The sequence below is a fragment of the Miscanthus floridulus genome, chromosome 5 (genome assembly GCF_019320115.1).
Source record: "Miscanthus floridulus cultivar M001 chromosome 5, ASM1932011v1, whole genome shotgun sequence".
Taxonomy (NCBI): domain Eukaryota; kingdom Viridiplantae; phylum Streptophyta; class Magnoliopsida; order Poales; family Poaceae; genus Miscanthus; species Miscanthus floridulus.
In genome coordinates, this window is record NC_089584.1 from 146,914,179 (window position 1) to 146,980,901 (window position 66,723).

Genomic DNA, 66,723 nt, shown 5'->3' on the forward strand with positions numbered 1-66,723 from the left:
CACCCTAGAAACCCATGGGACCTCAAGAATTGCCGTCAGAAGGCCAATGAAACCCTCCGCGGGTACATCCGGCGCTTCTCCCGACAGTGCAACGAGCTCCCGAACGTCGCCGACGCCGACGTGATAGGAGCCTTTCTGTCCGGAACAACCTGTGAATCCCTGGTCCACAAGCTAGGACGCAGGGGCCCGCAAACTACCAAGGAACTTCTGGACATCGCCACCAGTCACGCCTCTGGAGAGGAGGCAGTCGGAGCCATCTTTGATCGCTCCGACGGAAAGACAAGGCGGGACGAGGACGCCAGCGAAGGCGCCTCCAACCGTCTCGCCAAAGGGAAAAATAAGAAGCAACGGCGCGACAACTCGCTCGCGGCCGCTGCCGACCGCAAAGGTGGCCGGAAGCCCGCGGAGGGCACTCCGAACCACTTCGAAAAAATGCTCGAGGGGCCATGCCCAAACCACGCCTTTCCGGCCAAGCACCTATACAAGGAATGCGGCCTTATGCGCAAGTACTTGGCTGGGGGTCTAAACAAGCAGGAGCAGGGGAAGGAGCCTGTTCCCACCACTAACGACACGGAGGAGAAGGACGACACCTTCCCAACTCCGACCGGTGCCCTCATGATCTTCGGAGGATCAACGGCCTACGACTCCAGGCGCCGCCAGAAAGTCGCACGTCGAGAGGTCTATACCGCTGGACCGGCTATGCCAGCTTATCTCTGGTGGTCGGAATCCGCCATAACCTTCGACCGGACCGACCATCCGGATACCATCCCACACCCGGGAAGGTATCCACTTGTCGTCGACCCGATCGTCGGTCCAAAGCGGCTCACCAAGGTACTGATGGATGGGGGCAGCGGCCTCAACATCATGTACGCCAAGACGCTCGTCGAAATGGGCGTCGACCGAACGCGCCTCCGCCCCGTCCGAGCACCTTTCCATGGCGTCGTGCCAGGAAGGCAAGCCGTGCCGCTAGGACAGATTGACCTGCCCGTCACTTTTGGGGATCAATCCAATTACCGGACTGAGACCCTCACCTTCGATGTAGTGGGGTTCCCGGGGACCTTCCACGCCATTCTGGGGCGACCATGTTACGCGAAGTTCATGGCCGTACCCAATTACACGTACCTGAAACTGAAGATGCCGGGCCCCCGTGGGGTCATCACCATTAGCACCTCCTTCCAGCGCGCTTACGAGTGCGAGGTCGAATGCTGCGGACACGCATCCGCGGTCATCGCATCCGAAGAGCTCGTCACCCTCAGGGAGGAGGTCATTGAAGGAACACCCGACGCAAAGAAGTCGTCGGGATCGTTCGAATCAGCAGAGGGCTCCAGGGACGTCCTCTTGGATCCCAGTTGCTCCGAGGGCAAAAAAGTCCGAATCGGGACCGCGCTCTCCTCCGCATAGGAAAGCGCGCTCATCGACTTCCTCCGCGCCAACAAGGACATCTTTGCGTGGAAACTCTCGGATATGCCAGGTATCCCGAGGGAGGTCGCCGAGCATACTCTCCAGATCCTCCCGGGCTCCAAGCCGGTGAAACAACGCCTGCGCCGCTTCGACGAGGAGAAACGCAGGGCCATCGGCGAGGAGATAGCCAAACTACTGGCCGCAGGATTCATCAAGGAAGTATACCACCCAGAGTGGTTAGCAAATCCTATACTTGTTCGGAAAAAGAGCGGGAAATGGAGAATATATGTTGATTATACTAGCCTCAACAAAGCGTGTCCAAAGGATCCATTTCCTTTACCACGAATAGACCAAATAGTCGATTCCACCTCGGGGTGCGAAACCCTCTATTTCCTGGACGCATACTCAGGCTACCATCAGATCGTGATGAGAAAGTCCGACCAGCTCGCGACATCTTTTATCATGCCCTTTGGATCATTTTGCTACGTTTCAATGCCATTTGGTTTGAAGAACGCTGGGGCAACGTACCAGCGCTGTATGCTTAGTTGCTTCGGAGATCTCATCGGGCGAACCGTTGAGGCCTATGTCGACGACATCGTAGTCAAATCCAAGCAGGCTGACCACCTTGTCGCCGACCTTGAACGAACCTTTGCGAAACTCCGGGCGAACGGCATCAAGCTCAATCCCGAAAAATGTGTTTTCGGGGTCCCGAGGGGCATGCTGCTCGGTTTTATCGTCTCCGAGCGTGGCATCGAAGCCAACCCAGAGAAGATATCAGCCATCACGAGGATGGGCCCGATCCAAAACATAAAGGGGGTTCAGCGGATCACCGGGTGCCTTGCTGCTCTCAGTCGATTCATTTCATGCCTCGGCGAACGAGGACTCCCCCTTTATCGACTCCTGAAGAAAACTGACCGCTTCAAGTGGACAGCCGAGGCTCAGGAAGCACTTGACATGGTTAAACGATTCTTAACTAAGCCGCCGGTCCTAGTTCCTCCATGCGATGGAGAATCTCTCCTACTATATATCTCGGCCACCACCCAAGTGGTTAGCTCCGCCTTAATAGTAGAGCGAGAAGAGGGGCACGCCTTCAAGGTGCAGCGCCCTGTATATTTCATCAGCAAGGTGTTATCCGACTCCAAAACCCGCTACTCCCAGATCCAGAAACTCCTCTACGCCGTCCTCATCACCAAAAGGAAGCTACGTCACTACTTCGAGTCACACCCCGTGACAGTAGTGACGTCGTTCCCCCTCGGCGAGGTCGTTCGTAGCCATGACGCTACGGGAAGAACCGCAAAGTGGGCGCTCGAGCTGATGGATCAGGGCATTTCTTATGTCCCCCGAACGGCGATCAAATCTCAGGCACTGGCTGACTTCATCGCGGAATGGACCGAGGTCCAGATGCCACCAGCAGCCGTCGATCAAGAGTACTGGATAATGTACTTCGATGGATCGCTGATGAAGAGGGGCGCCGGAGCAGGACTAGTCTTTGTATCCCCCCTCGGGGTCCACATGAGGTACATGGTTCGGCTTCATTTTCCCTCATCAAACAATACTGCAGAATACGAAGCGCTCATCAACGGCCTACGAATTGCCATCGAGCTGGGCATCCGACGCCTTGACGTCAGGGGCGACTCTCAGCTGGTCATCAACCAGGTCATGAAAGAGTCGGGCTGCCACGATACCAAGATGGAGGCATACTGTCAAGAGGTCCGACGTCTGGAGGACAAGTTCGACGGCCTCGAACTCAATCATATCCCCAGGCGCCTCAACGAAGTGGCCGACACGCTCACAAAAGCGGCATCCAGCTGAGAGCCGGTTCCAACAGACGTCTTTGCCAGTGATCAACACAAACCCTCGGTACGCAACGCGGGGTCGGAACAGGCCGATGATGGCCCTTCTAGTCCGACCCCCAAGGCCGATCCGCCAACTGTTCCTCCCGACCCCGAGGTCATGGAGCTTGAAGAAGACCCAGCAATGGAGTCTGATCCTCCCAATGACTGGAGAACGCTTTACATCGACTATCTCCTCCATGACGTACTACCAACCAACAAGACGGAAGCCCGACGGCTCGCGCGACGCGCCAAATCCTTCGTTCTTGTAGAGGGCGAACTCTACAAACGAAGTCACATCGGAATTCTTCAGCTTTGCATCCCTGGCGAACAGGGAAAACTCCTACTGAGCGACATCCACGGTGGGGCATGCGAACACCATGCCGCACCAAGAACCCTGGTTGGGAAGGCATTCCGACAGGGTTTCTATTGGCCCACCGCAGTAGCCGATGCCGAGCAAATTGTACGCATCTGCGAAGGGTGCCAATACTACGCTCGGCAAACACACCTCCCGGCCCAGGCTCTCCAGACGATCCCCATCACATGGCCCTTCGCGGTCTGGGGGCTTGACCTGGTCGGGCCACTTAAAAAAGCGCCCGGAGGCTTTACCCACCTGCTTGTCACCATAGACAAGTTCACAAAATGGATCGAAGCTCGGCCAATATCCACAATCAAATCCGAGCAAGCTGTGCTGTTCTTTCTCGACATCGTCCATCGCTTTGGAGTACCGAACTCCATCATCACAGACAACGGCACGCAGTTCACCGGTAGGAAATTTGTTCGTTTCTGTGACGAACAACACATCCGAATCGATTGGGCAGCCATCGCGCACCCCCGGACGAATGGACAGGTCGAGCGCGCAAACGGCATGCTCCTTCAAGGCCTCAAACCTAGAATTTTCAACCGGTTGAACAAATTCGGCGCACGTTGGCTCGCTGAGCTCCCGGCTGTGCTCTGGAGCCTAAGGACGACTCCTAGCCGGGCCACCGGCTACACACCCTTTTTCATGATCTACGGCTCCGAGGCCGTTCTCCCGACGGACCTCGACTATGGAGCGCCAAGAATCAGAGCATATGACGAACAGGGAGCCGAGGCATCTCACCAAGACGCCATGGACCAGCTGGATGAGGCCCGTGACATCGCCCTCCTCCATTCAGCCAAGTACCAACAAGCGTTACGGCGGTACCACAGCCGACGGGTGCGGGGTCGAGCCTTCAACGTCGGAGACCTCGTCCTCCGCCTTGTGCAGAGCAACAAGGATCGCCACAAACTCTCCCCGCCCTGGGAAGGGCCCTACATCGTCGCGGAAAAACTTCGCCCAGGCGCCTACCGGTTGAAAACCATCAAAGGAGAGGTCTTCACCAACACCTGGAACATTGAGCAGCTACGTCGTTTCTATCCTTAAAATAATCTTACACTTTTCTTTATCAGTTTTTGTCTTAACAGAACCCCGATTCTTAGTGATCCCCGACCCCTACAAATCGCGAGGGGTCAGACCTCACTCGGGGGCTGGCATGTGATCGTGACATATGTTATGTGTAATAAAAGTATCACGATTACAAAAAATCCCTGTGTTATACTTACAAACATTCTATAAGTTTTCCATTCACCTCGTAAATGAGTCTCAAGGGCTAAAACCTTGGGAACCAATTTTGAATACAACTGGTAGGACTGCGAGACACCCACGCCCCAGCGGCTGCAACCTCTTTGCTCACCAGTTCAATCAGAATTAGTTTGCCCACGTTCCTAGCTTCCTATGACTTAGACCATGAGGAGAGTTGGAAAGCGCTAAAATGACTTGCCACAAGTCAAAGGATGTAATTTTGTTCATTTTTTGCACGAATTCACCACTTACAAAGCGATGTCATTACAAAAAAGTAACAATATACTCCGAAGACTGTTTACTCGGGGGCTTCCCCACAACGTTATTTCATTACAGTCTCGGCTCAGCTCTACCACAAGTGCTACTACGATCGTCGTACCACGCTCTCCATCGGCGACGTCGAGGGCATGTACACGGGCCAGTTCGTCCACTACGGCCGCCGTGCCACGCTCTCCATTGGCGACGTCGAGGGCATGTACACGGGCCAGTTCGTCCACTGCGGCCGCCGTGCCACGCTCTCCATCGGCGACGTCGAGGGCATGTACACGGGCCAGCTCGTCTACTGCGGGCGCCGTACCACGCTCTCCATCGGCGACATCTTTGCTGGACCCTCGAAGGCGCCACCATCTATGACGCCTCCACCGGAGCGTTCGGGGACTACGCCATCGTCGTCAGCCACAACCCCGGCAGCAACGCCACCGTCATGGCGTCTGGGGACTACGCCATCATCCCCAGCCATAACCCTGACAACGGCGTAGGGGCAGGAAACGCCTCTAGCCAAGGGAGGAGCGCAGCGAACGACGACGCAGTCAACGACGTACGACACCCACCGACGCCTTTTCTCCTTCAGCAGCAGCGACTCCTCACCAAGGGCCGCGCGTACCATCTCATCTACATTGGATAACCTCCGGCTCGACATCACGCACCAGATTCACGAGCAAGGTTGTAAGTTCTCTATCTCTCTCTCGGGCATTACTCTTCCTCACTCAGGAACCACCACGACGCACGGATGCGTTTGGCGGAAAGGAAGAAGAAGGAGATATAGCGGCTCGGAGGCAGAAGGGGAGGTGGGATGAGAACTCCTCTCCCCCTCCCTATTTAAAGAGGAGGCGCAGTAACTAAGGAAAGGCGAAAGGTCAGACGAAAAAACCCTCTCCCTTCCCCTTTTTAAATACGCAATCAATGCTGATTGATATCTGAAGGGATGCGCCAGAGGTGATGGGACGAACCCCGGTCTACGAAGCGTCCCTCTTTGGTCAAACTGAACACTGCCTGGGTACGACCCGCCACTGACCCGCTCCGGACGCGGCGATTAAGGCGCCCACATAGGCAGACAACTTTTTCGCCTCCCCATGCAGGACCACGGACGACTCGATGATGGGACCCTTCAGACCTCCTGGGTCGACCGTTCGGCCCAGAAGACACGACGAACGAACGACCAAAGAAAGATAAGCCTCTCAGCTTTCACATTTTGTGCGTTAAAATTTGTTCGCAAGATTCCGACCCCGTCAAAAAGCAGGGGCGCGAACATCACTCGGGTGCTGTCGAGGATGACTACCAATCCAGACATCCTCTTCACCCGACCCCTCCGTATGCTTGAAACTAAGGGCACGATATATAAGCACAGAGCTTTGAGTAAAACTAGACGAACTAGCAAACTCTACGCCCCGGGAGCTACGATGTTTCTGTTCACCAGAAAGATCACGCTCAAACGCCTCTCGCGTCTCTAGTTTCGACGTCCGCCTTTCCCAAAGAAGGGATCGGAGGGATCCGCCTATAGCTGTCAGGTTGCCCAAGTTAATCGAACAACTCGGATCGTCACCGAGACACAAAAACAAAGAATAGCAATTCTTACGCAGGTTTTTCCAACCTCGTCACAAACGTCAGGGCTCGAACCCATCTGGAAGGAGCTTTTCCACCACTCATACCACCAAGGTAACGTTACCGCTTTTATTTTCAATTAAATCTTGCATTCGAAACATTTCATATGCAAAAAATTGCATCCCAATGATTCGTGTCGCATCACGAAACGGCTGTCGCCTTATCCGATATAGGCAACCACAGGCTGAGGTTCGAAGGTCGGCCCACGAAGGGCTCGAGGCCGCCTCACGCCGAACAGGGCCAGGGAGAGATAACCAAGACGAGCCCCAGCGGCCTTGCCCGATCCCGCTCAGAAGCGAACCGGGACGTCTCGACCTTCTCTCGTTCGATTCTAACCTCGAGCCAAACCCACAGAATCTCCATCGAGGAGAGGCCATCGGGCCCCCTGAGCTAATCGAACGACTCAGGCATCTGCCGGGAGGCGGGTTAAGAAGTTGTGGAGTGCCACCAGAGGGCTCTGCCGATCCCATCAGCAAATGATGGACCCGGATTCCACACGAACGTACCCGTTAGCGAGCTCGTTGAGCACGGTACTCAAGCCATCGAGGCAAGTGTCGTTCACTCAGCCCCTCCGATTGCGAAAACCGAGGACGGGGTAACACGCAAATAACGGCTGACCCCCATCAGACCCTAACAAGGCTCGAGGGCTTGGGCCAAACAATGCAGGAGCAAAGGCCCTACCTTGCCGAGCCCATAGAGTCCCCAGTTGGGATTTCTGTTGGAAGGCAGGGTAGGGATTATTGCGAGGACATCCATTGTCACCAAAACCACGATTCCGGTCTCCAGTAACACCCGACCCCAGGCAGGTGCGGGGGTCGGACCTTACTCGGGGGCTGTTAAGGTACGGCTACCTCCTCAATCTCCTCACATTATAATCAGCGGCATAATTCAGGGGAACGTAGGGGAACATATTGGTAGGACCGTAAAAAATCAAATCGCAAAAAATCAAACAAAACGAAATTAAGACGCAAAAGCACGAAAGGCGTCCAGACTCGAAAAATACCGACACTTGTCCACATATTACATATAAGCTATTCTCAAAATTGTTCGACTAATTACTCCCGCGAAGGGAGAACCATTTCTTTCAGACTGTCTGCCAGGTTCTTCGCAAGAGGAGCGACCATCTTCTCCATTTCCTCCAACTCTTCATCCTCGTAGGTGGACGGAAAGCCTTCGCTCATCACCCTCAGGTTTATTTCCTTCTCATAATGGGCGTGGGCGACGGTGAAGGCCTGGGTAATCCCGGCGTGAAAGGCACTCTCCTCAAGTTGGCCCACCCGAGCCGTGATACCTCCGACACGAGCCGCGAGCGGGCTGGTCTCCACAGGCTCCGTCACATTCAGGGCATTAAGGACCACCCCGACCGCAGCTTGTAGAAGATCATGCTCATCGCTCTCCGCCTGAAGGGCCCTGCGCGTATAGGCAGCCTCTTTCTCCAGCTTGGCGGCGACGTTCTCGGCACTCAACTTTCCTTTCACCACGTCATCAAGCTCCGCCCGGAGAGAGCGGACCACCTCGACGTCCTCATCCACCTTCTGCTAGAGGGCTGTGGCCCTACTCTCGGCCTTCTGCCGGAGGTCCCGCTCCATCTCTAGCTCCTTCAGGATTTCGCTGGCCTTCTCATTAGCCGCGGCATTCCTCTGCAGCAGCTCGTCTCGCTCTTTTTGGAGTTTGGCAATCTCCTCTCCATCCAGCTTGGACCTCGCCGACAGGTCCTCGAACATCCCGTGCGCCTCCTCCGCATCCTGACGCGCCTGGGCCTCCTGCTCCTGGACGATGGCAAGCTGGGCGGCCATGTTTGCTCGCAGCCGGGCCTCCTCGGAGAGGCGATCCCGCTCCGCCTTCTGCTCGCGGAGGAATTGGGATTTTTTCCGGCTACGAGCAACAAGAATCTGAAGAAGAAGACTGATATCAGAAACGCGAGAACCCACAAACACACGAAGAAAGAAAAAAGAAAGTCCAGAGAATAACTGAGAGGTAGGGATAACGATCTCATGGAGGGCTCCTCTGGCCTGGTCCAGGGCGTTCAGCATGGTCGAAATCCCGATGTCAAGACCCTCTCGCTCCATACTCTCGGAATGATCATCGAGCGAGAAAAGAGCCGATGTCGGGTCCTGAGCAGCCATCCACTGGAGCGGCGGCTCCCCCCGCGCAGGGGACTGGCTTCCTCCCGACAAAGGGGCCGGTGGCGGCTCCCTCCTGACCCTGTGCGGCACCACCGCAGCACTCAAGGACCCTCCGGCTGGACCCTCCTCCGTCTGGACCGCTTCGGGCGCCACGGCGGATCCACATGGGCACCTGGCGGTGCGGGTTGCACCACGCCCTCGGGTGCCACCACGACCGCGCCTGGCTGATCTTGGCTCGGCGCAGTCACGATCACCGGCGGCACACGATCCTCGGGCGGCTCTTCCACGCCCGCCACGGAAGAAGCCGCTCGCTCAGTAGCCTCCGCGGGCGTGGGAGCCACCATGGACGCCGTCGGTTCGGCCAACGCGGCCCCAACGTCGGCACCACCCCTGCCCGAAATAGGGGTAACTCCAGGCGACGCCGTCTGTCCCGCTTGAAGGGCGAGACTCTTCTTGGGCGCCAGCCCCAGGGGGTGACCCGTCCGCAAGAACCTACACAAAGGTAATAACCGTTAAGTCAAAATAAAAATGAAAAAGAGAAGAAAACAGAGGAGTCAAGAGCTTACGTTGACGTCCTCGGCCGGCGGAAGCGTTTTGGGGACGGATCCCCAGACCCCTGCCCTGACTCGTCCGGGCGGGACCGTTTCATGCCTGCCCCCTGCTCCGGGGCAGGGGGGTTCGTCTCGTCGGGCGCGGCGCCGGAGTCACTCCCCCCCATCGTCTTATCGGGCGCAGCTCCGGAGCCGTCCCCCTCCCTCGTCTCGTGGGGCGCAGCACCGGAGCTGCTCCCCTCCATCACATCACGAGGCGTGGCACCAAAGCCGGGCGCGGCTCTAGTACCACCCCCCTCCACGATCGCCTCAGGGTCGGCGACAGCAAGCCCGGCGTCCCCCATCCACCGATCCTCGGCCGGCGCGTCGTGCGAAGCGGCGGACTCGCCGGCCTCCACTGACCTCATTGATTCACTTCCCTCTGCGTGAAAAGCGAAGGGCCCCTGCACGGGTGGGTGGCCACTTGTCAGCGTTTCCTCATCCGCCAGGACGCCCCAATCCACGTCGACGGCTACCTCGTCGTCGTCGTCGTCATCATCATCATCGTCGTCATCCTCACTGCTCACGTCCTCTCCCCGGTCCCGTGCCTCCTGCTTCAGCCGTTTCGCCTTCTTCATCTCCTCCTTTGCTTTCTTGTCCCGCTCGGCCGCGAGTCGATTCGCCGCCGCCACAGCCCTGTCCTTCGGTAGTGGAGCCGGACTATCCTTGAAGACTAGCCCCCTCGGCTAGCCCCAACATCACAAAAGCAAGTATTAAAAAAGGGAGATTCAGGAGAAAGAAAGGAGTGCAGGAGAAGAGGGCTTACGAATTCGAAGAACCCAGGCTCCGGCCGCATTGGGGGATGCCCGAGCACCGGATACACGACGTCAAGGACCATGCCGGCAGAATCCTTCGTCGGCTTCGTCGCCTCCTTGACACGCTGCGCCACTTCCGAATAAGGGAGCGCCTCGTCAACGAGCACCGTCCCCTCGAACGATATCCCTGGCATCATCCGATGCAGGGGAAGCACACGCGCCATTAGTGGCGCCACCCTCCTCACGTGGTAGGCACCGATAATCCCCGACCCCTTTACACCCCGACCCTTCAGGGCATGGAGGGCGAAGAGAATGTCGGAGATGTGCTTCTTGTCTTTAGCCTGGACGCCCCAGCCCCATGACGCCGGAGCATCCACAATAAGACGTCCGGTGTACTTCGGTAGGGGGGCACTCGCATCATCCCTAACATAAAACCACTGCGAATGCCATCCCTTGTTGGATGTGGCCAGACGCATGTACGGGTAACCCTTCGACCGGGTATGGCGCAGGTGAATGCTGGCACACCCCATCGGCGCGTCTACTTCTTTCCCCCCAATCTTCCTCTTCGACAGACTAACGCTAAAGAAATACCGCCACAGATCAAAATGGGGATCGATCCCTAGGAAACCCTCGCACAGGGCAACAAACGCTGCCATATGCTGTATCCCATTGGGAGTTAGATGCTGCAGCTCTACCTCATAGTAATCTAATAGCCCCCGTAGGAATCTATGCGCGGGTACACCGAATCCCCGCTCGTGGAAGAGGGCAAAAGAGATGACATACCCTTCAGGCGGCACCGGCTCACCCTCGTCGCCAGGAAGCAACCACTCCTGGACGACGAATTGTGGGCGGAGAAGGCCACGACGGACGAGGCCCTCCAGACGCCGGGAAGAGATGCTTGATCTGCCCCACAACTCCATTGAGGCAGTAGGGGGGAAGGGCAGGCGCGAGCTTAACGGCGGCTGGAACACGAACGCAGGCCGGTCGATGGTGGCGATGCGGGCGTGAGGGGCTGGGAAGATTGGCGGTGGATGTCTCAGAACGCAAAGGAAGGGGAGCAAAATACGGGACCCTGGGGGCGAACCCCACGGTTTTATAGGGGGCGACGGACACGAGAAGGGCAACCGCCCGCCTCGATCTCCGGGCCTGCCACGCGCGCCCCCGCGTCACATCGCGGGACACGCGTCCGCGGTCCCTATCCTCTCACCCCAAAAAATCTCGGCGGACGGTTCGCCTTCCCTAAACAAATCCGAACTCCCTACCCACCAGGGAAGCGCAAGCCACAAAGGCCTGTTCTTTTCTCTTTGGCCCACCTAGGGCCCAGAGACTCACCGGCCGGCCCAACTAAGAAGGAATCCACGAACGGTCCGCCATCAAGGGCAGAAACACCCAGTTGATGTAAAACTAAGTCCATCAGCCTTACCCGCGAAGGGGCCGATACAAACCCCCGGGCGACTCTACTTGAGTCACCCGGGGGCTCGGGGGCTACACCCATCGGGTGCGCTCGCGCGCACCCTCCGGCAAACCCTCCAGGCGGTTCTACCCGAATCACCTGGAGTCTCGGGGGCTACTGTCGGGGACCTGATACCAGGGTACCCTAGGAGGTGAAACCAATAACCACCAAATGTAAAAAACTTCTGGACGCATAAGGGCACCACGTCATCCCTTGTTCGAGTGACAGGAGTTCGGTTCCGCCTCGCCCGACACCTTCGGGACGGGGTCGGTCTCGCCCGAGGGCCGAGGGATAAACTCCGTCTCACCCGACGCCTTGAGGACGGGCTCGGTCTCGCCCGAGGGCTGAGGGATGAGTTCCGTCTCGCCCGATCCCGGAGGGGTGGGGTCAGCCTCACCCGACGCCTTTGTGGGATAACCCTGCCTCGCCCCAAAGGCTCAAGGCTAATCTCCGTCTCGCCCAACGCCTATAGGGCGGGCTCGGTCTCGCCCGAAGGCTAAGGGATAGATTCTGCCTCGCCCGACCCTGGAGGGATAGGGTTAGTCTTGCCCAAGAGATAGGGATTGGCCTCCGTCTCACCCGACGACCCAGAACGAGCCTCGCCCTGATCGATATCTATCCCTCATAATAATGGGTACAGGACGAGACAAGACGTTCGGGTCAACCATGGCTCCGACGACCATACCCTGCGCCCTGACAGGAAGAGAACTGCCAGGGAACGACAGGACTGATGCTTTAGACCCTTCCGGGCGCCGCAGAGCCCAAAAGGTATTACAGGCGCGTGCACCTCACTCTGTAGAGTTGTAGGCGCCGCCTTCAGCCCTGGGACACAGAACCCAACGAAGATATACGACAACCGCTACGCTCCAAAAACGGATTTGCTATCCCCACGAACGACGGATACTCCGTCTCCGCACTGTGGACCCGAGGGAGCGGGGGGCCCTCTTCCCGACCCCTCAGGTCCCCCCAGTCAGAGAGCCTTGGCCACGGCGCTACACCGGACCCCGACCCCGAATTCTCCCAACAAGAATCATGGGAACAAGAAGGCGTGTGGAGCAAGGCTGGGGGGAGGCTCCTAAGTCAAAACCACTGTACTACAACCCATACCCTGGGGCAGCATGCTGTGACTAATCAGACATCCTACAGAGACATCGACAGTATCGTAAGCACTTATCTTCCTTCGCACTCATTAGGATGAAGGACCTGATCGGATAGATGTAAGCCACAAGACTAAGTAGAATACGCATCCTGGAGTCCTCACCTTTGTAAAGCCAGCCCCTTCATCTATAAAAGGGGAGGCGCATCCTCCATCAAAGGGATGGGAAAAACGATAGTACGCACTCATACACACATTCAAGCAGCTACAAAGCTCTTGACCACCTTTGAATCCTTCGATCAGAGACTTGGGACCAGTCCCTCTCTCAGCAGTTTGTATCCCTTACTACAGACCGTTCACGGTGCTAATAACACAAGCAGCAACAAACTGGACGTAGGGACGTTCCGCCCGAACCAGTATAAATTCTGTGTCCTTTAGCGCACCATCCGAGCCTAACGTGCATTACTATAAATTCATTTGCCGGTGCTTGTACGAAACACCGACAGGAAGCAAATATGGTTTCTATCGCTACTTATGTCCTATGCCATAGAAAGTCTTGCACTAGAAAGGATGCTATAAAAACCGTTAATAGTTTATTACATTGTGAGTGCCCTTATTCGCCCCTAATACATATTTCCCTCCTCACCGGTCACCGGTCACCACTCACATATAGGTTGATTCTATCCATCGCACCGGTCAGCCAAACAAGCCGAAACGAACAGGACGATTTTCTACCACCTCTCCATTTGCATATGGTTCAAAGAATTCTATCTACACCGGTGTGTTCTACGTGACGAGATGAACAAAACTAGATCCCCATTTGCATATGGTTCAAAGAATTTTATTTTAGTAGTAATTTTATCTGTATTTTCTTATAACATATAATTTATAACATATAAGTATAACTTATAACATGTAACTTATAATATATAACTTATAACATATAACTTATGCGAAAAACTTAAAAACTCAAGAGTTATGAAACACTACTTATTTACAAATGTTATTAAACACAAAGAAACGAATTAACTTATAACTTATGCCAAAACTTGCAAACACAAAAGTTAATAACACAAAAAAGGAACGAATTAACTTATAACTTATACCAAAACTTAAAAACACAAAAGTTATGAAACACAACTTATATACAAAAGTTATCAAACACAACTTGTATACATAAGTTATTCTATGCAACTTGCGTAAATAAGTTATTCAATACAACTTCTGTGCATAAGTTGCAAGTTATAAGTTATATTGTGTAAGTTAATATATATGAATTGGTAGTAGAAAAAAATCTTCGAAATATATGCAAGTGAGATCTAATTTTGTTCGTCTCATCGTGTATAACACACCTGTGCAGATGAAATTGAAAATAGATATACCGTTCAGAAGTTATAATATTTTAAAATAAACGTTTTGGTTTTCTTATGTGACAAGATGCACAACAATCTAGGAGCGTGCTGGGGCCGTACGAGTGCACACTGTTGGATCGTTCGCCCAATACTAACAGCCTTTTCGGCTGGGATTATTCTCTCATAAATGATCATAAATTTTCAGTCAGAACAGTATTTTTTCCCATATCAAACCAACCAGCAGTACTTCTTCACAATCCAGTAACGAACAAGCCCAGCCAAACGAACATTAAATGGGTGAACGTTCGTGAGAATAGAATTAGGATCAACCCCCTCCCCCTCTCTTAGAGCAACTCCAACCAATTCCTCAAATTTTGCCCCTCTATTTCTGCAAATGAGAGTCTCTCATCTATATTTCATCCCTTACTCCTCAAGGTACTCCAACCGATCTCCTAAATTTTCCCTACTTTTACACTGTATTGTCATGGACCCTGTTTATTGGTCCCACTTGTCAGCTTTATGAAAGAGAGAAAGTAGGATGGGGGAGAGGATGAGGGACTCCTACATCTGGGGGTTTAGAAGAGAGAAATGAGAGTCCCTCATCCGTCGGGGCTTGAATAGAGGTTCGGTTGGAGAGGTTTTTGATGTGTTTGAACTCTCAAAATAAGATGAGGGCTCAAGTAAGAGTTCGGTTGGAGTTGCTCTTAGGCCGTCCCCAATGGTCTTGACAACGTAATTAATGAAGAAAGAAAGTAAAAATCATAGAAATGGTTTCTTCATGAAGAAATCAGGTCTACTCTTGACCTAATGCACCAAGAAACCATGAAATCGTCATTGGGGAGAAACCACCAGTTTCTAGGGAGCTCGTGTCGCACTCCCATTAGAGGAAGAAGATAGAGTTGGGAGAGAGAAAGAGAAAATAATTATTACTCATAGAAACCATGGGTTGAAAAATAGTACTTTTTTGTGTGGTATCCTATGTTATAGAAACTACTAGTTTCTTTCATTGGGACTGTCCTTACCTTAGCGTGGTAACTTTTCTGTTCCTCTCCCCTCCTGATTGGGTACGTGCTCCTCCTCACTAGCGAGATGGGCAGCCGTTGGGGACGCCCTTATATGCCCTTAGGTCAAGGGATAATGGTAGGGGACTTGATTTAGGACCTATTTAGTTCCCAAAAAAATTTGCATAGTGTTTATCACATCGAATCTTACGGCACATGCATGGAGTACTAAATGTAGACGAAAAAAAAACTAATTGCACAGTTGGGTGAGAAATCGCGAGACGAAACTTTCAAACCTAATTAGTCCATAATTAGACACTAATTGCCAAATACAAACAAAAAGTGCTACAGTGGGCAAAACCCAAAAAATTTTGCATCTAAACGCGCCCTTAAGCGATCTATCCTTCAGGAAACAAACTGCCATGCATCATGACAGTTGGCAAACAACGAAAATTGAAGAAAAAGACAATCAACACTATCTTGTGCTCCAATCGGTTCTAACTTCTCCTCACAAAATAATGTACCAGTAATGTTATTTTTATTTCTCTAAGGTCATGTTCGGTTTACTCCATATTCAGTTTGTTCGGCTTGTTTATTTTAGCTGGAACAATTTTTTCTCTCACAACGGTTCAACCAGAACAGTATTTTTCAGCTAGTTTCAGCCAAGTTTTAGACCAATGAACGAGGCCTAAGTTAAAATGAATTATAGAACACATGGAACTAGTAAAGCTAGCTTGGTTTCACTAGCTCCGGCTCGGCACATTATGCTAAGCACTAGGGTTGAATTTTTAGAGCTTGCTTCCTAGCAGAGCTCTTTCTACTCCTGATTCTTGATGACAAACGATATACAGCATGTTCGTTTGCTCGTATATGATCGTGGATTATAAGCTGGAACAGTGCTTTTCTCTCACATCAAACCGACCAGTAATAAATAATCCATGATCGTTTACGACAAAACGAATAGACTGATATTTGTTAGGACTAGAAGTGATTCTATAGCGACATGTGATTTTTTTGGATTCTCTAAGATAAACTATAAGTAGAAGTCGATTTTTCTACTATACTTATATATGTCCATGGCGGGGTCATAATTTTTTGAATTATAATCTCAGTAGTTAGACACTGACGCATGAGCTTCGAAGACTTTGTATCGGATGCGGTCATGTGGACACATGGTTCCCGGTTCCCGTCTTCGTACTGGATCACGGTAGAACGTGCACATATGATTCGTACCGGACATGGACATGTGAGCAGGGATAAAATTTGATATCACCAGGTAGATGATAAATTTAGAGTCTTTTTAGGTGCAGAAGAGAAGTAAAATAGGAGAAACTAACTTTCCGGTTTCTAGCATTCTAGTTTATTTTCTGATAATTATTACTTCACGAAAATAACATAGAATTATTTATCTATAAAATGCAGCTACAACTCCTCTAGATCCAAACAGCGTGTGGTGCCCTTGAGTGGTCGAGTTATGAACAGATGCTCTGGTGGAGTGGTCGTACAGGCTTCGCTGCTTCAGTGCCTCTGCGGCCTCTGCGGCGACGGAGCACGCGCGACAGTAGAGACGACGGAGAAAACTGCAGGCCACGAGGAAGACTACGGCCTCAGCCTTTCCAGGTCTGCCCGTCTCTACGGGCTGCTCAACGTTTCCAGCCTTTTGACCCTGCAATTTTTGCCACCAACGGGTGGCGAGACACGAGAGGCGGCTGCTGCGCCGCGCCGTACCCCGTACTGCGCGTCGAGGCGAAGTGGACTGTGCGCGGCCGGCCGGCAGCAGGAGCAGGAGCAGGAGCACCCAGAGAGAGCATCCGGCGCGGAGCAGGCACCGCCTTCTGCCTCATCCCAAGTTCCCATCAACCATCATGCATCATCTATTCATCATTACAGAATTTCCCTGTAATTAGGGTGCGTGATCAAAATATTCGGGAACACTATTTAAAAACTAATGTTCAAGTTCAGAGAAATGCAGCTGCAGGCTGCTGCTGCAGTAGCTGGGTAAAAAGGCAACCCATTTTCGGCGAGAAACTGCAGCAACGCGCGAGGGTCGAAGCCATGTGATTAAACGCAGCAGCGACCGTTTCGATCTTGCCGCGGTAAGATCAACGTTTGCCGAAATCAGGAGCAACGTTTGCCGAAGCAGCATGCTGACGCTGCACCTCTCAAACCTGAATCTGATTTGACGCGAGCGAGAGCCGAGACCCATGGCGAAAAGCGGCAGAGCAGCGGGGGCAAGTGGGCAACTGCCCGAGGACGCGTCGGATTGGACGTCGTCTCAGCAGACAGCACCCCTCGAGAGTCGTGAGCACGGGCAAAATCAACGGTGGAGATCATGCAGTGCAGCTGCGCGTCCCCTCGACCCCTCGTCTTCTCTCCCTCTCCTTGTACAAATAAAACTCACCTTGAGCTCACTTGCTCCTGGTAGAGCTGACCTTGCTATTTCACTGTTGCCACCGTGCCAGCAGCCACCGCCACTGTACGAGTGTGTTTCGTACAGCAGGAAAGCAGCCCCGGCGATCGGTCCGACATGGCCGGCGAGGCGGCGTCCGGCAGCGCCGGGCTGATGGAGCCGGAGCCAGCGCCGGCGCCGGCGCTGGCGTTGGTACCCGTGACGGCGCGGAAGCCGCGCGGGCGCCCGCTGGGGTCGAAGAACAAGCCGAAGCCGCCGGTGGTGGTGACGCGCGAGAGCGAGGCGGCGATGCGGCCTGTGGTGCTGGAGCTGGCGGCGGGCTGCGACGTGGTGTCCGCGGTGGCGGCGTTCGCGCGCCGCCGCCGCGTGGGCGTGTCCGTGCTCTGCGGCCGCGGTGCGGTCGCCGCCGTCACGCTGCGCCTGGCGGCGGGCACCGCGGCCGCGTCGGCCTCCGCGGTGACGCTGCACGGGCGGTTCGAGGTGCTGGCGCTGTCCGGGACCGTGCTGCCGTCGTGGTGCGACCCCGGGGCCGGCCACGGCCCCGCGCCGGCGTTCTCGGTGTCGCTGGCTGGGGTCGGCGGGCAGGTGATCGGCGGGACCCTGGCTGGGGAGATGACCGCGGCGGACGGGGTGGTCGTGGTGGCCGCCGTGTTCAGGACCGCCGAAGTGCACCGGCTGCCCGCTGCTGGCGCGGAGGACGGGGACGGGGACGGCGGCGGTGGAAGGGAGGAGTGGAGGCATCCGCATTCGCAGCAGCAGCTGCAGGTGGCGGGCGACGTGGCGGGACTGGGTGGCTACGGCGGCGGCGGCGGCCACGTGGGCCAGCACGCGGAGCAGCTGGCTGAGATAGGTCTGTGGGGCCAGCAGCCGACGCCCAGTCGCGGACCGGTCCACCCTCTACACCGCTTCTAGAGGCAGGCACGCGTGCATGGTGGCATGGCAGCACCGCCACCCGCAGCAGCATGGCGTCGTTGCCTTGGTTGGTCTGTGCTGTGCGTGTTACGTTCTTTTGCCCGGTCACGGTCTCACGGAGACCGGGAGACACCTCCGTTTCTGCTGCCTTGCTGGTGCTGACTGGTGTGTTTGGCGTATCTCGCAAGTGGCTGTGATGCGTCGTCAGGTAGTAATATAATGTAATTCCTCCGTTCCAAAAATTAGACGTTTTGATTTTTTTAGATTTATTGCTTTCACATATAAGTTATGTCTAATACATAATTAAAGCTATGGCCTTGTTTAGACTGAGGGTTAGAAATCATTATTTGGCACTGTAGCACTTTCGTTTGTATTTGATAATTATTGTCCAATTATGGTCTAACTAAGCTCAAAAGATTCGTCTCGTAATTTATAATCAAACTGTATAATTAGTTATTTTTTTTATCTATATTTAATACTCCATGCATGTGTTCAAAGATTTTAATGTGATGGAGAGAGAGTGAAAAAACTTGCAATCTAAATAATAAAAAAGGCCTGTGTATCTATAAATGTCAAAAACGTCTTATAATTTATAACGGAGGAAGTAGTATGGCATGCTGGTGGGTGAAATTGAAAAGCTCGGTAATGGGTGTAGGTTTGCTTGGTTGCTCATATATTCTTTCCAATTCATATGTGTTGAAGTGATTTGGTGTTTGATGTGAAATTGAGTTTATTTTCACACCAAACCATTCTAACATATGGTCTTGTTTGGATGCTGTCGAATTTATCTTAATCCACTTGTGTTGTATCGATTGAGGTGAAATTTGAACTAAATTCCACTCCAACACATGCAGATGGATGCGAATTCGACTACATCCAAACAAGGTTATATATATATATATATATATATATATATATATATATATATATATATATATATATATAGATTGAGATGGATATTGTTTTGAAACATATTGTACATGCGCAAATGATAGTAGCATGTTGTATTGTAGGGGAATATACTAGGACTACGTAAGTTTTCTCTCTAACTCAGGGCCTATTTGGTTATAAATAAGTCATATACTTATAAGTTAAAAAGTGAAATAAGTGACTGATTTTGTCAAATACTATCAACTTATAAGTCACATCTACTTATAAGTTTTAAGCTCTGCTTATAAGTTTTAAATTGGTTCATCTCTACTTAAAACTTATAAGTCACCCTTTTTCTGCGTGAGGCCTACGGCTTATAAGTTATCTATAATTAAACATGCATAATTTATAAGTCATTAATTTTTAATCATCTAAGGTATGAAAACCAAACAGGCCCTCATTGATATAGCGATCCATGGACGCTTATCGTTATCAATCTCCATTCTACGTTGCCGATTGGCGCAGTTGATGTTGGTTCGCACTGCGAAAACCAGCGTCGTGTTCGGCTGGGGCGGGCGGGCGGGCTGGCTCGCCAGCCCCTACATGGATACTGTTTTAATGAATCAGTTACAGTATTTCTATGAAACGATACAAACCAATTAACCGAACAGCGTGCAGAATTGCAATACAACATGTACTCGTGATGGAAATATGGAATCTCGGTCGGGTCCAGCTCTGGACAGGCGCAGGTAGGCGAGTAGTAGTACAGTAGCTGCGTGCGATGCGAAGCTCGACGATCCTGGATGTGTGTGCGGTGCCGCTGTATTTTTCTCGGGAAGACGCGAGTTTGTGCTGTTTCCGATGCATAAATCCCACCACGCAAGACGTAAAGCTGCTTGCTCTCAGGCTTGTTTAGGTCCTCTCCAAAAATTTATCAACGCGTTCGACTGGTATACTTCGATTTGTTTCAGCTTATTTGAGCTTATTCTCTCTCACATAACAGTATTAAATTATTCAGAACCATTCAAAATCTACTATTTAATGCACCCACCGAACGCCCTATATATCTCATAACGTTTGAAAACATGCACTTATTATTAAATATATATTTAAAAATAACTAACTATAAAGATTATAACTATTTTATGAGACGAACCTTTTAAACATAATTAGTCCATAATTTGATAATAAAGAGGCACGGTCTCAGACGCTTCTGCACCTAGTCAGGCGTGACACTCAGGGTGGCGTTAGGTCGATGATGACCGGACGCCACTCTGAGTCTGGTCCTCTCTGGACAACACCGCGCTACATCAGCGTACGTCACGCCTGATCGGTCATCTCCAGGCACCAGCGTCCAGTCGTTTGACCGGGACTACGCCTCTTCTGCTTACCAGACGCGCCCGGTCCTGCCGAGGCTAGCGTCCGGTCACATCCAGTGACTTCTTTTCATCTTCTTTTCTTTACCGAGTTGATCTAAATCAACTTTAATTTTTTCTCCTTTACAAATATGTTAACATCACCAAGTGTACAACAACTTGTGTATGTGTGTTACCTTTTCACAAATATTTTTTAAATGATTAGTCACTCAATTCACCATGCCTCTCGATCATAGCAACGATGCAAAGTTAGATCACTCGAGTGCCACTAGATTATCGATATACAGACAAGTTTGCTCCTCTTGATAGTACAACCATCTATACTAAATTCGAAATCAACTTCTCTACATGCCTATGACCGATGAAATAAAATGCCCTAGATTATACCTTTACCTTGTGCATTCCATTCCATCTCCTCTATCATTGATGCAACACATGCACCAACCAATCACCAAATGATATGTTACACTTCATATCATCACGTGACCGTATTGGTTCATCGATCTTGACTTCACTTGCTCTTCATCGCTGTCTCGGTCCATCGGTGCCAAGTAGTCACTCAACTTGCCCTTCACACTTGCAACCGGTCCGTCGAGTCAAGTCTTGCCTTGATCTTTTCCACTATGATCACATGACTCCATGTCATATCTCATATGCAATGAGCTTATTCATCACATGTGTGAGCTTTGCAATATCTCCAAGCCATTTCACCTCTATGGCAAAGGTTGCTCATACATGACGTACCTCTGGACTAATCACCTGTGTATCTCACTCAAATATATATTAGTCCACCTAAGGTTGTCACTCAATTATCAAAACCAAATAAAGACCTTTCAAGCTCCCCGTTTGCTTGAAGTACTAGTTGTATATGTTTATGTGACCTTCCAAGGTAGAATTGTTAGGTGAGTGAAAGGATTAAGATGTCCAAGAGGGGGGGGTGAATTGGGCTAATTCTAAAATTATTTGCAATAATTAAATCCTACGGTTAGCCCATTTCACCCCTTGTGCCTAGAAAGTGTTTCTATAGTTTTACCGTATAAAAGTTTAGCAACCCATGTTCCAATCCTACTCTAGCATGGCAATTCTATGAATGTAAAGACAAGAATTGAATTGCTCAAAGTAAATGCTTAAAGTAAATAGAGAAGGAGGAACGCAACGATGTTTTACCGAGGTATCGGAGAGTCGTCACTCTCCACTAGTCCTCGTTGGAGCACCCACGCAAGGGTGTAGCTCCCCCTTGATCCGCGCAAGGATCAAGTGCTTTCTACGGGTTGATTCTTTGACATTTCATCGCGGTGAATCACCCACAACCGCTCACAACTTGAGTTGGGACATCCACAATCTCCGCCGAATGATCACCAAGCTCCCAATCACCACTAAGCCATCTAGGTGAAGGCGATTGCCAAGAGTAACAAGCACGAACTCTCACTTGACCACGACATGCCTAATGAGAAGGGTGGATGCACACTTTGCTACTCTTGCTTTCACTACTGAGGGCTCTATTTTGGATTCTCAAATCTCAATCACCTTACTAGAACATTGATCTTCTTGGCACTTTCAAGGGTGTTTCTTAGCTGTTGGAATGAGCAAAAATGATCCCTTGAGTGAATAAAGGAAGTATTTATAACCCCTCATTCAAAACGAACCGTTATGTGCCACTACGGGGTGACCTGTCGCTCCGATCAAGGTGACCGGACGCTCCAGTTAGTTCCCGCCACCGAGTGTTTAAGTTGGTGCTGACCGGTGTGTTTGGCGTATCTCGTAACTGGCTGTGATGCGTCGTCAGGTAGTAATATAATGTAATCCCTCCGTTCCAAATATTAGACGTTTTGATTTTTCTAGATTTATAGCTTTCACGTATAAGTTATGTCTAATACATAATTAAAGCTATGCATCTATAAATGCCAAAAGCGTCTTATAATTTATAATGGAGAAAGTAGTATGGTATGCTGGTGGGTGAAATTGAAAAGCTCTAGGTAATGGGTATAGGTTTGCTTGGATGCTCATATATGTGTGTTGAAGTGATTTGGTGTTTCATGTGAAATTGAGTTTATTTTCACAGCACACCATTCCAACGTATGGTCTTGTTTAGATGTTGTCGAATTCACCTCAATCAACATGTGTTGGTATCGATTGAGGTGAAATTTGAATTAAATTCTACCCAACATATGTAGATAGATGCGAATTCGACTATGAGGTTATATATATATATATATGGGTCGAGGTTATATGGATTGAGGTGGATATTGTTTTGAAACGTATTGTACATGCGCAAATGACAGTAGCATGTTGTATTGTAGGGGAATATACTAGGACTACGTAAGTTTTCTTTCTAACTCAGTGATATAGCGATCCATCGACGCTTACCGTTATCAATCTCCATTCTACGTTGCCGATTGGCGCAGTTGATGTTGTTGGTTCGCACTGCAAAAACCAGAATTGCGATACAACATGTACTCCATCTTTTGTAGGGGTAGTACTACTCGTGATGGAATCTCGGTCGGGTCCAGCTCTGGACAGGCGCAGGTAGGAATAGGAGAGTAGTAGCTGTATTTTTCTCGGGAAGACGCGAGTTTGTGCTGTTTCCGATGCATAAATCCCATGCAAGACGTAAAGCTGCTTGCTCTCGGCCGTTTAGTTCCTCTCCAAAAATTTATATCATGTTCACATACACGTTATATTAAATATAGATTAAAAAATAACTAATTATACAAATTACGACTATTTTATGAAACGAATTCTTTAAGCCTAATTAGTCCATGATTTGACAATAAAGTTCTATAGTAACACATGTGCTAACGACTGATTGAGTGACTAATCCTTTAAAAAATGTTTGTGAAAATACCAACACACGTGCATAAGTTTTTGTACACTTGGTGATGTTAGCACATTTACAAAGGAGAATAAGTTAAAGTTGATTTAGATCAACTCGGTGAAGAAAAGAAGACGAAAAGAGATCACTAGATGTGACCGGACGCTGGCCTCGGCAGGATCGGACTCTGTCGGGCGCGTCCGATCAGTGTAAGCTGAAGAGGCACGGTCCCGGTCAAACGACCGGACGCGACGCTTCCGCGTTCGGTCAGGCGTGACGTGTGCTGACGTAGCGCGGTGGTGTTATCTAGAGAGGACCGGACTCAGGGTAGCGTCAGGTCGATGATGACCGGACACCACCCTAAGTCAAGTCCTCTCTGGACAACACCACCGCGCTACATCAGCGTACGTCACGCCTGACCGGTCACCTCTAGGCACCAGCATCCAGTCATTTGACCGAGACTACGCCTCTTCTGCTTACACTGACCGGACGCGTCCGGCAGAGTCCGGTCCTATCGAGACCAGCGTCCGGTCACCTCCAGTGACCTCTTTTCGCCTTCTTTTCTTTACCGAGTTGATCTAAATTAACTTCAACTTCTTCTCCTTTGCAAATGTGCTAACACCACTAAGTGTACAACAACTTGTGCACGTGTGTTAACTTTTCACAAATATTTTTCAAAGAATTAGTCACTCAATTCACCACGCCACTTGATCTTAGCAACGATGCAAAGTTAGGTCACTCGAGTGCCACCAGATGATCGATATGCAGATAAGTTTGCTCCTCTTGATAGTACGACCACCTATCCTAAACCGGTCATCAACTTCTCTACACGCCTATGACCGATGAAATAAAATACCCTAGATTATACCTTTGCCTTATGCATTTCATTCCATCTCCTCCATCATTGATGCAACACATGCACCAACCAATCAACAAATGATATGTTTCACTTCATATCATCACGTGACCGTATTGGCTCATCGATATTGACTTCACTTGTTCTTCATCGTTTCCTCGGTCCATCGGCGCCAAGTAGTCACTCAACTTACCCTTCACACTTACTACTGGTCCGTCGAGCCAAGTCTAGCCTTGATCTTCTACACCTTGATCACATGACTCCATGTCATATCTCATATGCAATGAGCTCATTCATCACATGTGTGGGCTTTGCAACATCTCCAAGCCATTTCACCTCCATGGAAAAGGTTGCTTATACATGATGTATCTCTAGACTAATCACCTGTGTATCTCACTTAAATACGTATTAGTCCATCTAAGGTTGTCACTCAATTATCAAAACCAAACAATGACCTTTCAAGCTCTCCAGTTGCTTAAAGTACTAGTTGCATATGTTTATGTTACCTTGCAAGCTAGAATTGTTAGGTGAGCCCTAGCTAGCCCAGCACCTTTGTTGCCTATTTAGGATGGTGCTTGGCTAGAGGAACCTAAGCCTCCTCTGCCTGCGGAAGGAACATACACGTCTTGCGTCGTGGGTGTCCTGCAACCACAACGAGCAGCCGCACGGCGTAGCCGATGTGACAGCCTCTATTGTACAAAATTATATTAACTGAAAGAATCTAACGTATTAATAATATGTTTGAAAGAATATTTTAAATCTTACGTCTAGGAAGCTACGCGTGTCGTCGTCCCTGACTCTCGGACGAAAGCGCTCAATGTCTTCAACGGAGCATTTGAGGGTATTGTCCTGCAACACAGTTCTCAATAATAATACTTCTCAACAGATAGCAATATGTTTTGTTTTCTTTTGTACAAGAATCTAACGTATTATAAGGATGCTATGGCTCGAAGGTGGCACTAACTAAAATAGATACCTCTAACGCATAATGTATTGGTATACAACTTAACGTAGAAAAATAAAGCAATTGACTTAACACAATGTCCAAGATTGGTCCTGCCTCCACCTGCCTTTCTGCACGAGTAGATTGGTCGCACGCCGTGTCTTCATCGTCGAAGGACTCAATGTCAGCGTAGTCATCTTCTGTCCATTGTAGCCTCAACCTGCAACGTGTCGCACGTTGGTACAAAGCTTGGTAGCGCCTGAACTCACGGTTCGTGTGCGGCTCGTTGTTCTCGTCCACGTTATCGTACAATAGCTCCCATTGCCCAATGTAGTACTGGTGGTGCTTCTCCCAATAAAAAATCTTTCTATTCTTTTGACGATCCAACCTGCATGTATGTCATCATTACTTGAATCCATGTACATGTCACCATATTAATAGAAATAGACCATCACGAGACAATTGAAATAGCAAAACACTTACTTGTGTAAGTCAACGTCAGTCAAGAACGGAGCCATTGGCCAAAACTGTCTCACTCTAAATTGGCATGCAACACTATCTGGTAGGTGGAACTCGATAGTATAAAAACAGATTAGAGGGCACCTCACCCTATAGAAGTCGTCGTCGCACCTACACATGTTGCTCAACTGAAAAGGAAGTGCCCCCTCTCCATCGTATGGCTCCCACGACACCTGCAACATGTCCAAACAAGCTGTTAGATGCTATACTAAACCATTTCAAACCAGCATGTGAAATAAAATTTACTTACACTAGACGTCGTGAGTGTGTCTAGCTCGTTCGTGAACTCAATGTACGCCCATTATAACCTCGCGTGCAAAACCCTAACCTAGTCCCAAAGATACGTCCATGTCAGCTACCGACGTGGAGACTGACCTAGGAACCACTCACGCTGAGCCAGAACTTTGGGACGACCACCTGGTAGATGAGCCCACATCCACAACTAGAGCAGATACACGCATCCACCAAGTGACGATGTGGGCGAAGTCCGATGACACGCCTCGCAAAGCTGTCGGTAAAGAAAACCCAAGACTGCAGAGCCCCAGCTGTACTGACACGCTTGGTCCCAGTCACTGAGGCAGTGGACCCACATCCATAACGCAGTGTCACCCATGGCATCGGGGAAGAGAACGCAGACAAACAGGCGCTGGATCCACGCCCTACAGTAGTACCCAACTGTCTTCTCATCTGCCTCCTTGGGGCACTGTGCGAACTCTTGCCGGAGCCGGGAGATTAGAACTTCAGAAGTGCGAGCGCCTTGCTCGCCAACCTCACACCCAAGGAAGGCCTCTACTCGTGCTCTTCAACCTTCTGACCTGCACCGCCCAGTCACTGCGTTGCCGTGAATCCTCAGGCCTAGCATTTTCTGACAGTCCTCCATGAATATGGTCACTAGGTTGTCCATCTAGTTTAAACACATAACGAAACACATGTCCTTTAGTCCAAATTAGATGATAGATAGTACATAACAAGTACTTTCTAACTACAAACTAAGTAAATAAGATAATAACTATGTATATATAAACAATGTACTAAAAAATAGCTATGTCTATATACCTATGTATCTATATTTCTATCTATCTATATATCAATCTCACTATATCACTAACTAAATCAACTACATGAGTCATTACATTGACTAGTAAATAATAAATAATCGAACTACTATATTACAATCAAAGCTAACTAACTATCTATATTGCATATTCACAATTTTTACTTGGCGCTGCAGAGCCCGGGGGCGGTGCGGCCGCGGCCGCAGGCGGGGACGGCCGCCGCCGGTGTGGGCGCGGACGGCCGGCGCGGGCGCTGGCGCGTAGTGGCCGGCGTGGGCGGGGACGTCCGGGGGAACGTGCGGCGGCGGCGGGCGTGGCGGTAAGGCAGCGGTGACGGCGGCTCAGTAGAGAGAAAGAGAGAGGAAAAGAGAAAGGAAGGGAGGGCCCATACGTAAGAGAGGGCTTGGCGTCGACACCAAGCTTGGCGCCAAGATCCATGACGCCGAGCTGGCTGCCATGTCAGCGTCCACGCCGTCAACGTGGCCCCGACCTCGGCGCCAGCAACGATGGCACCGAGAAGTGTAAGCTCGACGCCAGCAACGATGACGGCAAGCTAAGGGTCCAGATTTTGAAATCATACATCCAGGGACATATTTGTGAAAATTTTTCAAAAAAATGACTAAAAATAAAAAAATAGGCATCTCGTCATAGTCAAAGACGGTCAATCGACGCCGTCAAATTCCACATAGGGCCCGTTCGCTTGAAGGAATCTGAAGGAATTTGTGAGGGAAAAACATTGTTCTAGATGAAAAAAAGAAGCGGATCAAGACGGGTTTAAGGGCACGCGAACGGTGCCATAGCTTCATTTGATCACCATCTGCCATGTTCGCTTGGCTGATAAACCATGACTGAAAGTACCGTTGGCTGATTTATTGTGAGAGAAAAAAACTGTTCATTAACTAAATACTATTTGTTGACTTAAAAAAAAAGTACGGCCAAATGAATCGTTCATTCATATATAACGCTCGCACGGCCTTTAGACTCTGCAACCGCATCATCATCAATTCACCATCATCAATCAAAAAAAATGAAGCGGGCACGAGGAGGTCACCCAATCAGACTCCGACTCCGATACGTCATGTCGCTCATGGAGGAAGCCTCGACGGCACACGCGCCGGCGAAGACCGTCCTGAGAGTGGCGGCAATCTCCGGCTCGCTGCGCAGGGCGTCAGCCAACACCGGCCTCATCCGTGCTGGTAAGACAGCCCTCGGCGTCAATAACCATGGCACAAAGCTCGGCGCCAAGATCCATGGCGCCGAGTTTGGCGTCAAGATCCACGGCGCCGAGCTGGCAGCCATGTCAGCGTCCTCGTCGTCAACGTGGTCCCGTCCTAGACGCCAGAATCTATGGCGCTGAGACGTGTAAGCTCGGTGCCACCAACAATGACGCCAAGCTAGGGGCGTCTCGATGCCATCAACGATAGCGCCGAGCTGAGAATGTAGATTTTTAAAAACATACCTCCATAAATATAATTGTGAAAAATTTTAAAAAAAAGGCTAAAAAATAAAAAATTCGGTTCCACTTATGGGGCACGGCGCCCGCACCACAAACCAACAAATGGACGGAAGCTTCGTTCTAGTGCTAACAGCTAGCAACCTCCAGGAAGAGGGGAAACGGCCACGGCATTGCTGCCGTAAGCAAAAGGTTGACAGGAAGTCTTCATATAGACACATGCATCTCGTCATAGTCAAAGACGGTCAATCGACGACGTCAAATTCCATATAGTTTCGTTCGATCACCATCATCGTTCATTCATATATAACGCGCGCACGGCCTTTAGACTCTGCAACCCCATCATCATCAATTCATCATCATCAATCAAAAAAAAAAAAGAAGCGGGCACGAGGAGGTCACCCAATCAGACTCCAACTCCGATACGTCATGTCGCTCATGGAGGAAGCCTCGACGGCACACGCGTCGGCGAAGACCGTCCTGAGAGTGGCGGCAATCTCCGGAACACCGGCCTCATCCGTGCTGGTAAGTTCATTTCCACTCGGCCACCCATGGCTAGCTAACTCTGTTCTTAATTCTGAACGGGTGCGTTGCGTGGCCGCTGACCTACTGAAATTCCGCGAACCGTCGTGTCCGTGTGTGTGCAGCCGCAGAGATTTGCAGGGAGTCCATCCCAGGCCTGCAGATCGACCACGTCGACATCTCCGACCTGCCACTCCTCAACACCGACCTGGAGGCGGCCGACGGCGCGTTCCCGCCGGCAGTCGAGGAGTTCCGCGACAGGGTCCGCGGCGCCGACTGCTTCCTCTTCGCGTCGCCCGAGTACAACTACTCCATTTCAGGTACGTACGTACCGGCCGCTTCTCCTATTCACCAGAGTTTCCATGCATTTCGCATGTCTGATTGCGTGCTGTCCACGGTCCTCCCTCCCCTGCAGGCCCGCTGAAGAACGCGCTGGACTGGGCGTCGCGGCCACCGAACCGCTGGGGCGACAGAGCTGCCGCGATCCTCAGCGCGTCGGGGGGCTCCGGCGGCAACCGGTCGCAGTACCACATCCGGCAGGTCGGGGTGGCTCTCGGCATCCACTTCGTCATCAAGCCGGAGGTGTTCACCAAGGCTCATCAACTGCCCAGGAAGTTTGACGACGACGGCAACCTGGTCGACCCGGAGACGAAGGAGCAGATCAGGAAGCTGCTCCTGGCGCTGCAAGATCTCGCGCTCAGGCTCCAGGGGAAGCCTGCAAACTCTGAACAGGTCAATTGATTGATGGCTTTTGTTTGCTCGTCGAGGCAGGTTCATTAGCAGAGCATTCGATAAGTTCATTAGTAGACCGAATGCTCGATGATGTCATGAATAATTCTCTGCAACTAAACATTTCGGTGGCGGTAAGCCAGTAGTGCAGAACAAAACTTGTTATGTCGCCCGCTTGTAGTTTTGCTTGCTGAACTTTACCAGCGACTATGTTCGGTATTATACAAAAATAAGAACAACCGGTGTGATCCCAATTGCATGTTAGATTGGGCAGTACAAAAATCATCTCGAGCTACAGTTGTGACATCATTTCTTGACAGCCATAAACTGGGTTTGAGCTGAATGATTGAACTGATGATAAACCATAAACGGCAGTTGAGTCGAGGAAAGAAATGATCACCTCTGGCTAAACTCATGTCTACTGGTGCCTGGCGACGACAAGACAAGCCAGTAAACCACATCCAGAGAACACGCGAGCCTGAACCTGAGGTCTGACTGATTCATTCCGAAACGAACTTACGAACGATCTGCAGGAGAAACAATATGCAGATGGAACGATAACCACAGGATGCAGTATGCTAGTGGTGGTGGCAATGTTTTACTTTTTACATTTACATACAAGGAGTGAAACACGACAGTCTGCAATTCTGCATTCTGTAACATGACAACGGTGCCACAACCTTTCGTGGGCCTTATATATCAATGCGTCAAGTATGTGGGCCAAAATCCCATGGCCCTCCGCCTTGTGGACAGCTTATCCAGTCGGGATAAAAATGTCAGAAGAAAAGATATACAATTCAAAACATAATAATTACCGCAGCAGAGATAACACTGACCATGACTAGTTTCCTTTTTTATCATCACTTCCGTTATTAAACATTTATTTAGGTCAAACTAGCTCCACCTATTGACCCTAAGCGTCATACTCACCCAATCCCATATTCAGCGTGTTTGGGACCGCGGTCATCGACCGTGCAGTGCGGTATGGGCACCGCGAGCTCCGAGTCGCGGTGGCGTAAACGTAAGCACCGCGAGCTGCTAGTTTATTTTCGCGACTCCCGTGCCTAGTGCGGTTGAAAGAATTATCGCGGCCACAGGACGTTTGGAGTGATTGTTCGATTCTTTCCACCGTCATCGCCGAATACGCGGTCCCAAACACGCCGATTATAAGTTATTCTAGCTTTCTTGAAGAGTCAAACAATATACTAAATTTATATAATAAAATAATAAAATTTATGATACTAAATAAATATCATTAGATTCTTCATAAGTTATTTTTTCTATACTATATCTATTTGATGTCATAAATCTTTGTAATTTTTTTTATAATTTTGATCAAACTTGAGATGGTTTAACTCTTAGGGCCCGTTTGGATCCTTAGAATTGAATTCATTCTAATGATTATAATTTAGGTATAGATTAATTAAGCTAATACTGTTGTATATGAAATATATTTGTATATTTATTGTTGGTTATACAATGGACATACTTATATATTGTATTTCTATTGAAGGGAAGTGTGTTAAATAGTGTGCTATAAGTTGAAGAATATAATTATAACATAGTGATCTATATAATCCATTCTCCATCTCCCACCCTATGAATTTGAGATGGACTTATTTGTCAGCTTTAAAATGTTATGGAATGTCAAATTAAGCCAAATAATCTAATTCATTATGTAGATTTTAATTCCTCCAAAATGCAGGGATCCAAACGATCCCTTAAAAAAAGTTGAAATAACTTATAATTTGAAACGGATGGAGTCTCTTTTAGGAACTTAAGGTATAGTATAACATTTTTTTCAGGGACATAAACAAACGTGATGAGGTCGCACGATTCACGCCCTGACCCCGCTCCTCACCGACCACTACACCGTCAGAGGTATATGCAGATGCGATCACTGCACTGCACGAACTGTGAACAGGTCCGATAACAAGCACCATGCTCGTTTGGACTTGTTTTTGTTTATAAGTCGTATTTTTTCAGTTAATGAATAGTATTTTTTTCTCACACCAAATCAATCAACAGTAATTTCAGCTATGACTTATCAGCTAAACAAGCCCAAGCGAACAGGGCGAAGGGTCGCAAAATCTCCTCTTCAATGTCCTACTCAGCATGGTAAGACGACCTGAGCAAAGAAACCAAACAACAACTGAACAACCCCATCGAGATCGAGGGCAAGGGAAGTTTGCTTACATTCAAACAAAACAGCTCATTTTTTTTTATTACCCGAATGAAACCACCGTGATGACACTAATAACATAACTACATAAGCAGCAGATCGATGACGATCGAGCATATCTAATAATACAGTATAAGATTATAAGTTACACAAACCGGATGGAGCTGCTAGGACACACATAGGAACCGAATGGATCAAAATCAAAACATATATAAAGCGCCGTACCCGTGCGTACGTGCAGACGAATGCTAGCCGCCGCCGCATTGGTCTTGGACTCAACGACCACGGGTACCGTCGTCGTGCCGCGGCTTGTTACCGCCGGTCGTCCCATCAGACGGAGTCCGGCTGCCAGTGGCCGGCGGCGGCGGCGGTTTGTTCGTCGTCTGCCCTTCATGCCCTTTCCCTTTGCCTGCCCCGCCGGCATCCCCGCTGCCACCGGCACGGGGGTTCTGCTGGCTCCCGTCGATCGACGTGGCGCCGCCCTTGTCTGCCGCTGGCCCCTCGTCGCCGCCGTCGATGTTGAAATCGAGAGGGAGCGCGCGGGATGGCTGCCGCCGGTGGCGCGACATGGTCGGCCGGCCTAGTAGATTGGTACTGCAAGTAGTTAACAACCAACCTAGACGGTGTGGTACCTGCTGCTGCAACGTGGCAAACGTCGCAAGACGCTGTAGCAATGTAGTAGTACTAGTCGTCCCTCTAGGCTCTAGCTGATCTTTTGCTGGAGGAGGACGACCATGGCGTGCAGTGGTCGTGACTCGTGAGCGACGGGCTTGGCCTCTTTATAGATAGCTAGGCGAAAAAACAAGACAGAGAGGCTTGCAGGCTCATTGGCACTTGCTCCGAAAACAGTTCTGAGTCGAGCCGACTGCTTCTTGTGGCGTCATCTTGCGTGGGGTGTTTGCTTCCCGTCCATGTCACATCAACTACAGTAAACGTGTTTAATACTATTTAGAGTATTAAATATAGACTAATTATAAAACTAATTATACACATCGAGACGAATCTATTAACGCCCCGTTTAGATGCCACCCAAAATCCAAAATTTTTCAAGATTTCCCGTCACATCAAATCTTGCGGCACATGCATGGAGCATTAAATGTAGGTAAAAAGAATAACTAATTGCACAGTTTGCCTGTAATTGGCGAGACGAATCTTTTAAGCCTAAATAGTCCATAATTGAACATTTTTTACCAAATACAAACGAAAGTGCTACAGCAGCCAAAAGCAAAAAAAAAATCGCATCTAAATGGGGCCTAAGCCTAATTAATCCATGATTTGATAATATGATGCTACAGTAACCTGTGCTAATAATGAATTAATTATATTTAATAGATTCGTCTCACACGTTAATCATGGCTTGTATAATTAGTTTTACTTTTAATACCCGAACACCGGACCATAATAATAGATAAGATATTCGATGTGACACCTCCTTGTCCTTCGTGCAAACACCCCGTTAGTCTAGGATCGACATTTGTGCGTGTCCGATTGTCGTGGGGGACCGTCTTGCATGCATGCTCGGACAAACACAACAGTACGTCGAATTATATGGTGAACACCGGACAGCATATGCACAGCAGTAGATCTCAGACTCTCTAATCTTTGCGTTACTGGCCTGAACGATATGGATGTGAACTGATGAATTAAGCACGTCCATTCTTTCCACTGATGATCACAAGTAAACAAAGACGGGCGGGACCATGCATGCATCATTGTAACGGAATGATTGCATGCATGCGCTCGTGTAAAAAGTTCACCAATAATAATAAATAAATAAACTAATCTACTCCGCGTCCGCGGCGTGCCTGCAACTGCAATGCAAACAGACAGATTCCCTGCGAGCAGGAAGGGTCCAAGCAAAGGGAGGGAGGGAGGCCATGCCGATCCAAGACTGTCGGCAAGACAAGACATAAGAGTTCCTGTGAATATGCAGCAATGTCCATGCACGCGCGCACCCGCAATACTACGTAAGGCTCCTTCTAGTCTGGACTAGCAATCTAAAGCTCCTTTGACACGGCTTATACAAAACCGGTGAAGCCAGAAAAAATGGTTTTTTTCGATTTTTAGTTTATTTTAACCCCAACTTAAAAAACGACTTCACGCTACAGTGCCTCGATTTGTCCAAAATAGATGAAGCTGAAGCCAACATAAGCGGTGCCAAAAAAAAAAAAAGGTCCTAAGCCTAGTCTGCCTAAGCCTGCTCCCGCCAAGCCCACATATCCGGTTGTTTGGTTGGTTGTATTGTCTAAGACTGGCCAGGATATGATGTGTTTGGTTGTCTGCACTGGTTCGCATAGAATCACCCCTTCTCCGAGAAACTAAGTTCACGCTCTTGAAATGTTTTGTCGAACATGTGGTGGGCATGCTCAACTGTGACCGCCTCGGTTGCCACTTCTGCCACATCCGAGCAATGGGAGGAAGCAAGGAGCACACATCCAAGTTGCACGGAGGTAGAGGACCACGACTGCGTCGGCGCCGCTTGAGGAGGTCAGCCACGAGCGCACGGAGGTGGAGGAGGAGGACGTACGTAGAGGTCAGCCACGAGTGCACGGAGCGCACAACCTGAGGTCGACGACGAGCACGGAGGGAGGAGGACGACCACTGTGGCCATGGGGCCCGTGGAGGACGAGGCTGAGGAGGAGGATGTGCAGGGCGGGGGTGGAGGCCGGAGGCTGGCGATTGGAAGCGCGAGGTGGATGGCGGATCTACGGCGCTGACCGGCGGGGCGAAGTCCGATGGCGCGCGAGGGTAGAGACGACGAGGTGCAGGGTGGAGCTTGGGGCAGCGTCCGGCGTGACAGAGGAGAGGTAGAGGATGGAGAAGAGGTTAGTGGAATCGGGGATGGCTCCTGTGCAAGCCAGGCTCCAAGAGAACGAGGCGGCGAGCGCTTTTAGCAAGCGTGGCCAAGCGGTGATCGGTGCATTAGTTGAGCATAGCTACAGGCCAAAAATATACAACCAAACTGAGCTTGGATAGGAGGCTACAACCGACACACATCCTTATTATATACTAGTAGATTGGCGCGCGCATCCGCGCGCCTGTGTGGCTGTAAATGGAGATTTTGTGTAACAATGGGCGCGTTAGAAATCTGAGTGAACTGAAGTATAAAGTTGAAAGCAGTTCAATGTTCAAGTGTGCAATACATGTATGAAACGGAACTGTTCCATTGATTTAGTATATTATGAATTGAAGACTTAGAAAAAAGTCATCTACCCCTGAATCATTTATCCTTTACTCATCCTTGACACAACAAAGCAGTACAATGAAGTAAAGCTAGCTAATCTACATAGAAGAGTCTATACAATAGTAGACAATATCCTGGTCATACACAAGGCCCTCAGAATATGTTCAACCAGCTACACAAGCATATATCTCGCTTACACTTATGGTTATGGAGATCATGGTGGTCTCCTCTTCAGCCTTTTTGGGATCAGTTCATGGTAATCTTCTTTAAGACTCCCTTGGCTAAGTGCACAAAAGGATAGAAGAAGCTGAGGAGCCAAATTATACATAGGTAAAATTGAACGCAGATGTTGATCAATGGCAGGCCATTTGTTTGCGGGCTTTAATGTGTGGCCTCTTAATGAGCAGCCTGTGTCCTACAACAATAAATAATGGATGACTACAACGTCCATAATCTGTGTAGTGTTGACGTTGTTTAAGATCGATATGACGAACCGGACAAATTGACATCAATCTGAAAATGAAGAGCAAGCAAATCTGAGATGTTAACGCCATTGAAGTGCACCCTTAATGTGTTAGCTGTCTATGTATATTGTATGTATACCCTACAAAAGTAAATAGAAATGGCAGTAGATACCTATGTCATGAATAGAACCTAGAATTGTATATGAAACAACACTGCTAAAAAAAATCAATTTCCCATGTGGGCAATCTGATTTGCCTTTCTATCTGCAAGGATAGCTTGTCAAAAACTTGTCTTCTTAACCGCCTTAGAGTCTTAAACAACAGGTCAGAGTTCCTATGAATTCCATTCGAATCCAAGAGGTTTTCATTACGGAAATTCTTAGTATGTTCCTCTAATCAGTTACATCATCAGTTAACTGAGCCATATTATCTTATGATACGTGTACTGTATATAACATATCAGGCACGGATCAACAAACTACTGGTGCATCCAGAATATGGAGAAGGAAAAATAAGGCAAAGATGAGGTCAGTAAAGCAACAAAACAGCACTAAGCAAAGCTTTTTTTTATGGACACTGCATTGAACCTTAGTGGAACTTACTTCGATATAGACAAGGTTCCTCCTTTGTAGCTTCATTACTAATCTTTTCTAACTGTAGTTTAGAGGCAGACATGGCAGCACATTCTTTAACCAGTTGGACATTTTAAGTGAGAGTGTTCAGTGTAGTTGAATGGTGCTCATAACCAACTATATTTAAGATTAACTGGAAGCTGCAGGTTCGGTCTAACTATTTTGCAGGAGTCACGCTGTTGCAATTAGACCTCTTTTTGCATAGTAGTGCTGTGAGTTCGTCAACACGAGTTCATAAGGAAATAAATGGGAAAATAAATTATTTATTACTTTTTCCCCAACCGTGACCAACAACAGCATCACTGAAACTATAAAGATTCTGTATTGTTTCCAACAGTCACCAACAACAGTTTTCTAGCAGCAGTTCCATTTATGACTATTATCTAAACCGAACTATAAACTGTTGAGTCCACTATCATCATCATTAGTTGAATTTTAAACTAATAACTTCTATCAATATCTGTAATTACTACAGGCAAAGCTATATATGCAGGATGATCTGCTTGATTTCCTATTAGCACCAAGCCCATGATTGATGGCTGAAACTTAACAGAGTTTATCAAACTTGGTGGCCCTTTCAGTCCACTTAGCTAACTAAGGTTCCTGAGGTAGTTATCTACATGCACACATATTCTATACAACATGTTGTAGGAGTGTCAAATATTCGTAAACAAACTAATCCATGAGTTCTAGGATCTATCAAAGTCAAAGGCAATGGATTCTGATGTCCCAATTATTTAATAACCAAACAACTCAACTGAAATACATGGAGTACGTAAATTTAGAGCAACAACTAATGTTGCTGATGAATCGATCATCAGCTGACTTCCCCTTATCTAGCATATTTTCTTAGAAACTATGCCCACAAAACATGTGCAGCTCGGCTGTAGTTTGCAAACATCATGTGAAGCAAAACGAAACACAGAGATAAGTTAGAAAATAAGTTCAGCTAGGGAACTCATACTCATTTATGTTGTACATCATTTTGGGATAGGGACCAGAAATAGGAAGTTGAAATCATGACGTATGGAAGCAAACGAAAGACCTCCTATTTGGAGAACCAAAGACACATGTACTGAAGTAAATTAAAAACAATAAAGAAAATTAACCTTTAGGCAGCAGAGTAGCAGCTGACATCTGTGATCAGCTAAACAAACCTTGAGCGGTATAGAGGAGGAAGCTAGAAAATAAAATCAGGAGCTCATTAGACCTGTATTTATGAAAACTCTAAACATTTCAACTATAGTACTGAATTCGAAGCATATGTGCTGTAGTAGCCGACGATTTTTTGGAAATGTTGTCGCTCGCAACAGAACATTGATTCAATTATCATGTAATAAAAACGCTATGCATGGCAACTGAAAAACCAAGTAGATGTTGGTTCTGTCCTGCATGGAATGGCTAGCATGTGTGATGTAATAAACTGGAATGATTGTAAGGTAATATAATGCATGATAAAAGAAAAAGGCCTTACAGCTGTTTGACTTTATAGGACAAATAGAACAACGATGCATAGTGGGTCCCTTAATGGCAGCATGGTTCATTCTAGATGGTCAAAATCCTATAGCTCACATTGACGCAAATTTGCAGGAAAGCAGTGAGCTATAAATAAACAATAGTGGTATTGTTGTACAACTATTTATACAGCGTATATGTTGAGATAAGTCATAAGTGGGTCGGCAGCGGCAAGGAGCATGTACTGCACGATAGTTAAATAAGCATATTTGGACCAGCTCAAACTTGATACCATCTTCAATTAGAGGAACTGGAAACTGCGAAATCCAATAAGATATCCAAAACAATTTGGAATTTGATTCTGAATATCTTCATGCCATCTGAACACATATTACACCTTATTTGAACACAGAAAACAAAGGAAAAGACATATATATGAGTACATAAGTAGGCAGCATTTCGATCTATTATTATGAAATAATCTAAACTAACATCTAAGGAAGGCAGAGGAAGAGGATAACATACCAAAACGATGAACTGAACCCTAGGTGTCCTCCCGAGGATTGAATAGGTGTTCCCCCTGGATGATTAAGGGAGCCCAACCTAGAAAATAGAGCCATATTAGAATTGGCGTTGAAAAATATGATGACACAACAAATCTCTTTTGATTTCATTTTGTGCATTTTTTGAGGTAAAGCTGGGCAGAGCTAAATGTACCTGTTATCCTAAACTTAGTTGATATATATTCCTCTTAAATCTAAAAAAAATAGAACACGAGGAAAAGCGTCGAATCTAATAAATATAGGATTCGAATCCTAACAGAAAGCATGATACGTTTCTCGATCCAAGTTTGATTGATATATTAGTGTCAAATCTCTTATTGGACGAGCCATTAAAAAACTTATGACAGAGTATGTTTCTGGAAGAACCATTGAAAAATTCAAACTGGCAGAGCACCTGTCCATGAAAAGGACCATGGCACTATATGTATGGTTAATCAAAAGAAATGAGCATATACGGTAAGAATTTAACATCAAAGAAACCGGATAACTTAGAATGGGCTACAAATATCATCAACCCGAGACCCTGATAAGGAAAAGAACCTGCATATCAGCAGGCATAAATAGGATGAGACCACTATATTTAGTCAGCTGCTGATGCACCTGATAGGAACTCGGACTCTTCCCTGCTTAGGGCGTAGGTTATTGGAGTGGGAGATGGGAGGTCGTGGCCTGAACAGGGAAGAACGGCGTCGGGGCGCCGTGATCTCGCGTGAGAAGAATAAAAGCTACGGCTAGGGCAAACTCCCGGCTCCCTGAGGGAAGCCGGAAACAGTTATATTGTTTCTGCCTAATTCCACAATAATTGTCTTACAAATATTTATAGTCTCTTTCTAATAATAATTTATAAATAACTCCTTCCTAATATTATAAATAATATAACTATGGCCCTTGGGCCCTCTAATGCCGGCGTCTTCTTAGCCACGATTGGGCCTCCTGCGCTGATAATGGATGCCGGTCATAACATCACCATTTAATGGTACAAAACTAATGGAAATGCATACCACTTTTTATCTGTATGAGCACCTTTAGTTACTCAATAGAAAGCAGAAGCGGAACCATAATGCAATTATTCCATAGAAGCACACACATGTTTCATTTCAGGATTTTCAATTTTATACTGAGAAAATCTCCACCACCACCTTGCTCTAGAAAAGTTAGATCCTGAATTCTCTTTAGGCCCAAGGTATTGAAGGCATAGAATAACGAATGGAGGATATGAAGTAATTCTTTTTTTTTATCTAGAATGAGTTTTTTAGTAACCTGCACAGTATACTATGTTGCCTCGTTACATACCTGTGCCTGAAGAATCTGCTTGCAAACCTAGCCATAACAGTAGAAAAGTCGACTCTGAAGTCCTGTTTTTTTATGAGCATTCGAAATACACTGAAGGAAACTGGAGAGGGGAAAAGTACCTAGGCGGTATCACAAAGGAGACCTAGGTTTAGAAGGGGTGCATTCATGGGACTGCCTGATTCATAGCTGCAATAGCGCTACTTATATTGGCGTTTCCGTTGTATGGAATGACCAATCTTTAGAGGAACAGCAAACACGGCGCTACATAATAACCTCTTATATAAGTATATATCCCCTGAAAGAGTAGGAAACCAATCCTTTGGTAGCTGAGTTTGAAACATTTGGTAGTAAAGCGATCCATTGCTAGCTGATAAAAAATCCTCATTATATATGAATTCAAAAAAGAATTCGCATGTAGGGAAAATATACCAGATCTATGCACACCAATGCAACAAGAATTGGCTTCGTCCATGTTCTGAACTTTGATCCGTAGTAGGATCTGTACGATGAAGAGACAGCATACATCGGTTAGGCAACAACAATTCTCCAATTGGCCAAAACTAAAGGGAGTAATGGGCCAAAGAAAGGACAATTTAAAACTTTGATATAGGTAGGCACCAACAATTCTATACCTAATCCATATGCAAGAGATTTATTCACGCTGATATGCATGAAGAACAATGTGCTGTTCTGTCCATCTCAAAATGCATAGCGGAAGGAAGAACTTACGAAGCCGAGGAGGAGGCAGATAGGTCACCTGTTGATGGACATATTCGATGTTGTTAACTACATTTTGAAGAGGAACTACCGAATAATCACATTAGGATAATGGAAAACAACAACAGTGGGGTCTCATTAACCTACTCTTGACTGACTGCGGGTGTACAAATATTTCAATGGTGTTCATGGGAGGCTGTTAGAGTGAGGAATAATGCTCACACTAAGGATGAAAGTACCAAAGAAAAGGGAAAGTGGATCGGAAAGCACATGCCTTGCGGCAAAGAACTCTTATTAGTATCGCGTCACCATGTTACAGGAAGACACATTGAGAGAGGACCAGCTGTTCCTTGCGTTCCTGAACTCATTAACCTGAAAGAATTATTTACTATGAAATACACAAGAACAGTTAGGTCATATAAAAAACAGCAGCTGAAAATAGGATCATTTCTGGAAATGGGAAAGAAGAGATGAGTGTGGATTTAAGGGGAAAAAAAGGCGCAGTGAAAGCTGTAGACTTTGGATCTACAACAGCAACATAAAAGAAGCAAAGAAGAGAACAAGGGCTTGAACTGCATCTTTGTAGCAGAAAATCAGGGACCAAAGATGAGTCCTATTTAATCCGCAGACCGTGGTAACAGCAACACAACATCCTAAAACATAGAATATTTCTATCCCATCCCACAAAACCATAAATGTATGACACGGTTGCATGAACTCATCTATCAGCTAGCGAGACCAAACCCAACAACAGTAGGCTGTTTACAAATTGGGAAAAGAAACCAAAGAGATCGCAAAAGAGCAAGCCCATCATGGTAAATACGAGGAAGAGATGCCTTTTCTATGTGACCAAGAAGCAAAGGTTACATAGGAAAGGAAGTTTCCATTTCCTAGATCATGAAAGATGCTAACCATACATATTGTAAAATGATGAAATAATTTAATAATCAAGCAGAGTGGGGTGCTTACAGGGATTATTAGTCTGAGAGATAATTGTTTAATGTTTTTGTATACAGTTCTCTATTCTTTGTCGGAGTTTCTGTCGTGGATGGCTGTTGAGGTCCTGCAAGGAAGCATATATAGGTGGATTCAGTTTATACAAGAGGGAAAAGAAAAGAAAACTGGACTGCTATGATCACATAGTGCATATATAAGATCAATCTGAACATTGCGAAGCAAGGTTACAGTGAAGCCCAATGACAAAATCAAATAGAAAGATTGACTTTGAAACATGTAGCGCGTTACTAAATCTGTAAGCACAACATCTGAACTGGTCAATCTGGAGCCAAGCTAACCGTGAGGCTGCAACCTGCCTGGCTTACGAAAGCAAACCTTATTTAGAAATAGCTCTATCAAATTAGGAGCAAATTGCCTCTCAAATTGGGGAAAAGAATTGGAAGCAGATTCGCTTTGTATTTGCACCGGGAATATAGACAAAATCTCACCAAAAATTGATAACTGCAGCAACAATTTGGAGCCCCCGCCAACAATTTGGAGCCCCCGCCATACCTGGGTGCAGCGCAGGCGAGCAGTGGCGCCAGTGCACCACCGACGCCGGGTCATGGTCAATCCGAGGACGGCCAGCGATGGAGACGCGAAACCCTAGGCCGGCGTCATCACCGCGCTGGGGCGCGGCCAGGCCAAGTAGAGAGAGGGAGGAAGGAGGCGGAGGAGGAGGGGCTGCCGGCGCGCCACCCACGTGGGGGAAACGGGGCGATGCGGTACCGACGGTAGAACGTACCAGAGGTGTTCTAGGGGAAGGTGAAACACGCAGGGGAGCGCTGGTCAGGCACCGAAGCAGCAGACGACGCCGAAAAGCAGGATCCGCGCGAAGACGACGGGAACCGAGCAGGACGGCGAGGCCGCCGAGGCTAGGGTTCGTACGGCCGGGCGGCGGACGGGGAGCTGACCACAGGGGAGGCGGTCCACCCCCGCACCCCACGCACCAGATCGAGGCTCACTGAGCCAGATCCGGCAGGCGAAGGACGGCAGCGGGCAGACACAGGCGGAGGTGGACGGCGTGTCCCCGAGCGGTAATGCGGTGGCGGCGAACAAACCCGAAACAAGGAAAGCGCAAGAAGAGAAAGAGAGGGAGCAAAGCAGAGGGAGCACCCGAGGTGCAGGAGGAAGGGGAGGAGCCGGCGGCGCTGGTGGGAACGGCGGGAATGGCGGGAAGCGAGGCGGAGACGACGACGGCGCGAGAGGAGAAAACGGACAGGACAGAGATAAGACCAAGCTAGTTTTTTCCCCCCTTTTTACCGTGGAGGTCTGCTGCACGGCGAGAATCAGAAGCGCAGGATGTAGAGGATTCTAACGGAAGCGGCTATAAGCACTGTCGGCCATACGATGACAGATCGGACGGCGGTGGCAATTTCGGGCGACGTGGAAGGCGGTCCTGCCGGAGGAGCTGGCCATCTTTTTGGCTTTTAAATTTTCGGACGATGTGTCGTCTGCATCTGCCTACTGCAAGCCGCCAAGAACGCGCGCGGCAACCCATCTTCATATCACCATACGCATGATGCTTGGTCCATGCGGCAGAGAGAGATATACTAGGGAGTAGTAGAGAAGGAAATTAAACGTTTGGCCGCCGGATACATGCATGTTTGGATAGCGACGAGCACATGCACATGGACGAGGCGGCTCGTACGTCCCGCCTCCGACCGATGCCCGATCCATCCATGCGTGCATCGCTGCGTGGCCGGGCTTGAACGAAACCAACGTTCATCGCGTTCGTCTGGTAGGTACACAAGCAGATGCCCGGCCGCCGCCGTTCCGTTCGTGTGGGTTCTATTGCCGCCGATGCATCTGCAGTTGGAGACAAATTAAGCTGGTTGGCGGATCATGCATGCATTATAGTATTGCCCATGGCCGGCCGGACCCGGAGCCGGAGGCACAGGCATGGCATGCACGACGAATGAATCATTGGGCACCAGGCATCAGCATCACGCGGCTGCACAAGTCATCGTCCGGGGGTACACCACGACGTGCTTTAATTCCGTTGAATGGGCTGAGATTTTAACAGGCGATTCACCGGGGCTTTTCATATCGGGAACGGATCCATTTTCGCGTGCGAAAAGTCAGTTTTTGCATCTTCAACTATCTTGCCGTAGCTCGTTCAGGTTCTCGATTCATCAAAACCGAGCAAGTTGCCACGCTTGACTTTCAAAACCATTTATTAAGTTATTATCTCCCTGCGCCAGTTTTACAGTTGTTTTATCGTTCTTGAATTTTTTTTTAAAAAAGTAATCATTTGATATCACTAGTAGAGAACAGACATTTAATCCTCGGTCAAAATGGGCTCTAGTCCTAGCATTTTTTACGCCCGGAATTAGAGATACCTTTAGTCCCGGTTGATGGCTCCAACCGGGACTAAAGGTCCCTCCCAACGGCTACTGCGCCAGACAGAGGTGGCAGGGACCTTTAGTCCCGGTTGGAGCCACCAACCGGGACTAAAGGTAGACTTTTACTCCTGGTTGGTGGCTTCAACCGGGACTAAAGGTCTCTGCCACCTCTGTCTGGCGCAGTAGCCGTTGGGAGGGACCTTTAGTCCCGGTTGGAGCCACCAACCGGGACTAAAGGTCCCCCTTTATAACCCGGCCGTCTCCTTCTTTCTTTCCGAGCCCGAGCTCAGCACATTTTGAAGCTCACTGCACTAGTGTTCTTGCTTCCTCCCTCCATTGTTCCTTCCTCCATTCTTCGATTCCTCCGTCGATTTCTTCGATTCCTCCGTCGATTCTTCAGTTGTAAAGGTTACCAATCTCATACTATTACTTTTCACCATTGTCTTATCTTATTTTGTTCACTATATATATATATGGTTCTTTATTGTGGTTTTTTTTATTTGTAAGCAAATTGAGCTCAAAATCACTTCAAGCTTGCATATTTACATGGAGGAAGGTTAAAGTAGCTATTAAAAACTAGTATTCACCGTTCATTTGTAGCATGCATAGCACACTTCATTGTTTAGAGATATAGAGAATTTTAGAGTTTTTTAATTTTATTTGTTTATAAAATAAGAAATTTATAGTGTATTAAAAATGAGTATAGGGACTAGTGCCTCCGACTAGTATGACAGATGCAATGCAAGGCCGTGCAATAGGAAGCAAATCCGTTCTCTTTTGACGATACGCCCGAACAGCCGGGCCCGACAGATTTGGTGGTTGAACGGGTCCGTCGGCCATCGCCGTGCGACTGTACGACAAAGAACGGCATCGATCGACCATAGTATTTTATTGTCCGGAGTCTGGTCCGGGGTGCAATGCAACGCAATGACAATTGACAATGCGTTGTTGGGTCAAAATATGGTCATTTCTATGGACTCCGTGACTAAATATTTTATTTTAACTTTTTATGAAATGAAAAACTTAGAAAATAGTTAGAAAATTATAGAAAATCCGTACTAGTTGAACTTGCGGACCGTATTCAGCTCAGCGAGCATGTTCTCTGTCGAGCGGTAACGGACATCAAGGAGGAGCTTTGATTCTACGAGAGAGAGCGGCAACGGTCGTGGAAGACCATGTTCCCTTCCTCATAGAATTGGAGCTCTTCCTTGACCAAGTACGGTGCCGTCTGGTGGAGAAATGCTCATCGAGATGATCACGTAAGCAAGGTCAACTAGTACGAATGGTTATTTATTAAAACATGTTTTTGAGCTATAAATCCTGTTGGCCGTCTTCTTCCTCCCCGAGCCCGTCCGAGAGCTTAAGTTCAAATTTAAGCAGTGTTCTTGCTCTTTCTCCATCCATTCTTCGATTCCTCCATCGATTCTTCGGTTCTAAAGGTTACCAACTTCATACTCTCATGTTTCATCATTGTCTTATCCCATTTTGTTCATTATATATATATGGTTCTCTATTGTGGTTTTTTTCATTTGTAAGCAATTTGAGCTCAAAATCACTTCAAGCTTGCATATTTACATGAAGGAAGGTTAAAGTAGCTAGTTGAACTAGCAGACCGTGTTCATTTCGGTGAGCATGTTCTCTACCGAGCGGTAACAGACGTCAAGGAGGAGCTTTGATTCTACGAGGGAGAGCGGCAATGGTCGTGGAAGACCGTGTTCCCTTCCTCGTAGAATCGGAGCTCTTCCATGGCCAAGTACGGTGCCGTCTGGTGGAGAAATGCTCACCGAGATGATCACGTAAGCAAGGTCAAATAGTATGGATGGTTATTTATTCACACATCTCGATATCGTCATAGTAGTCTGTCAATCACCGTACCCAAACGTAGTATATATATAAATATAAACGATAATCGATTGTTATGTGTGTACACTCCCATTCTTCTGTTAATTTGCGGAAATATCATGTGAATTACTTACCTGCCGCAGTAAAAGATGAGAACACAATGACCATTAAAAATATCATTGTTTAGAGATATAGATAATTTTATAGTTTCTTAATTTTATTTGTTTATAGAATGAGAAATTTATATTGTATTAAAAAATGAGTATAGAGAGTAGATGACAACTACTTCCGAGTCCTCAGCCTCTCATGGATTTCCAAAGCGACTTAGGCCGGGCCTCCCTCTCATTCCATGCGGCAAGTATCGTGATGAGACGAAGATTGTGATGGAGTACCGAGTGAAGAAGGAGGGTCCCAACAAGGATCGTATCTTCTACAAGTGTCCGGATCGCAATGTGAGTTATTTTATCGTATTTAATGATTATGGTTAGTTTATACCTATTTTCATGATGGTTGTGATTAAAGTTCTAATTTTTTGTTTTAATTTCAGTGGGATGGCAGTGGACGATGTTCAGGCTTCTACTGGGAGAAAGAGTATGTTGAACTCATGTAAAAATATCTTGCACAACAGGCAGATACGGCGGCTAATGAGGCAGTGATCCAGCCGAAGAAGCCCAAAGATGTTATACAATCGGAGGATCTGTCTGTTTTAGTTGAGATTGGTCGCGAAATCCTTATGCACCTGAAATATATTTTAGCTTTAGTTCTTTTAGTGGTAGTTGGGATTATCTACATTGTAGCGATGCTTTCATATTTTTGTACCTTTTGTGGTGGCACGCATGTTGTAAAAATAATTAATTATGATCTAGGTTTTAATATGGTATTTATGTCATGTAATGCAGATGAGCCGGCATTGGATGTACAATGCTGATCGCCGCTCCCAAGAGTTCATTGACGGCGTGCGTTCTTTGTTACGTGCGGCCGAGGCAAACAAACGCGACGGTTTCATATGCTGCCCATGTGCCATATGTAAGAATACGGTGGAATATCCTTGCTCAAGGACTCTTTATTCACACTTGTTCAAGTCGGGTTTCATGCCAAACTATATTTGTTGGACGAAGTACGAAAAAATCGACGTTGTAATGGAAGAAGGTAAAGAAGAACAATGGGACGACAATGATATTATTTCCGATGATGCGTGCTTCAATGATACTGCAATGGGAGAAGCTGAAGAAGAGGTAGCCATAGAAGATGAGCCTGCTGATGATCTTTGTCAGGTCATTCGTGACGCACAAAGAGCACGTGAAAGTGAAAAGGAGAAGATCAAGTTCGAGCGGATGCTAGAAGATCACAAGAAATTGTTATACCCAACTTGTGATGCAGGGCAGAAAAAGTTGGGAACCACACTAGAATTGCGGCAATGGAAGGCAAAGAATGGTGTATCTAACAAGGGATTTGGAGAGTTACTAAAAATCCAAAAGAAGATGCTTACGAAGGACAATGAATTGCCCGCCACTACCTACGAAGCAAAACAAGTTGCCTGTCCTATGGGGCTAGAAATCGAGAAGATACATACATGTCCTAATGACTGCATCCTGTACCATGGCAAAAAGTACAATAAATTGGATGCATGCCCGGTATGCCATGCATCGTGGTATAAGATCAGGCGAGATGACCCTGGTGATGTTGAGGGCGAATGTCCGCGGAAGAAAATCCCTGTCAAGGTTATGTGGTATGCTCCTATAATACCACGCTTGAAACGTCTGCTCAGAAAGAACATGCAAAATTATTGCGATGACACAAAGAAGACCATAAGGTAGACAATATGTTGAGACACCCTGCTGATGGGTCCCAGTGGAGAGCAATCGACAGAGAATTCCTGAAGTTTGCAAATGACGCAAGAAACTTAAGGTTTGCTTTAAGTATAGATGGTATCAATCCTTTTGGAGAGCAGAACAGTAGTCATAGCACTTGGCCTATTACTCTAAGTATCTATAACCTTCCTCCTTGGTTATGCATGAAGCGGAAGTTCATTATGATGCCTGTGCTCATCCAAGACCCAAAGCAACCTGGTAATAACATCGATGTGTACCTGAGACCACTTATTGATGAACTTCTCATTTTGTGGAATAAAGAAGGTGTACGTGTGTGGGATGAGTACAAACAGGAACACTTTGATCTACGAGCATTGTTGTTCGTAACAATCAATGATTGGTCCGCTCTAAGTAATCTTTCAGGATAGTCAAACAAGGGATATAATGCATGCACACACTGCTTCGGTAATATTAGAGGTGTATTCTTGAAAAATGTCAAAAGGTCGTGTACCTTGGCCATCGTCGATTTCTTCCTGCAAATCACCCCATAAGAAAGAAAGGCAAGCATTTTAAAGGGAAGGCAGACCACTTGACCAAGCCTCGCAACCGAACCGATGAGGATATACTCGATATGGTCAATGATGTGAAAGTCGTCTTTGGAAAAGGACATGGCAGCCAACCTGTTCCGAACGACGCTAACGGTCACGCACCCATGTGGAAGAAGAAGTCCATATTTTGGGACCTACCCTATTGACAAGTCCTAGAGGTCCACAGCTCGATCGACGTGATGCACCTGATGAAGAATCTTTGTGTGAACCTGCTAGGCTTTATGGGTGTGTATAGAAAGCCTAAGGACACATTTGAAGCACGATAGGACCTGCGTTGTTTGAGAGAAAGAGACAACCTGTATTTAGAGAAGACAGATAATGGACGCCATTACCTACGTCCTGCCAGCTACACTCTAAGCAAAGAGGAGAAGGAAATCATGTTTGAATGCTTAAACAACATTATGGTACAATCTGGATTCTCCTCGAATATAAAGGGTATTATAAATGTGCCAAAGAAGAAATTCTGTAACTTAAAGTCCCATGACTGTCATGTTCTCATGACACAATTACTTCCAGTTGCATTAAGAGGAATTCTACCTCCAAATATACGTCTAGCCACCATGAAGCTATGTGCATTCCTCAATGCAATTTCTGAGAAGTTAATTGATCCAACTGATCTAGCTAAACTACAAAATGATGTGGTTCAATGTCTCGTTAGCTTTGAGTTGGTGTTCCCTCCTTCCTTCTTTGATATCATGACACACCTCCTAGTTCACCTAGTCAAGGAGATTTTCATTCTCAATCTTGTGTTCCTACACAACATGTTCCCCTTAGAGAGATTCATGGGAGTCCTAAAGAAATATATTCACAACCGTGCTCGCCTAGAAGGAAGCATCGCCAAGGGCTATGGAACAGAAGAGGTCATTGAGTTCTGTGTTGACTTTATTCCTGACCTTGACTCGATTGGTGTTCCTGAATCGAGACATGAGGGGAGACTAAGCAGAAAGGGGACACTAGGGAGGAAAACATATATTGGTACGGAGGATGATTATTTCAATAAAGCGTACTACACAGTTCTACAGAACTCCTCTTTGGTAGATCCGTATATTGAGACACACAAGGATCTCTTACGATCCGAGTTTATAGGAAAGACTGAAGCTTGGATTACGTATAAGCACATAGAAACTTTCGGTGATTGGTTGCGAAAAAATGTCAAGGTGATGAGAGCATCCATGAGCAACTATATTTATTGGCTATGCAACCATCATGGCATATCGTCACATACAAAAGGTACGAGATAAATGGGAACATATTCTACATAGTAGCCCAAGATAAAAAGAGTATCAACTAAAATAGTGGTGTCCGCATAGATGCCACAGACCCGAATGAGAATAAGCAGACATATTATGGTCGCATAGATGAAATATAGGAACTAGAATATGCACCTACTTTGAAGATCCCATTGTTCAAGTGCCAATGGGTCAAGGTGACCGGAGGCGGGGTAATAGTAGACAACAAGTATGGAATGACAACAGTAGACCTTAGTAATATTGGGTACAAAGACGAACCATTCGTCCTTGCTAAGGATGTGAATCAGGTGTTCTATGTCAATGATATGTCTACCAAATCAAAAAGAGGGAAAAACGATAATGACTCAACCAAACAGCCAAAACGCCACATAGTTCTTTCAGGGAAAAGAGTCATCATGGGAATTGAGGACAAGTCGGACATGTCAAAAGATTATGAAAAGGATGGCCGAATTCCGCCCTTCAAAGTGAACAAAGACCCTAGCATCTTGGTAAATGATGAGGACACTCCATGGTTACGACACGATCATAATCAAGGGACATACGTAAAGAAGAAGTTCACTGCTGTGCCCACTTGATGATATAGTGATTTAATATAGTGTGTGTTTGAGATATTATGTAATAATTGTGAATTCAGATGTTTATTATGTCATGTTTCAAATTAAATCAATGTTTGATTTGGTGGGATTTCTCTCTCGAAAAGTTAAATTAGGATATTGAGTGATGAAAAATTAAAATATTAACGTTAAAATGATGTGAAAATAAATTTTCTGTCCAAAACCAATAGTTTTAATAATTTTAATTAAACACTACATTTTTGCATTAACGAAATAATAATTATTAGTTACATTATGTTTTATAATTATAACAAAAAATTAAAAAGTTAGGTTATAGATTTTTCCTATGTGCAATAAAGAAAAAAATCCATATTTTTAACAAAATAATTTTATGCCTTTTATTTAATTTACTATGTATTTAACAAGACTATTGCATTTTATTAAAAAAATTTGCTCAAAACAGGCGGGAAACGAAACTGCAGCCCACCTTTACTCCCGAGTGGGAAGCCCACCCGGGAGTAAAGGTGGGCTGCAGTTTCGTGGCCCACCAAAAAACCCTTTTTACTCCCGGTGCATGTTACCAACCGGGAGTAAAGGTACTCCCGGTTGGTAACATGCACCGGGAGTAAAAGTACCTTTACTTCTGGTTGGTAACACACACCGGGAGTAAAGGACCTTTACTCCTGGCTGGTGGCTGCCATCGGGACTAAATCTCCCTGTTATATATGCGCCAATGCCTGGTGTAGATCGATCCCCTCCTCTTCTTCCTCGTTGAACAGCCGCCCTTTCTCCTCTTCTTCCTCGCGTCGCCGCCGGTCGCCACCCCACCTCGCGCCGATGAGCCCTCCACCGTGCGTGCCTCCGTAGTCTTGAGGTGAGTTCTCTCGGCTTTCGCATTCCAGGTCGAAGATGAAGAACCCATGGCCCTGGCCCCCTCTGAACACGGCAACATGGCAAGTTCGGCTTCCCCATCACCGTCAACCTAGCGGCATAGTCCTATATGCGGTCGTGCAGCACGTCCTGGTTCGGGTCCACGACGAGCAGCGGTGGGAAGGCGACGTCGTCCAGTAGGACGCTGTTCGGCCCGAACAGGTTGGCCGCCAGGTCACGTGCCGACGGGCAGCGCCAGGCGCCACACCTGGTCGAACAACGCCGTGCCATGTTCGTCAATAAGGTCGGCCGCCTTGGATGTCGTCCTCTCCTCGGCGGCGAAGAAGGGCTAAAGCAGGACGCACCCGGTGATCCGAATGACGGGGTTGAGGGCGAGCTGCCCGCTGCCGTACCGGACGGCGACATGGTGCGCGATGTTGCCGCTGGCCGAGTCGCCGTAGACGAACACCCTGCCCATGTCGACCGAGTCGTTGGCCAGCCATGGGTCGGCCTTGGCCTGGGCGTGGAGCCACGACAGGACTGCCTCGGCATCGCGGTGCGTCGTGGGGAGGCGGTGCTCGGGCGCCAGGCGGTAGTCGGCGGAGAGAACGAGCACTGGGAGCTCTGCGGCAAGCCTAAGCGCGCTGGCATGGAAGTGGGGCAGCTCGAAGCTACATAAGCAGAAGCCGCCGCCGTGGAAGTAGACGAGCACCGACAGCTTATTATTGGCCATTGTCGTGTTGTCATCGGTGGGCCTATACATGCGGAGGCGGAGCACGTGCGCGGCATTGTAGACAACGTCCTTCCACTAGACGGGCAGGTTGGACGGCACCTCGCCCTAGAGAGGGAGCGCGGAGTACTTCGCGGAGCGCATCATGGTGTCCATCTCTAAGAAGCTGCACGATGCCGAGGCAGTCGTCCACGACGTGCGGCATGGTCGCTAAGAAGTTCACTCCTCGGCTAGCTCCACGACGTTTAGGGTTTATACGGCGGAGCACCGCCGCCCTCATTAGGGTTTATACGGCGAAGCACCGCTGCCCTCGTTTGCCCTAGGGTTTAGGGTTTATACGGCGGAGCACCACCGCCCTCGTTCGCCCTAGGGTTTAGGGTTTATACGGCGGAGCACCACCGCCCTCGTTCACCCATGTGCACAAACATATATACGACGGAGCAGAGCACCGCCACTCTCGTCACACCGCCCTCTCTCGCGGCCTAATCGATCAACATTCGTATTATCGTTATTGTTAACGCTAAACAATCACACTAGGGCAAATTGCGTCGGTGACTAGGGCAAACCGCGTTGTTGATGTCACCGACGTGGTTCGCCCTAGTCACCGACGCAATTCACCCTCGGTCGTTTATGTATAGCCCTAATTCGCCCTAGTACCGACGCAATTCGCCCTAGTGTGGCGAATTGCGTCTGTGACCGAGGGGCAAGATTTAATAATGCATATTGGTCGTAGATTTTATGCATGTAAGCAAAGATTTGACGTACTATATATTGGTTTTGTTTTTTGAAGCTAGATGGCCGACCCGAGAAACATGGATGAGGAGTTGATGATGAATTTAATCAACACTGGCACTCAAGTCGCCGGCGATGATGGTGCTAAAAATAACATGCAAGAGGATGTAGATGACGGGAGTCGGTACTTAGCTCCTGAACAAAATGAGCAACAACATATTGGCCAACTATATATTTTTTATTATTAGCTATTTATATTATCATATGTCTTATGTGTGCTCATGACATTAAAAATAATGTTTATGTTTTGTAGCCCTCTGGATCGACATCAACAACTATAACGAAGAGTAAAAATGTTCGAGGTCCCAAAAAGCCATTGGAGGGCTGCTTCATCATCTCAGAGTTCAATGTGGATATAGGCGAACCGGAGGGGGCAAATAAAACAAAATTCGTGCACCACTGTGGTTACCTTGTACGGGACCGGCTCCCAATCAGTATCCGCGAATGGAAGAAGAAGACCAATGCTCCTCATATCAGTTTTGTCTCCGATCATGACAAGACGTTAATTTGGAATGATGTCTTGGAACATTTCACGCTCCAAACAGATGGTTATGATGATATAATAGATGGTGATGAATTGAAGGAGCAAGTTAGGGATTGGGCAATGAAGAAGATGGCCACCCAGTTTCAGACTTGGAAGAAACACCTATACACGACGTATGTCAAGAAGAACATAGCACCAGATTTTACTGTCTCAGGCCCGATCTCAAAGCAGATGCCCTATTGGGATGAGTTTGTACAGTACAAGATGTCAAAAGAGGGTGTGAGTCGGGTGATAAAGAACCAACGTAATGCCCAACAGAAGACATACCACCATAACTTGGGATCAGGTGGCTACCCGATTGCCATTAAGAAGTGGAACAAAATAGAAGCAGACCTTCTTGCTAAGGGTATCACACCAGAATCACTCGAGTGGGGAGAGCGTGCAAAGAATTGGTTTTTTGCTCATGGGGGAACACTGGTCCAGGAGATAGGGAAGTGCGTTTATGGCGCAAGACTGCAAGAAGCAGTAGAAAGATTGTTTTATACTTAGAGAGCGACTGCTAGTGGTGCGTTTAGACCCAACAGAGAGAAGGATGAACTGACATACGCCATCGGGACTATTGAACACGGTGGTCGAACTAGAGGCAAAGAAAGTGTCTCATGGGAGCATGGATTCCCTCAGGACAGACCTTCCTACAGAAGCCGCCAGAGAAAGAAGGAAGAAGAGGCACAGCGGCTCCAGAGGTTGAAGGAAGCGGTGCGTGAAGCACAGAAGCGGGAAAAAACTTTGAAGCGAGAATGCAGGAGGAAATCAGAAGGCAAGTGCAAATAGCAGTGAGTGCAAGCAAGCAGGCATCAGAGCCAGGAATCAACATTAGCCAATCTGTTCAGTTGAAAAGTAGCTGCGCTTCCATAGAGATACCAAATCAAGGGGACATAGGACTGCGCTTCCCTGTGGATGACATCACTGAACCTTGTACATCGTGTGAGCTACACATTCTGAAGGGGAATTCCACAATCAAGGTGGCTATCGGTCTTGTTAATCCTATCGACCGAACCAAGACACCAAGGATTTATGGGAATATAATCCAAGAAGGATATGCTACCATCTCATTAGATAAAGCTAAAAAAGGTTTTAGTAATTTGCCTCTTGACATTCCTGGAGGTGATGGCGAGAAGACTCTCGGAGAAGCAGAGAAGACATTCATTCTATGGCGCAAGCGCTACATCATCATTCCTGGGATGTCGCCTCCACCTCCTCCTGAACTACCTCACCATAGGTGCAGATGAAAACACTACATCATTAATTTATATTGGCTTAAATAATTAACAATCTGCTCATAATAATATGTCATTCCTTTTTTTGTAGAAGATCATCCTCCAACCTAAGTTCAATTGTTCAATCGTCAGATCATCATAGTGCTCTGTACGATAACAATGTGTTGGAAGATGAGGCTGCATCCACACCATCTCCAAGGAGGTCTCCAATGCCGCAGCCGCCACCTCCAAGGAGGTCTCCAACACCGTTGCCACCACCTCTAAGGAGGTCTCCAACGCCTCCCCCACCTCCACCTACCAAGAAGCCAAGTACTAGCAAGAGGCCAGCCCTACAAACGAAGAACCAGCCCCCGCTGGCAAAGAAAGCCACCGTGAAACCAAGGGCTATTCCCAAAATAATATCTGAAGAGAAAGAAGAAGTAACTGATGCATATAAAAAAGATATGTCTAGATTCTATGACAAACTTAAAAAGGATCAAGAAGCAAGGAGTAACCTAGAGAAACCGTACTTCTTCGTAGCTCTAGATATTCTAAGAAAAAGGTGGCTTCTTATCAGCAACAATAGCGGGAATCTTGTAAGCCGTCCAAATCAACGTTAACGGACTATGACCGCACTCTCACCAAGTCAATTGAGGCGGCACAGAAAAAGAAGCGGGCAGGAAAAGGAGTTGCACAACTCGGACAGCAATCGCACCAATCAGCCCCCCCCCCCCCCCGCTAGTTGTTGGTAATGAATATAGTTCGAATTTAGGATTAATGCATCAGGCAAACATACCTTCGGATATCGATTTGGATCACCTTGGTGAATTTATTGAAGAGACTGATCTCGACCTTTATCAGATGTTTGGTGATGGAAACATTGAGAGTGCGATAGAGGTTGATATTTGGAAGAAAAAATTTGTACTAGGCCAGAGTCTATATAACCCTCAAGCCTTAGGTGATCCAGGGACGTAAATGTACCTACTAAACAAGTGGTACATGCAGGCGTCTACCGGTGGATACTTCTGCGTTGGTGTCAGAATTAGAGACGAACATTGGTTCCGTGGCATATGTTAACTTTGCATAATTTCATCAACTATGCCACCTGACCTCTCTGAATAAAGTTATCATTAGCTGCTATTGCCTGTAAGTAATAATTCTTTCGATCTATTATTAAACTCATCATATGTGTGTATATGCATATAAATTATCCTAACAAGTACTATATATATGCAGATTTACAATGACAGAGCACAGAAAGAAATGCTGCAATGAAATTAGTTTTGTTGATCCCCATATAGTATTCAAAGACCCAGTTACTCCAAAGCCTAATTGGAAGTCTGAGTCAGAGAGTAACCTCATGAACTTCTTAGTGAACCAACGCCACAAGAAGGATATACTCTTTCCCTATAACTTCAAGTGAGTGTTAATAATGTCGATCATCCTTAATGGCTCATATGTTGATTCTAGTTAATTAATGAGTGTTATGCGTTATATCCTATAAACACATGCAACAATTACTGGATATTGATGGACATCGATCTGATGAAAAGTCACTTGATAATCTATGACTCGATGAGAAAACCACAACAAGACTACCAAGATATGATAGATATTATCCAGAGGTAATTTTGGTATCTTTAGCAACTATATATACACACAAACATGATGATTAACTATATCTGATGACGTGGCAAATTTTTTATTGGGCAGTGTTTGGAAAACCTTTATTGAGAAGCAACACATGGAAAAATGCAAAGCGCCACTGAATGTAATCCCTTTGAAAGTAAGTCCCCTAAATCGCATCATCTTTATTAATTAAACATATAGCTTTCACCGGATCACCAGATTGGATGATAAATCTTTTTCTCGTAAAGTGGTGTCTGAGGCAGGAACAGGGGAACAACTACTGTGGTTACTATGTTTGCAAGTTTATCAAAGAGCTCTCCCAAAGAACTCCTACAGAGAGACTCAAAGTACGTTAAAAATACACTATATATTCATTTAATTATTATTATTGATTGTGTTACTATGTCTTTATATATATATATATATATATATATATATATATATATATATATATATATATATATATGTATGTATGTATGTACATATATTAATTTATTTTCCTTTAATTCAAACCTGTAGACTCGATGGTTGGAGGAAAAGGTCATACGACAAGACCAAATCAAAGCAATTCAAGAGTCTATAGCCAGATTTTTTAATGATCATGTCATCGATTTCAAGGGCGAGTTCTAGTTCGACCCAACACTGCCATGGAAGCCAAGCTAGAGGATGAGAGAAAACTTGTTATATCACAACAACTGTAATGCAATCTTTTGTAATATATGCACATATAATAATATAATGTAAAATACACATATGCATGCATGCATGTAAATATATATATGATGCATGCATGCATATATATATTTCTTTCTATGCTTGAATTGTGTGATTTAATACGTTCATTGTGCTTGAACCGAAACATACTATACGCGCGTATAAATGTATTATTAGCAGCGTACAATATGACTTCGAAAACCTATTTTGAATAGAAAACAAAAAATGAAAAGAAAAGAAAAAAAAACATTTAGTTCCGGTTCGTATTAGCAACCGGGACTAAAGGGTGCCGGCCTCGTGACATGTCAGGAGGCACCTTTAGTCCCGGTTGGTGTTACCCACCGGGACTAAAGATCCCCTTTAGTCCCGGTTACTGACCCAGGACTAAAGGACCCCCTTTAGTCCCGAATACTTGCTCCCGGGTGGGGAACCGGAACTAGAGGGGGTTCCCCACCGGGAGTAAAGGCCGTCTCTGTACCAGTGTATGATTTCTAAACCAAGGAAGGATATATCTGTAGGGTTCTAAAAATTTCCAAAAAAAAAACCTAGAGATAGATTGATACACGAGGAACCCAAAATAAAATAGTAAAATCATGAAAATATATTTATAAAAACTACAAAGTTTTATTTTAGCTCAGAAAATCGGGAAAGTACCCATCATGAATGAATATTGCATTCATGCTGGTTTTTATCTCATATTTTTTTCTGAAATTTTTATAAAACAAGTTTATAATTCATGTTTTTGGAATTTACCATATTTTTTAGGTATTTCTCATTTTTTCTATATTTTAAATATAATTTCTTGCAGCCTCTAGATATATTTTCACGAGCTCTAGATATTGTTTTTGGGTTTGTAGTGCCTTAATCTATCTCTAAGAATGTTTTCTTCCCTCATAATTTGTAAGCTTACAGACATTTTTGTGGTTTGAAGCCCTTATCAGGTGTTTATAGCAAGAAAAATCTTAGAGATAGATTGAGAACCATCCTGGTCCTGCAAACCTAATTTTTGTGCTTAGAAAACCATCTCTGAGATGTCCTTTTTTTTCCTTTTGGCAGTATATATATATATAGACACACACACACACTGAGCATGCCAAATAAAGGAAAGTCAAACTTGTCACGCATCACCTGCTGGTAGCAAACTTGGGAGCCAAGTACCATGCTGACACAGAGGGGTTCGTCAACCCCAGCACGCGAGGACCTCCGCCCCCTTTCCAGTTGGATTGCTTGCTCAGTTCTTCGTCGTCACTCGTCAGCGCGTAGATCATCCAGCCCATAGGCCGTTGGGCCTGTGGCCTCGCCGGCCCGGCCCCGGCCATCTGGCCCGTGGGCGCGCGGGTAAGGCTAGCCACGTAACGACCCGGGGGTCGGTGGCAGTGGCAACGCGTAAGCCGGAGCGAATAAACGGGCGGCATCTCACGTGAAGATCCGCCCCGCCCTGTCGGCCGCTCTCTGTTTCTCCGGACGCGCTCGTTCGTTCACCAAGGCCCACCCTTCCTGCCCTCCTCACATCCACCCCTCCCTTCCCTTCACCGACCGACCCCAGAAGCTCCCGCCCGGTCGCCCCCCTCCCCCCGATCCCCACCGCCATGGCCGCCGCCGCCGCGTCCTCCTCCTCCGAGGGTCCGGTCGCCGTCCGCACCTGCGTCTCCCTCGGCGAGGTGAGTTCCCCTCCCCAGCAGGCCGGTCCGCCCTGGATCCGCCCGATCTGCTTGTGTGGTGCGGCCCTCGATCTCATAAAGCTTGCTTTTACTTTTCTCGTGTGTTAGGAAGCGGAGGCTCCAGGCGGCGGCGACCGGGCGGCGGCGGCGGATTGCGGGGTGTGCGCCATCTGCCTCGACAGGATAGCGCTCCAGGAGACGGCCCTCGTCAAGGGCTGCGACCACGCCTACTGGTCCGTTGCTAATTCCCCCACCTCTCCCCCTTCCTCCAGATTATTACTGGTATAATCTTAGTTGCGCGGTGGAATCACGATTACGTTGTTTGTTATTCCCCACCTCTAGGCTCTAATAGCAATCTAATCCCTAGATTTGGGAGACTATTTCGCACCTCTCCCCCAAATTAGCAGCGCTTTGCTTCATACTGCAATCAGGGCCGTCCCAACAATTTCTAGGGCCCTTGGGCAAACAAGACAATGAAGTCCCGGCAATCTAATATTTTAATATCACGAGATTGAACTATATAGTACTACTGGTAATAAGAGTTAACTCGCAAAATATAGTTTGTTAAAAAACGACAATACATCAAAGAAGCTTAAAGAACGGTGAAATCCATGAAATGACTTAAAATTTAAAACAAATTATGGGCAGCCTGCTGCCTGTGGCATGTCCATAAGTTCCTTGATGAATTAAATAATTAAACTAATAGATCAACAATTCGCTGCACTATCGCTTGATGCCTGTATGTATTGGATTGCAAGGTAAAAAAGAAACTGAAGTTTTCAGATCGAACAAACAATAAATACTGATGAACTGAAACCATAATCACTTACCGCAGAGAGTCGGGGACAGGGATGAAGGGACTGCAGCGCAGCTGGGTTAGTGGGCGCCTGCTGGGATCACGGGATTCTAGATTACGGAAATCGGGATTTCAGGATTTGGGAACGCCGGAACAGCCGCCGCGGCGCAACAGCACGCATGCTTTGACGCGGAGTCGCGAATAGGAAAGGGTTGCCGCCCAGAGCCGCAGACTGGACGTGACCGTATGGAGCCAAATACATGTACTACATATACGTATACTCATGGGCCCCTAGTGCCATGGGCCCCAGGGCGTCGCACTGCCTGCCCTCCCCCATGGGACGGGCCTGACTGCAATTGCGATCCCTTTTTCTAGTGCGTTTGCTATGTTCGTTGTCTTGCTGACATGTAGCTCTACAAATCTATAATTCAACACCTTACACACTTACCAAGCTGCCATGACGCCCTGACCTTGTGATTGACAAGCTGATTTTTATTCTTAATTGCCTTTACACATGTAGCCCTGACTTCGTGAACCACAAGCTGATTTTTCTTAATTGCCTTTACACATGTAGTTTGATTCTATCATCTTAGACCTAAGGAATAGATGCGACACCAGTACCAGTGAGCTTATTCTGGAACACTGTCATGTGTTCCCTTGTAGTAACTAATAACTTCAATTTATTCTCTAGCACAGTTGCCATGTGCATCTCGCCCTTTGCCCGACCAACCACGCTGTGCTGTGCATCCAATGGTTGTTTCACCAACCCTTGTGGCTTTCAGCTCTAGATTGAATTATAGAGTTTGACTTTGTGCCTCCATGTGAGATAGCAAGCAGCAAGCTCCTTTGATGTATCCATCACAGCTGATGCTGAAGGACTAGCGTCTGGTGAAACCTCCTATTTTTCTGCTTGCTATTTTCTGTTTTCAGTGTTAGTGCTCGATAAAACTACAATTGATGTGGCATTTTTACTTCAGTTTTCTCTCTATTGTATCTGATAATGATCTTCTCACTAAAAGCCGACTGCTCATTATATTTGAAATCCGTTTTGTGAATGCAGTGTAACCTGTATTTTGAGGTGGGCATCCTACAAGCAGAACCCCCTGTGCCCACAGTGCAAGCATCCATTCGAATTCCTCAGCGTGCACCGCTCTCTTGACGGCTGGTAACCCCTTGTGTTCATCTGAAATGTGGGGCGGCTGAATTGTTTCAGGTAGAATGTGAGCTTAATGCCTGTTTCTTTTCTTCAGCCTACATGACTACCTGTTTGAGGAGAGCGTTTGCCTTCTCCTGAGGGCCGCTTGGTTTGAACCTCTCATCGTAGAGGCTCACGAAGAGGCTCTGGAAGAAGAAGAGTTTTTCCACCAGCAATACCAATACGATGACGACGAAGATGATCTTGATGAGGAATCTTATTACATGAGCAGGTCCCCGAGCATTCGTATTGGTAACCGGAGATGGGGTGACAGTGGGTACATCAGAGGAGGCAGGAAAGAGGCGAGGCCAGTGAATACTGATGCGGCTGCTGGTCCATCCAGGACCCCGAAGAAGAAAGAGAAAGCTGCATCATCTTCGGCGTCAGTGTCCGTGTCAGGTTCGGGATCAGGGTCAGGGTCTGTATCCAAGGATGTCGCCGGAAGGCGAGCGAAGCGGGCGCAGAAGCGAGAAGCTGCAGACAGGGCAGCTGCAGAGAAGCACCTGAAGCACTTGCAGAGGCTGGGACTGAGGAAAGCGCCTGAGCCTGAAGTGCCCGTGGAGGTTGGGCCTCGGGTGAATGAGTGACCTCACCAGCCGGTGTGCGCGTAATGGTGCTGCTAACAACACTGCAGCCCGTCAGGCCACAAAATAATCTTCCAATGTGAAGAGTGTGAGCGTGGCCTTGTATCATGGCAGCTTTCCGCCGCGTTGTACATAGTTTTAGTTTCTCATGACTGTTTTAGATCCAGCACAGAAATGCAGATGCCGTCTGCACGACTGATGCAGCAATGAAGTTGTATCTCGTTCTTGATATACCATTTAGGTATTACATTATTATTAGGGGATGCAATCGACATCTGTGATTATTTATGTGTTACTATGGGGACACGAATGAGGCGTGGACCCAATTTCCCACTGCAACCTTGTAACCATATGGAATCACTCGCTGTTGACGTGATAGTAATCCTGTTAACTGGTCCGAGCCTGCTGTGCCTTTGCATCATCTAACTTTGTCCCGCAATCGAACAATCTGTGGTGTTGCTCACTCATGCTGCACGGGTTTTTTTATTGTGGCAATTTGGCTGACCAAATAGTTTCGTCAGATGGTAATAATATATTCTTGTTTGACAAGGCCGTTGCAGTATATCTATTCTTGGGTTTTCAGCCTGTTTTGCAATGTTCTAAATGAAGCAAGGGTTGGAGGGTCACCCGATTAGAATAGCTAGAATGATTCAAATGTCTCTGAAGTCTTATTAGTAGCAACTGCTTTGCACTATCAGCATGTTCGCTCGTTGGTTTCAGTCAGTCCAAACCAGCCAGCTAACAGTGTTTTTCTCTAAAAAAAACCAGCCCAGAAACCAACCAGCGAACAGGCCGTATGTCTGGTTTTTTTTTCTTCCATTTTTAAACTACATAATGACTGCTTTGCTCTGTTTTTTTTCCTTTTTTGATCCATATATACTGCTTTGCTCCGTTTTTTCTTTTAAAACCATATAATGACTGTTTTGTTCTGTTTTTCTTCCTTTTTAAACTGCATACTATATAACGACTGCTTTGCTCTCTCAATTACTTTGCTCTGGTATTGCACGAACGAACAGCACCATTATTATTAGTTAGAGAACAAAAGTCAAGTACGGCACTGCGGACCAGGCCAGCCCATACGTTTCGCGAGGAAGAGCCTGCCTGCTATCTTGGTGGGCTAGTTGGGCCATTCGGCTCGCCGCGCCAATACGGACACGCATCGCCCCTGTATAAGGGCCTGTTTGTTCCACCCCTAAAGTTAGTTCGCCTAAAGTACAGGGACTCCTCTAAAGTTTATCACCCCTATTTAACTATAGTGACTAAAGACCACTAAAGTAGCTATCCCCTATACAATTTAGTCACTTTTAGTTACCTCTTGTGACTAAAAACTACTAAATTTTATTGACATCTAAATTTTAGTAGAGGTGTTTAGTATTTTAATAACTAAAAATGACTAAACTTTAAGATGTGTGAACTAAGAGACTCGGAAACCGACCGTGCAGGGAGGAGGGACGACGCAGACAGACCTCCCTACTGGTCCCTCCCTACTCTACCCCTAGTCGGCTAGTCCTAAGCTGCGTGGGCCAACACGTTACGTCAATTTGGTCCTGTTCGGCTGCAAAATTTTAATGAAAAACATTATTATTACTGAACTGTTGTGAGCTCATGGCGTGCCGGCAAGCAACAGTGTCCTCGATGGTTCCGTCACCTCCGCCCTCGACAACCGCACGGCGCGCAACGCCACCGCCGTGCCATGCATGCCGCGAGGTCCCCGGGTCCGGATCCTGGTGCCTGCTGCGCGGGCGCACGTTCGCCTTGTCCCACTGTTACGACCCGGCCGCGGACCCATCAGCCCAACACGCACGCATACCGGCCGATCCCGTCGGCTGCGGCGGGGACGGCGAGACCTGCCGGCCGGAGCAAGCGACGAGCGAGGCGGGCATCCATTTGCATCGTCGCACTGTTAGCCGTTGCACAGCCGAACGCCGGCCGGGCGGTACGACCGTACGAGCGAGCACAGCGACGACGGAAGAACATGGGGGTGACAAAAGGCGACGCGCGTGTGACTTGACCTGCGCCCTGTACCGTGCGCGCCCGAGCACACATCTCCATCGTCTAAAAGCCTTGTCCCTACGGCCTAGTACCTAGGAGTAGCTACTAGGTAGCGGGCCTGCTTGCCGGCCAGCAAGGACAGTTGGAATGGATGGCATGGGAGAACCTTATCACCAGTGCCACCATGGAAAAACACCTCACCTCCATCTTTGCTTCGGGAGAAATATCTACTACCCAAATTCCAATTCGTCGTCTGTGGATTCACGGGCCAACTTGCCAAAGCAGCTCGTGTTCGTGCTTCATGGGAATCATTGTGGTAACGAGGAAAATTATTGACTCTCCTATAGGTCGGGACCTCAAATCCCCGTTTTCCCGCAAAAAAGGCGAATTCTAGTGCTATTTTCAATGAAATATGTGGTTCACTAGCCTCTAGCAGTTGCAGCGCGATACGTGGGGCCATAGGCACGTCCTCACCGTTACTGGCACATTTTGAGTAGCCAGGGTCGTGGTCTGTTCTTGACCTGCAGAAGATAATCTTCTATGGTCGTGTTCGTTTCGCTGTAATTTAATTTATTCTGCTGTTTATACTGAAATATTATGAGAAAAAAACACAGTTCTTAATATTATGAGAGAAAAACACAGTATTGTAGAACAGAGTTTATCTTTCGGCCAATGCCTCAGGAGAGATGTTACCAGGTTTTTTTATTCACTGAGACTAAGCAACCGATACTTAATATGCAATATTTTTCTCTTTTTCATCTACTGCTCTTGAATTTATACAACAGGTTGATGCATTAGATGCCTACACATGATCTACAACAGTTATCCATGGCTGACCAAACGAGAACATTCTCCAACATTTTTAATGTGTTTGGTTTATGGAATCACCTCATACTTCATCATGAGTTCATCACCATAAATTTTGTTCCAATCAACCAATTCATCATGCATAAAAAGAGGAGTAAGAATGAGGTGGTGACAGATCAAACCATTTTATTACACAAATCAAACAAAAAAAAAAGAGGAGAAAGAATAACATGGACCACCTTATTTCTTAAATCAAACACATCCTTTTTTTTCCTTATGGTATCCACGGCAGACCTCACAAGAACAATCTCCACCATTTTTTTCTTATGGTATCCTTAACAATAGAATTGACTTGCTAACTCATACGAAGTTAAAAAAAAAAAGAACCTAGCATCTAACATAGAAAAACATGTCAACAAAGACATGGATCATAGAAAAATGTTCAAGTTTAGGTCTTCAAAAGAACCTATCTAGTTGATTTTTATCAGTCTCTCTTTTTGCTAAATAAAAATATACTATGAGTGCTAACACAGAAAAAAATGTGTGAATATAGACATCTGAATAATAGAAAAGCGTGTGAAATTAGTTCATCATGAAGACATCTAGTTTGAGTTTTACCATTCTCTCCTTCCTAAATAAAATATGCCATAAGCGAGCTTTTTTAACTACTGCTGGAGCTGCCCTTTCTCCTTTGAAATACGAAATCCTAGAAGTATATTTTTTCCAATAAAAATGAACATATTACGGTGAAATCACTCCACGATTGCAAATGTAAGAATGTTTTCAGCCGAGAAACATTTTGGTTTCTCTAGATCACTGGCACTGCTGCCAAACGCCACCAGATAGAGATGTTTCAGAGAGACTGAGTTGGAACCGATTCTTGTCTTTTACTAGTCCAAAAAAACATTCTAAATCTAGCTCCTTATTCTATCTAGAATCCAGGGAGATAGCCAAACGGTTCCATGAAGTGATTCCAATTTAGTTAGTAAATGTTTCCAAAGAGAATTTAGATTAGAAACGTTTCTAGAGAATCGATCTAGGTCCCTATCAAAGGTACCCTTAGCGCTGCACTCATATTTTTGATATTTTCATGCCCATCCAAGGAAGTACCAAACGCATCCTTATGCCAGGCACTGCACCTCTACACGGCATATTTTTAATTTTTAATATTCACATGCCCATGCCCATCCAATGTACTAGTATTCATCCAAATACACCACCAACATATAGTAGAGAGCTCATGTTCTCTGCAGTCACAAATACTTCCCGTAAAGAACCTGGCAGCAGCTGAAGAAGAAGAAACATGCTACTACTCGTAAAGTGAAAAATCCACATCTTTACCTTTTTATCCTGTCATGATCGTTTGATCATCGCCACTGCTTTTGAGTTCTGCAAATTTTAACGTTCCGTCTACTCGTCTGAGCCACAGACAATTCCCGCAGGAACAATAAAAGCTACGCAACACGCGAAAAGGGGGAAGCATGCCGCAATAAAGCAAAGATTAAAAAAAACTAAATTCACAACTTCATAAGTGCAGTAAACTGCAAGCAAAGTTTATACAATGATGCCAACAAAAAAAAGTGGCACACAAGCACACACGTAGAAAGGGACTCCACCAAGCAGAGCACCAGCTGCCCAGGGATTTGTCTATGGCCATGTCATGACAATTCTCTGAAGAAATTGATCAAACTATCCTTAAGCACAGGTACGGCTACAAGTGTTTTCTTTAATCAATACTAGATCACTGCTTTGTGACCCAACCTATGCAACTGCCACAAATGGTTTAGAACTTATATTTCATGAACAATGTATGCTTAGCAAGTTGCGGTATAATTTCCAAACTTACATGGGAGCAATAAACAAAACCTTTAACATGTCCATGCAAAGATGCTAATTTTGTTCAGCAGATTCAGGTCACTGTAATAGAGCAAAAAAAAAAAAAAAAAAAAAACACACATGGAAACACAAAGTACAATGTTTCAATTAATGGCTACCACTGACAAATCCAAGGTAGGATTGGTCGAAAACCAAGTCAAATATGCATCTAATTCACTGTGGTGCCAAAAAAAAATCCACTCAAAAGAACATTGTATTTATACATACTTGTTTTCTCAAGGACGAGATAATTCCTTTGGATGTAGCAGCAGATTCCACCCACTGAACTATGATACAACGATAAGGCGTGGATAAACACATGCTTGTCTGTACTCAGTAATGCCCTAAGGGCGAAGAGAGCAAAATCCCATAAATGTATTTACTTTTTAGATGAATTACCATTATGTACAAGAAATGCTGGGATAATTTTATATAATTATGGACAAAAACATATTACGTTGAGTAAAGTCAAAATGGCAAACAAACATGATAGTGGCAAAAACAAACATTGATAAAGTAAAGGTTAACAGTCCACTTGGGTACGTCAATGATAACAAAGATTTGGCAAAACATAGCACCCATATTTTCCACTTCTTTTAATAGACATCATTTCACCCAAAATCGTATCAATGCAACAAACAGGAGAATATTCACAATCACAAACACAACATAGTTGATAGTTAAATGGGTGCTGCCTCTTGTTCAAAAGTGACATATACAAGAACCACGAATAATGCACCATCTATCAACACTGTTAACTAAACCTTTAACCCCCTCTTTAGACATGCATTCGAATCGAATTAATTAAACCATGAAACACCGAAAGTGTACAGAATGCAACTACACAGCCAAAAAGGAAACATGGATATGACACAAGATTAGTCCTCAGTATGTTGATGTAGCATACAGACCATTTCTGTACATAACCTGGCCAAATTTTTAGCTGGGCAACAACAACATTAGCATAGTCATTCTCTCAATAAACATATGAAGGAGAGTCACTATGCTTCAAACATAAAGGAAACAAGGAGTTATCTTAACTAGAACACTGCAAATTCAATAGTCCAAACTATTTTCCTCTAATCAGCCAATACAATATGAATCAGATATGTATTAGAAAGATGATTCAGTGCTTAATAGAAATACCTTTTGCTTATGTATGGAGTTATGATTTAGAAATTTCTAGCACAAGAAACATAACTTGAGTTTAGTCCAAATGCACGCTTAAATATATTCAGATCGCAACAGAATAGATTATACACATTTAAACACTAAGTGACTTTCGTAGGCAACTGAAAGACTGCAAGTGGATCCAGTCAATTGGACTGGCATAATAGTGTCCAAATGCACGCTTAAATATATTCAGATCGCAATAGAATAACATATAAACACTATAGTAAGTGACTTTCGTAGGCAACTGAAAGACTGGAAGTTTATCCAGTCAATTGGATTGGCATAATAACAAAAGACAGCAAACAGACATTCATGGTTTAGACGCATCCAATTTATTGTGCAGGATGGAGACCCATCAGAAAATGCAACTTGCCAACAAGAAAATTTATGCATGTGATAAATATGCAGATTGCAGTTACGTCCACAATGTATACAAAACAAAACGATTGAACCAATCATACGACCAAACAGGGCACCCAAAGAGCCCACCTTGCTTTAGTTGCGTTTCAGTACAGCTAAAATAAGGAACAAAATGCCAACAACCGTGGTCACCAATTATGAATAGTATATATAAGATTTTTACGTCGAATACTCCAATTGGTAAATTCAGGAAACCCATTCCAGTAAAGAGTGTTCTATTATGGAGTAAAAAAAGTAGGCAATGACAAAAACAAAGGCGAGCATGACCTGGAATAGTAAGATGTAAACAAGTCCTCGGTTTG

At 46.8% G+C, this 66,723-nt stretch overlaps 3 protein-coding genes, 1 long non-coding RNA gene and 1 pseudogene across 21 annotated transcripts; 3 read left to right on the forward strand and 2 right to left on the reverse strand.

The window, feature by feature from the left end:
- Window positions 1-17,534: 17,534 nt before the first annotated feature.
- Window positions 17,535-18,616, forward strand: LOC136454034 (AT-hook motif nuclear-localized protein 27-like). Its single transcript, XM_066454584.1, has one exon. The coding sequence runs from the start codon at window positions 17,618-17,620 to the stop codon at window positions 18,410-18,412; it is 795 nt and encodes a 264-aa protein (XP_066310681.1). The 5' UTR covers window positions 17,535-17,617; the 3' UTR covers window positions 18,413-18,616.
- Window positions 18,617-27,921: 9,305 nt separating this feature from the next.
- On the forward strand, window positions 27,922-29,700 carry LOC136455576 (probable NADPH:quinone oxidoreductase 2). Its single transcript, XM_066455542.1, has 4 exons — window positions 27,922-28,163; window positions 28,625-28,821; window positions 28,944-29,138; window positions 29,234-29,700. Exons 1-4 carry the CDS (start codon window positions 27,922-27,924, stop codon window positions 29,557-29,559), a joined length of 960 nt encoding a protein of 319 aa, XP_066311639.1. The 3' UTR covers window positions 29,560-29,700.
- Window positions 29,701-34,992: 5,292 nt separating this feature from the next.
- Window positions 34,993-42,456, reverse strand: LOC136451112 (uncharacterized). Of its 18 annotated transcripts, none has more exons than XR_010758546.1 (10): window positions 41,483-42,456; window positions 41,007-41,100; window positions 40,312-40,409; window positions 39,953-40,077; window positions 39,750-39,819; window positions 37,990-39,615; window positions 37,757-37,861; window positions 37,119-37,189; window positions 35,408-35,426; window positions 34,993-35,328 (listed from the first exon to the last, which is right to left on the reverse strand). It is a non-coding gene; the product is annotated as an uncharacterized lncRNA (long non-coding RNA). The 18 variants fall into 18 exon arrangements; XR_010758539.1 differs by having other exon boundaries at window positions 34,993-35,517; window positions 37,119-37,861; window positions 37,990-38,067; ... (1 more) ...; window positions 39,440-39,615; window positions 41,483-42,454; XR_010758536.1 differs by having other exon boundaries at window positions 34,993-35,426.
- Window positions 42,457-49,401: 6,945 nt separating this feature from the next.
- LOC136455577 (carboxylesterase 15-like) lies at window positions 49,402-51,248 on the reverse strand (annotated as a pseudogene).
- Window positions 51,249-57,378: 6,130 nt separating this feature from the next.
- On the forward strand, window positions 57,379-60,554 carry LOC136454035 (uncharacterized). The gene is made up of 4 exons (XM_066454585.1): window positions 57,379-57,579; window positions 57,688-57,812; window positions 59,436-59,540; window positions 59,626-60,554. Exons 1-4 carry the CDS (start codon window positions 57,508-57,510, stop codon window positions 60,155-60,157), a joined length of 834 nt encoding a protein of 277 aa, XP_066310682.1. The 5' UTR covers window positions 57,379-57,507; the 3' UTR covers window positions 60,158-60,554.
- Window positions 60,555-66,723: the final 6,169 nt, after the last annotated feature.

Coding starts and splice junctions, on each gene's coding strand:
- LOC136454035 (XM_066454585.1), top strand. CDS start 57,508: ATGGCCGCCGCCGCCGCGTCCTCCTCCTCCGAGGGTCCGGTCGCCGTC. Junction 57,580..57,687: donor CCTGCGTCTCCCTCGGCGAG/GTGAGTTCCCCT, acceptor CTCGTGTGTTAG/GAAGCGGAGGCTCCAGGCGG. Junction 57,813..59,435: donor GGCTGCGACCACGCCTACTG/GTCCGTTGCTAA, acceptor TTGTGAATGCAG/TGTAACCTGTATTTTGAGGT.
- LOC136454034 (XM_066454584.1), top strand. CDS start 17,618: ATGGCCGGCGAGGCGGCGTCCGGCAGCGCCGGGCTGATGGAGCCGGAG.
- LOC136455576 (XM_066455542.1), top strand. CDS start 27,922: ATGTCGCTCATGGAGGAAGCCTCGACGGCACACGCGCCGGCGAAGACC. Junction 28,164..28,624: donor TCAGCGTCCTCGTCGTCAAC/GTGGTCCCGTCC, acceptor CACGGCCTTTAG/ACTCTGCAACCCCATCATCA. Junction 28,822..28,943: donor CACCGGCCTCATCCGTGCTG/GTAAGTTCATTT, acceptor GTGTGTGTGCAG/CCGCAGAGATTTGCAGGGAG.